General features: G+C 39.5%; 3 protein-coding genes across 3 annotated transcripts in view; 2 read left to right on the top strand and 1 right to left on the bottom strand.

The window, feature by feature from the left end:
• Positions 1-13,736: 13,736 nt before the first annotated feature.
• Positions 13,737-27,012, bottom strand: LOC135475799 (2,4-dienoyl-CoA reductase [(3E)-enoyl-CoA-producing], mitochondrial-like). Its single transcript, XM_064755738.1, has 8 exons — positions 26,959-27,012; positions 22,049-22,275; positions 20,895-20,952; positions 19,699-19,933; positions 18,575-18,674; positions 18,108-18,180; positions 16,720-16,866; positions 13,737-14,918 (listed from the first exon to the last, which is right to left on the bottom strand). Exons 1-8 carry the CDS (start codon positions 27,010-27,012, stop codon positions 14,796-14,798), a joined length of 1,017 nt encoding a protein of 338 aa, XP_064611808.1. The 3' UTR covers positions 13,737-14,795.
• A 278-nt stretch (positions 27,013-27,290) lies between these two features.
• On the top strand, positions 27,291-45,852 carry LOC135475445 (bolA-like protein 3). Its single transcript, XM_064755348.1, has 4 exons — positions 27,291-27,664; positions 30,134-30,275; positions 31,469-31,557; positions 45,101-45,852. Exons 1-4 carry the CDS (start codon positions 27,620-27,622, stop codon positions 45,164-45,166), a joined length of 342 nt encoding a protein of 113 aa, XP_064611418.1. The 5' UTR covers positions 27,291-27,619; the 3' UTR covers positions 45,167-45,852.
• A 20,713-nt stretch (positions 45,853-66,565) lies between these two features.
• Positions 66,566-72,089, top strand: part of LOC135475294 (uncharacterized) — a 10,120-nt gene continuing 4,596 nt past the window's right edge. The window contains exon 1 of the mRNA XM_064755135.1: positions 66,566-66,810. Within this exon, the coding sequence (XP_064611205.1) occupies positions 66,797-66,810 (14 nt within the window). The 5' untranslated portion in view covers positions 66,566-66,796. The remainder of the gene's footprint in view (positions 66,811-72,089) is intronic.

Genomic DNA, 72,089 nt, shown 5'->3' with positions numbered 1-72,089 from the left:
GGCCAGCTATGCACCACTGGCCACGAAATGTTTGGGACTGAGCTACAGCGCTAAACGTTAACAATGTTGCGTATGGAAAATTAATGAGGGCCTGTGGCTTGTGCTTAGCGAGTAAAACGAGAGCAGAGGCTACAGTGTGGGGTGTAAGTGGCAGTTGACAAATGATAATAACACTCAAGTGTCAAATCATGTATCTGTTTATTGTTTCTAACATGTTCTCGCCACGATATGGCGGAAAAACTGCCATTGTCACGTAAAACATCAAATCATTCAATCATTCTGAATCGTCAAACTGTAGATTCAGAGCTTGCATAACCTGAAATTCTCAACGATGAAATCTAAACAGCTGCATGATTGTTCGGACGATCGACTTATGCATGGTATATTGGCAGCTTTTATTTGCTGGACAAGGTTGATTGAGTCTGGGACGGTTAATTGAGATTCACACTCTTACGGTGCATGTGCCGTTCACCATGCATGCACGCTTTATATCTCTGCCACAACGAAACAAGTTCGACCTTTCTTTGTGCGACAGTCGTACAATGTGGTCGTGGGTTTTCCCCGAGCTTTGTTTTGTTCCCTCCCCCCATAATGCTGGCCACCGTTGTATAAAAGGAATATACGCCAAATAATTAAATAAATAAAACAAACGTACAGTGTATATTTTATCACTAATGTGCTCATGTGGGTCTATTTCATCAGTGAAATTGTTTCAGGCGTCCGCTGGAATGTTATGTATAGGCCTACTTTAGAAGGAGAGAATGTATGTGCATCAAATATTAATAGAAACAAAAGTTTTCTAATTTCTGACATCACTTCCTGCCTAATCACCATACATGACTCTGCTGACCTTGGTGTTGTTCAAGATTTCTGCACAAACTTTCCCATGCTGGCTTCCTCTCCGGCCGTAAATGGGCAGGTCTGGCAGCAACCTGCGGATGGTCGTGGGTTTCCCCCGGGCTGTGCCCGGTTTCCACCCACCATAATGCTGGTCGCCGTCGTATAAGTGAAATATTCTTGAGAACGGCGTAAAACACCAATCAAATAAATAAAATAAACAAACTTTCCTTATGGTGGCAGTTCCCAGGTACGATCGGAGACTAAGCCAGCATAGTGTTGTCTGTCTGAGACCAATTATAGGTCATCACAGTTAAAAGTCCTAACTGCCCCTCTACATTATTTTGTCAGTGACCTTTCAACTCAGTTTCAGATATATTTTTTGAGCGGCTTTATCAATGATTTGCTGTATGACTACCTTATTTGTACACAAACGAATAAGTACATGCAACTATCACTATATAATGCATGTGATTCGAGTTAAGACGCCCTAAATTATTATTAATGAACAAAAAAAAAAATGTTTTACAAAACTGTGAATAATAAAAATTATACATGTATACTGAGTGGCCCACCTGCTGAAAACAAATACGTGCATATAGCCCTATATCATACAATGTTGACAACCGTATTTACAAACGGTAAAATTGTTTCTTCGGGTGTATTTTTCCAGATAGAGGTATCAATTAATAAAATATTACAAACTGGTCGAGTAAAACCAGTCCAGAGACAACAGTGTGATAATGGACAAATGATCTCGCGTAATCGCTGATATCTGGTCTCTTTGCAATTTACTGTTTTATTATAGCTGTTCACGTAAATGCGTCAAGTGTGGTAATTAACTTATACGTCCAGTAGCAGCATGGCTAAACGAATAAACGAAAGGAATGGGTCCTGTTGTGTTGATTTCACACAATAGTATAAGCTAACCATTTCATCCGTTTATTTTCTATACTGTATAGGCATGTACATGTATATTTATAGTTTTATGTACACAGTGCAGATGTGTATAATATCGTCATAATCATGTGTTCAGTCGCATGTATAAGGCTGCCGTACAGGGTAATGAAGCTGGTTAGGTATTATATATCCATGGGTAGAAGCTCTATCGTGAATCAAATGTCACGACCGCGGTTTTCAGTGCCTGTATTTGTCCACATACAGTGATCATAGATAAAGTTCATTTGTAAATGTTATCTTTCCTTGCACATGGTCAATTATCGCCGCCAGTAATCCAGTTCCACGGTTATTTTAATACTTATTTATTGTAAATGACTTAAAATGTCATCCACGGCTATGTTGCCCTCATTGCCGCCTGATTCAAAAAGTTCTATTGGGGCCTCCGTGGCTCAGTTGATAAGCGCGCTAGCGCAACGTAATGACCGAGGAGCCTCTCACCAATGCGGTCGCTGTGAGCTCGAGTCCAGCTCATGCTGTCTTCCTCCCACCCTAATGCTGGCCGTCGTCGTATAAGTGAAATATTTTTGAGTACGGCGTAAAACACCAATCAAATAAATAAATAAATAAAAAGTTCTATTGATCTATAGGAAATGTTTTGAGGTGTATTTAGAAGGTAGGATGGTCTCGTGCAGGAAGAATTTAAAGTTAAGTAATTTTATGACGTTTATATGGTTCTAAAAATGCTCCCTTTTCGGTGAAAATTTAGGTCATTTACAGTAGCTGTCAATTAATCCGCATTTTCCCCACAAGTGGTATCTCCACTAGAAGATGGTCTCTAGAGTTAACTCCCATGTTCGCAAACCTGTGAATAATCATCAAAGAATTAACTCCCCTGTTTGCAAAGCCTGAATAATCATCAAAAAGGTTTGTCACGGTTTATTTGTGGATTGCATTTTAGTGCAGCAAGAAGGCTTTATAGGTTTATATATAGGTACATATTCACAGTATTAAGATGTTGCCATGGAAGTATACAGTTTATGCTTTGTAGTGAAAATATCAAAGTTGTCCATAATGTAGGTTGTCAGGTCGTGATGACATGCACCAGGCGCCTATTGTCTCCCGACTTTGTGCGCTATACGTATCCCAGATGCTGGTCAGCGTTATAAGTTCCATGTCGCGATGAACACTGTTTTATGGTCGGTGAATTAGAATTTATACACTGCCGAGTGCTTGTAGTCAAAACCAGATTAACTGCGATTCTGTTTATACATAAAGTATAGGAATGTGCATCAGTCTAGGCGTTAACCAAAAGACAGTCAGTAGTCTTCAGTGATGATGAAAAGGCGCAAGGAATGTTCAAGGTGAATGAGTAAAATCAACATTCAGATCGTGTATCATGCTAATTTGTCCAGATGTATCTCAGTTGCGCTTTGAATGCAGATAGTAAGAAACAAGCTCATTGTAATCTTCAGCCCTCCTGATTTATGTGATTCCTTCAGCACTCCTGAATATGTGTATCTTTCAGTCCTCCTGAATGTATGCGTATCCTTCAGTCCTCCTAAATTTATGTGTATGCTTCAGTCCTCCCGAATTTATGTGTATCCTTATGTTCTCCTGAAGTTATGTGTATCCTTCTGTCCTCATGAAATTGTGTTTCCTTCAGTCCTCCTGAATGCATGTGGATCCTTCAGTCCTCATGAAATTGCATATCCTTCGGTCCTCATGAAATTGTGTATCCTGCAGTCCGCCTGAATTTGTTTTTAGGCCTATACCTGGTCAATCCACTACTGACCACCACCCAAATGTACACATCGGACTATCTCATAGGTGCCACACCGATCTGGTACGCTATGACAAAGAACTGTATGAAAAGTATGACCTGCATAAATCAGCATCCAAATCATGTATCATACTAATTTATACGTTGTCGATAATCCAATATATCTCAGCTGCGCTTTGAATCCAGATACAAACCACCCTCATTTTTTTCACTTACATCCGTCATGTGAGATCCAGATCCAGATCCAGATCCAGGGTTAATTCTGGGCCTGGTTACACCTAAGACCTTAGTAGAGGAAGTGGTAGCTTCCTCGCTTGCCGTTCAGCATTAAGGAGATAGCGCAACAACTGGTTGACCGGTATCAGTATATTGGCTCGGATGGGGCCGCTTACTTGCCGTCAGTAAGTCGTCTCAGTGAAGCAGCGCTAGATAAAAGAGGAGTGGAAATCCGTCCTGTAACAAGGAGGCAAATTACAGGTACATGCACTTTAAGGACGCTTTCGCCGTCATATGAATGAAGGATTATTCAGTACGACGTTAAACCCTTAATATTCACTTCTGCGTGGGTTGAGGGAACAGAGTGATAGAGTGCACCCTGTCTAGACCCCTTGCACCCTGTCTATACCCCTCGCACCCTGTCTATACCCCTTGCACCCTGTCATCACGACCTGACAAGTGAGGTTTCGGTTACGTTCTTGGACATTTAGATTAAAAGAAAAGATTACATGCATCTGTTTGTTTTTACTTCAGCTGGTCGAATTAAGGAGCATAGAATGCGTCTTCGGACGTCAGGAATCTGACAGCTTTCTCAAACTGTATAACTTATGGAAATGAAACGATATCTAAATTTGTGCCAGAATGTGCAGTATACACGAAAACTTAATCACGACCTTGAGGGTGGATATTTGTCTTAAATCATGCTCAAACGCGTATACGGCTATATGTCCGAGACCCTTGTCTCAATGGTTGAGAGGTCTGCCAACTACATGCAGATGGTCGTGGGTTTCTCCCGGGTTCTGCCTGGTTTCCTCCCGCCATAATGCTGGCTGCTGTCGTATAAGTGAAATATTCTTGACTACGGCGTAAAACACCAATCAAATAAATAAATCGGTGGTTGAGATAATGCCCCGCCCCCACTTTCCATTTGCTTCCTATACGCCCCTGATTGGACTGAAAAATCAGCTTACCCCAGGACACGTCTTTGCATGCACTCCAGGAGTATCATTTAACTCATTACAGGTGAAAACAAATTACATAATTCATTAAAAATATCAAGGGAGCAATCAAGGCACTCGTTTTAAACAGAATGTATATTTTAATCAATAAAATCGCTTCGCAAATTTGATAGCCGCTACTACATGTAGTGTATATGCAGCTCGCTCATGGTGAGAAAGATTTAGATTGTGATTGGTCCATTTCCTGTCGGTCGGCGCCAGATCGATTTCACGCTCTTGCGCAGTGGTGAGAAGATAAAGCTCCATTATTATGCTCCATGTACACCTAGCCACTCACAATTAACCGTCAACACACACACGGCTAACATTGTTTATCTGCTCCGGAAATTGATGGCTAAATTTCATAGAGTGGTCTGATGGAGGCGCGTGGTATGCTGAAACAAAGTTCATATCCACGGCCACCGTTTGAAGTTTGATAAAGTCAGTATACAAAAAGTCCCTAGGACGGTAGCACGTGAATATGGCTTTTTACTGTCGTATCTGTTTAGTTTCTGTAAATGAGTTTTTTTGTACTCACGAAAACCGTCAATATGCTCTGAAAAATTAATAATCCTCAGTTTGCCTGTATCCAAAGTCGAAAAAGGACGTTTGAATCATCGACCGTTTCTACATGTAATCGTGCGTCAATGTGTTTAGCCATGCTATAGGTTGTTTGAGATAAAGAAAACCTCACACACCTGATTTAGTTACCGGGCACCAATCGCGATTTATGCTTAAGAAAAAAACCACCCTTGTTCGACCAAAATGGCTCTAACTAACTAAAATGACCCGTTATTAGCGGACTGTGTATATTTGTGTTGACCACTCACCACCGGAAGCGCAGCTTTCTGTCCTCTATGTGACACCTTGGCCATTAATCGAATCCGATGGATTTTGCATGTAAACACCTCGTGACAGTGCAAAGCATTTATATAGCATCTGATAGGACCATGGTATCCCTATGGTGACGAGTGAAAAATATCACGCCTTCTGAACAAAGGCGGGGAAATAATGTTTCCAGCGGCGGATTAAAAACAACTCATAGCTCGTTCAACTGTATTACACATCTCAATTTGTAGTTCAGTTTTGCTAGAGTTTAAATCGCGCATTATCCACCGTTATAGGAAATCGCTTTCCAGCTATGAAGCATGGCAACAAAAATACGCGTAATGCTTCGATAAAATACATTTCATACGAGAAGCGTTTGACAAATGAGAAATCAGTAGGAAAATAGTACGGCGCATGCGCACGCAGAGATCACTCACTGATTGACTTGACAGGTTGACAGCCAGCCTTTTTAGTTATCACATCAGATATGGGAAAATGCGGAGCAAACGGCATGTCGTGAGTTTCGGAGCTAACCAGAGACTTTGATAATGGTTTGCTCTTGATGGTGGTAGTCAGTACTGATGTTCTTGTTCAGCACTATACAAAATGGAATAATTGACACCAGAGACGTTTATTTCTTAACGGTAACACAATGTACCATTAATATAAAACGAGCTAACTCATCTATAACTGTTCAGTAACTGGAAGTTCAGCACGACGCATTCAAAATTTATTCTTTCAAAGAAATGTGAACTAAGTTTTAGAAGGAAATTCACTGGAGGCGATATAGCAACGGATCAAATAGTAATTTTATACTTTTTAGGAGGTAAATGCTTCAGAGTGAGAGGTATATACAATCAAGATTCAAATCGAATCCCTGGCACTACAGATGTGATATATTGCTCAATCCGTTGTACATTTGGCGGGTACCCGAACCGCTACAGAAAGAAATCCTTCAGGGGCTGGAGATTTGGAGATTTGCCTTAACAAAGGACTATTGCAGAGAGTTATCCTCAGCGGGAAACAACAGCTGGCCTCAACGCCCTTATATAGTCATGGATGTCCAGTGTATGTCTGTGCTCCTGACCTTGGCCGTTTTAATCGCTCTCCTTGGAGACGCTGGCCAGGCGACTACGTACAAGTATGTACCCACAGCGGTAACCTGGGAAGAGGCTGCCCATCTATGCGAGGAAATGGGCTACGTGCTGGCACACCCAGAAGCAGAGGTGGAAAACCGTGAGCTGGTGGAATTCCTGCAAGCAACAGCTGATAGGTGAGGCGCCAAATACATCTATAAGTAGTTAAATGTAGTTGCAGTTTCATAATTACTTTGGCTGTAAACTACGGTTTTCTGGAAATTAACTATCCCGTTGTGGTGACGTCAATGGTGATAGCTGTCAAAACAACTTTTTTTTGGGAGAGAGACCTCGGATTGGGGAGCTGGTACCGCGTTCCCAGTATGTTCCCTGACGGTGTCATTTCCGACTATTTCCGACCACTGACGGGAAATATGTATAAAATAGAGGGGTTATTTTTGAAAAAATATACATCAAAATCGAAAATTTTGTTCTCATTTTTTTGGGGCATGTCTTTCTTAATTTTCCTTAAAACTTTATTTCATACCACATTTTGATGTAATAACTAACATGGAAAGTTTAATGTCTAAAGTACGACTTAACTACGGTACAATGTATAGGCTATGTTGTTAGCCTAAATCATTGCTGAACCTTCCTCTATATGTCACTAAAGTCTTTGCTGAACCTTCCTCTGTATGTCACTAATGTCTTTGTAGACCCCTCCTCTTTATGTCACTAAAATCTTCGCAGAACCTTCCTGTATGTCACTAACGTCTTTGCTGAACCTTCTTCTGTATGTCACTAATGTCTTTGCTGAACCTTCCTCTGTATGTCACTAAAGTCTTTGCTGAACCTTCCTCTCTATGTTACTAACGTGCTGAAGCTCCTTGATATGTTACTAAAATCTTTGCAGAACCTTTCTGTATATGTCACTAACGTCTTTGCTGAACCTTCTTCTGTATGTCACTAATGTCTTTGCTGAACCTTCCTCTGTATGTCACTAAAGTCTTTGCTGAAACTTTCTGTATATGTCACTAACGTCTTTGCAGAACCTTCCTGTATATGTCACTAACGTCTTTACTGAACCTTCTTTTGTATGTCACTAATATCTTTGCTGAACCTTTCTCTGTATGTCACTAAAGTCTTTGCAGAACCTTTCTGTATATGTCGCTAAAGTCTTTGCTGATCCTTCCTCTGTAAGTCTTTGCTCATCCTTCCTCTGTATGTCACTTAAAGTCTTTGCTGTTCCGACCTCTTTATGTCACTAATGTCTTTGCTGAACCTGCCTCTGTAGGCCTACGTCACTAAAGTCTTTGCTGGACCTTCCTCTGTATGTCACTAAAGTCTTTGCTGAACGTTCTTCTGTATATCACTAAAGTCTTTGCTGAACGTTCTTCTGTATATCACTAAAGTCCTTGCTGGACCTTCCTCTGTATGTCACTAAAGTCTTTGCTGAACCTTCTTCTGTATGTCACTAAAGTCTCTGCTGAACCTTCTTCTGTATGTCACTAAAGTCCTTGCTGGACCTTCCTCTGTATGTCACTAAAGTCTTTGCTGAACCTTCTTCTGTATGTCACTAAAGTCTCTGCTGAACCTTCTTCTGTATGTCACTATAGTCTTTGCTGAGCCTTCTTCTGTATGTCACCAAAGTCTTTGCAGAGCCTTCCTCTATGTGTCACTGAAGTCTTTCAAAGCCTCGCTCTACATGTCACTAACGTCTTTGCTGAACCTTCGTCTATGTCACTAAAATCTTTACATAACTTTCCTCTATGTGTCACTAGTCTTTGCAGAGCCTTCCTCTATATGTCACTAACGTCTTTGTTGAACCTTCCTCTCTATGTTACTAACGTGCTGAAGCTTCCTTTATATGTTACTGAAGTCTTTGCAGAACCTTCCTCTATATATTGCCACAGACTTTGCATAACCGTTCTCTATATGTCACTAAAGTCTTTGCTGAACCTTTCTCTATATGTTACTAACGTACCGAAGCTTCCTCTATATGCTACTAACAATTTTGATTAACCTTTACGTTTCAGCTCTGCGGACGTTTGGTTTGGCGGTACTCTGGACGGGTCTGAGACCTGGCGTTGGCGGACTGGTGCCCCTGTAAAATGGACGGATTGGTCGCTAGAGAACGACCAGCCCAATGACATGGACATGGAGAAGTGTGTACGCTTCCGAGACACGGACTACAAATGGTGGAACAGGGAGTGTGATAGAGAGTACTCCTTTGTCTGTCAACTCGACCAGGTTAAAGGTTTGACTGCGTGCTCATTGTCCATAGAACGAAAAAGTCAGCACAAAGGGAATGGCCACTGAAAACTGTGAAAAAATATGCTTACGGACTTTTTTTTTTTACTGCAGGGTGGGCTTTCTGGACCATACTGCCAGTGGCAAGGGTTTTTTTCTTCACATTCATTTAGTTTTCATAAACTTTTACTCATGGGTAATAAGAGTTATTCTAACATTAAAAGCTGTGGACAGAGTGGGAAGAACTTTGTGCCGTCATTGTACCTAATTTGAGCTACATATTATCGAGTACGTCCCATAAAGCAAACACAACAGATTTCAAACATTTGAATGCATTTAGCTCTATTACAAAAATCTCAAAAAGTAAAAGTATTTTCACGCGCAGTTTTCAGCTGTCTATATGCCGTGCCTCACTTCATCTCTTAACCTTTCTTTCATTTCAACAATAACAAGTATAAAAGCGCAAGTCCACTTTCAACGTAGGCTATATGTATGAGCACAATTATAGCGCATTAACTAAAACAATACACTATGAAAACGCAAAACGGACCTTGGATGCAATATGGCATAGAGCCATGCATTTAGTGGAACAGAAACGTGTCTAATATGGCTAGGATATAACAGTTTATCTGTCGATAAAGAACGAAAGAATTTTATTTTCTCTAGAATAGGCATCCATCATTACCACTCCCTAATGTTCTGTTTGTCTCAATATTTTCACTGCCCGTTTTTCACACTTTCTCAAAACTTCTTACCAGTAAGTCAAGTTTTCTCCGGTTTCCTATATGCTAATGAACGATCCATGCGATCGAGTGAAACACCAATGAAATAAATACTAAAATAAACCGATGGAGGTCGAATGAAACGTGTATACAGCCATGTCTGTGATTTATTTATTTATTTATTTGATCGTTTTTCTTTTTCACGCCCTACAAAAGTATGCCCTCTATATTCCCTCTGCTCAGCATCGATCAGCGTCAGTATACGATCTGTCAAAAGCAACCCTTATTGGCCTGCTTGGACCGCTATCGGATTCCTGGTTTCCTCAATTATCACAAACACTTGTTATTAGAAACCTGTAATTGCGCGCCAATTTAACGTGTAAGTCAATTCGCACACAGTGAGCTAAATATTTCCAAAACTATTTCGTACTTAAAATCGAGGAGTTCTGCAGATAATTTTCATTTCAAACAAAAGTATAATGCATGCTATTCCAAAAATGAAACCATTTTGTAAACAATAAATTCAGGATTCTGTTATACCCCTGATGAGGGTGTAATAAAGTGCTGAAATACTGAGTGAAAAATGGATTCATTTTTGGAATAACACTACTTTGTATTTTGGGATCTTCTTCAATGTTGGAAAAGCCGAACGCAAATCGGCGCATAGAGAAGATGCATTCTGACCATATGGACGATATCGACACACCTCGGGGTTCGAATTACACGCCCATCAAGAAATGTATACGCCTCTGTGCTAGGGTCAAATATTTGCTCGAAATGCTTTTCGATTAGGTAATTTCAGCCAGGGCATCGACAACAGTACTTAGTAACGTAGTTTACTTAAGCTGAATGAATCTGTATACACCTGCACTCACTATTACTTAAAATAACGACAGAACATGTTCCTTTCATCAGCGCATGTGTTGCTCTCTATGCTTGCTTTACATCACTGCCACCACTAGATAAGCTTGACCTTTGAAGCCTGTGTGACTCACATAGGTTCGTTACCCTTAGCCTTATCGCTAGGGCCCTCGATCGCAGGTAACTTTTTAATCAGTAAGCATTCACCAATAAAATGGTTTTGGGTGTTGGTTAGAGTCATGTTGTACACACTTTTGATAAAGAGAGTACATGTGTATAAAGTATTATATTAGAGACAAAGGTTGAGACGGATTGTTTGTATTTTCTGACTTCACTTCCTGCCTTATCACCGTGACCTCGGTGACATCAGTGTAATTCAAGATTTCTGTACAAAATTTCCCTAGTGGTGGCAGTGATGTAAATCGAATGTAGAGAGTGGTACATACGCTGTAAGGCGAATAACGACAGTATTGTATAACTATTGTAAACATCGGCCGATGATATAAAATACAGAACACCATTAATGCATTTACATCACGTTTCCATTATCCGGCTCTTTCATTGTTTTAGATGTGTAAAGAAAAAATATTTCGATCATGTTACAGCGAACAAGCGTCTCATTATCGAGTATTCAGAACGAGATTTTCATAATTCTCAACAAGAAGCCAATGTTAAGCACAGAAGCATATTAGAACTTGAATGGGTTGAATGACCATGGCTTTTCACGTTAAAATTGTTCAGCAAGAATGTATTAACAGGCCAGTGTTAAGGACAGGTACGCCTTCAGTGATATATTCGTAGTATATGTACATGATGTGTATGAATGAGTTTTTTATTTTTGCAGAAGCCCGATTCAGCATTTTACAGCAGGACAAGGTACCAGCCCAGGCCCCCATGATGACGTATATGGTGACTTCAGTTCCCGAGTGTACAATAAGGTGTCTGGGTCACTACAGGTGTCATGTGTACTCGGTTCAGAAAATCTCCCATAACCAATCATCGTGTCTTCTCTTCCCTTCCACGTCTGAAGACGAAAACTTCCGGCCGCAAGAGGAGACCCGAGTCTATTCCAGGCAGGCATGAGACAAACATGTTTTTCAACTTCCGGAGGGATTCAGTTTGAAAGTCTCGCGTAGGACTATTGTAACCGGTAGCCATAAATCCAACAACAGAAACAACGTACGAACATTACAGTGTCAGCCTGTCTGTCCAGGATGGGATTTTGACGCTTTCTCCACAATGGTAGAACGAGCGGTGTAAAACTCACGTGAACAGTTCTTACGGTCACATCATGAAATATGTACGGCACTCCTCACCAGGCGGAAGACACTTAGAGGTACGAAGGCAAAAGACAAAATTGCATGAAGTATCGACCGCATACTAAATAGATAAAAGGCATACACTATCGACATAGCCTCGTGGACAAAAGAATAAACGGCGCACTAAAGACAAAAGGTATCAAATATTCCCGCCATACAAAGATGAAAAAGTTGCAAAACACAAAAGATAAAGTCCACTAACTATTTCCATCACACTAAAGAAGAAATGCCATTACCGCATGCACATTATACAGCAAAGGCATAAATTATTTCCACCACGTTAAAGGCTATCCCGGTCATGCTAATGAGAAAATGGTACGTGTATAAACTGTCCGGCCCAATGAAAGACAACAACGCACAAGCGAGCACTGTCACTATACCAGAAATATAGGAAATAATCATTTATTATTGAACAGAATGGTGTCCTAAAATATAGGAAGGACCAATATAGTACATGTAAACAAATAAACCTTATTAAATGGCAGCATCTTCTTTAATTTTGCTGATGAAAACAATATTTGTAAAATTATAGGGAATTATTTTACGTTATAGGGCACATATATAGGACACATACAGTGGAAGACCGCATGAGACATGAGACTATATCATACAATTGTTCTAAGATGATATAAGTAAACATATACTACCCTTCATTGAAGGGATACAACGCTTCTAACATTTTCCGCTACTCGTATTATGCATGACACGTGAAGGTTTGTTTCTGTCCAGGACTTGTAGGCTTAAACAATACCCAGTCAATGCGACTTGGGAATATAAAACTCCAGAGCAAGACTGTATATTTTTTTTATATTCGTGTTGGCTGAGATGACAAGATTACAAGATTACAGCCGTGGAAAAGTATCGTGACTGGCACAAATACGGATAGCAGGTGCCCCCCACCTCTGGCAACAAAATTTGGGGTTAATGTACAGAATACAGCCTACTTGAATTGGAGGACGTAACGATATTTTTCTAGCAGAAATATCGCAATCTCATATGACAATATACTATAGCACCATCAAATAAGCAGTCAGTTAACAAATTCATTAGGACTATTTGGGTACTCGAGTTCAAAAGAACAATACTAAAAGTCACATGACTGAAGCACACAATCTGACTATTGAATCAAATAAGCCATATACCCACTACAACCTTGATACTCATTGGAAACTTGATATCAATTTGATTAGTGTTGCATGGATGGAATTCCCACAATGGGAAGCTTAAACTATCGGTCGTGCAACCCAGTAAAACATTATTGGTGGACAAAGAACAACAGACGGACTTGTTTGTTCACTACTCGAGTAAGATTGACAGCTTTGGAAAACGTTTTCCGCATAAATAATGCATACACATGATGAAAGCCAGATGAGTGTCCCATAGCACATTTGAATACCGGCAAAATAGTACTAATTTGCGCAATTCTTTGATACACCAGAGGCCAATACATCTTCATTCTGCCGAACATCGTAACATCGTTAGAAAATTTGTCCCAATTCCACGAGGAAACTCCGTCCCTGTCGTCTTGTTAATTCATAGTTTATAGTTATGTACTAATAAAATTTTATTATCACGATTTGCACTTGTTTTTATGCCTCTGCTCTTCTCTGTTCGTTTGTAGATTTGCCTCGCCTCTTAAACGTCTGATGTTGCTCTCGGTTTTCTAAAATATTCGCTTGAAAGATCTCCACATCAGAATGGACGCAATATAAACCAAATTTACGACACAGACAAGGAGTTTAATGTCTTTTGTCCGTTTGCACAAAATAAAATGATGGGCGAATATATCCCGACAGATGTTCATACTTTCAGTGCAAGGCGAAATACTGTTTGCTTTAACCGCGATTTAACATTGCTTTCAATATTATTTCAGTCATATCACGTATTTGTCTAATTGTAGCAAGCCGTTACCAATGTTGACACAATTATACCGAGCTTACATTTTACATCTTACAAATCACGCATGCCGCCCCACTCAAAGGTCATACTACGTTTGCTTTACAGTATTGCTACCACTAGTGAATTTTGCACAGAAATCTTGAACAACGCCGAGGTTACTGGGGTCACCGTGATAAGACTTAATCTCCTTAATATGCCGCGTTCCTAGCCACGATATATGACTACATCCGGCTTGTGTTTGGTGGTTAACAAACAATCGTTGCTCCACCAATAGTGAACAAGACTCGCCTTCCTATACAACATTTGTTCAGTATTTTTTTTCTTTTTGGCAAACGCGTCCAAGAATCAGTTATTTTTATGTTTTCATACAGACTCATTTAACATCTCGTTTGGTATTCAAGACAGTCAAGTCCTCTGTGATGAGCGAAAATAAAACAGAGAACCTTTTTCTAGAGAAAATGTCTTTAATAACATCGCTGATTTTATTGTGTATTCGTGTTTACATTACATTAATATGAAAAACGATTATCTGAGCCATTCTACATGAATAAGTATCGTCCTGCGGCCAGTGACATTGTGTCACATCCACTACTTGTTTCCTCCTCTAATAATATCCCCTAGATGGTGAATGAATGAATGAATGCTTGGCTTTTAAGGTCGTGCTTAGCAATTTTTCAGTTATATGACGACGAGGAGTCGTTAGGTCTGTGGACATATAATGTGTTTTCTTGTGGCAGGGTGAGTCCATGCCTCCAAATTGCTCTCGCCACTGAAGATGACACCAGACATGACACCCGACCCGGTCACATTACATTGACACCAGGCCAACCAGTCCTGTTTGTTGGCTCTCACCACTCAGGGCTGAGCGAAAAGCGAAGCAGAATTTATAAAAATGGCCCGACCCGGGTTTGAACCCGGGTATCCTGCCTTTTGGCTCCTAGATGGTGATATAGGTACGATATATTCTGATTGTGTTATAAGTTTTTGAAAAGTGCCTGAACATCTGATCTGATGACATTAACTGATATAGAAACATATCACGTATTTCACTCGTAGTATATACTTGGTGTCTCTGGTTAGGTTGGTGGTGCTACAAACTCCTGCGCACATTATGATCCCTTGGTCGACCGGATCATCTTCTCCAGCATGTCCCATTGCTCTTTTGGCAACTGCACCAAACTGTTGAACTCTCCAGCTGAGTAATAGAACTCTCCTCCGTCAAACCGAATCACCTAAAGGGTAATAAAAAAAGACACAGAGCGAGAAGAATGACAACCGATCTAAAACCACTCTATGGTTTTAATCTGTGGAGCATTACGCCTTGATAAACATCTTTTGAACATTAGCTGGTAATCAATAAAGAGGCATAGTTTTTTTTTTAGCAACCGACGCTGGACAACACTGCGCCATTTGCTGTGTGTGATTTTCACTGTGGAGTACATGACATATATTGATTAACAAGCCATTAAGGAGACAAAACTTGTGACTGGTTCTTACTGAGTATGACATGTTTCCAACGTACTCTGAGTGACAGGTTGGCCTTTCATTTCATGGCACGGATTTCACATCTCTTCACTACATTTACCAATGACAGACAAAACATACGTTTTCAAAAATTTGTACTCTGCTTTACACCAATGTAAAAAATTCTTTGCATGAGAATTAAAAATAAATGTATTGCTTGTACTTTAGTTACGTCCAAGCACAAAACTAAAAGTAATCTGGAATACTAATTATGGTAAACACTGTTGAGATATCGTAGGACAAGGGCAAGAACAAGCATTTATTTGGAGACTAAAGTAATTTTTCATACATTTACACAATACAGTGGCTTGGGACTTGTCTCTATTTATTTACTGATTTGATTGTTGGTAAAATAAATGTCATATGACTGTTATTGAATACCATACTCCAGAATGGCGTGGTTTCTAAATAAACTAAAGCTCTGCAAAATGATCTTGATGATGTATTTCTAGGGTCAAGTGTATCCATAATATGACTGGATGTAGCTGTCGTCCTCAAGCATTATATAAAAATGGGATGGTGTACCAGCTATTAACATGGTAAAGACAACCCACACCTGGTGTGACCATGGTGAACTCACCTGTCCTGTGATCCAGTTAGCATAAACACTGACCAGGTAACTGGCAAAGTTAGCCAGTTCTGGCACCTCCCCCAGTCTCCCAGAAATCAGGCCTGGTGTAACCATGGAGAACTAACCTGTCCTGTGATCCAGTTAGCATAATCACTGACCAGGTAACTGGCAAAGTTAGCCAGTTCTGGCACCTCCCCAAGTCTCCCAGAAATCAGGCCTGGTGTAACCATGGAGAACTAACCTGTCCTGTGATCCAGTTAGCGTAATCACTAAGGAGGTAACTGGCAAAGTTAGCCAGTTCTGGCACCTCCCCCAGTCTCCCAGAAATCAGGCCTGGTGTAACCATGGAGAACTAACCTGTCCTGTGATCCAGTTACTGTAATCACTGACCAGGTAACTGGCAAAGTTAGACAGCTCTGGCACCTCCACCATTGCCCCCCAAAAATCAGGCCTGGTGTAACCATGGAGAACTCACTTGTCCTGTGACCCAGTTAGCATAATCAATGACCAGGCAACTGGCAAAGTTAGCCAGTTCTGGCACCTCCCCCAGTCTCCCAGAAATCAGGCCTGGTGTAACCATGGAGAACTAACTTATCCTGTGATCCAGTTACTGTAATCACTGACCAGGTAACTGGCAAAGTTAGCCAGTTCTGGCACCTCCCCCAGTCTCCCAGAAATCAGGCCTGGTGTAACCATGGAGAACTCACTTGTCCTGTGATCCAGTTAGCGTAATCACTAACGAGGTAACTGGCAAAGTTAGCCATCTCTGGCACCTCCCCCAGTCTCCCACAAATCAGGCCTGGTGTAACCATGAAGAACTCACCTGTCCTGTGACCCAATTAGCATAATCACTGACCAGGTAACTGGCAAAGTTAGCCAGTTCTGGCACCTCCCCCAGTCTTCCAGAAATCAGGCCTGTGTAACCATGGAGAACTAACCTGTCCTGTGATCCAGTTAGCATAATCACTGACCAGGTAACTAGCAAAGTTAGCCAGCTCTGGCACCTCCCCTAGCCTCCCAGCTGCTATCCTCTTCACAGCCTTTTCCATGAAACTCCCTGTGGGGTCCAAGCGACTGAATGCTCCCTACAACAATGTCTTTTCACAGTAAAATCTAGGCAAAAACGCATGTACAAGGGGCACTTTTTGCTTGAATTAAGAAGAAGTCAATCCTGAATGACTTAAACGTATTCAACCAAAAGCTTGACTACAAACACATCCCAATATCCATGTATGGTTGCAATGAGAAAATGAAGAAATTAATCAATAATGAGAAAATTTTGTCTTAAGAAATGACATTAATCTTAAACCCTTTCAAACCGTAAGGCACTTTTTTCACTGGAAGTTATTCTTCGAATTACTTTGATTATACCAAAAATGCATAAACTGTGCAGCGTATTTCTCTACATCCCAAACATGAAGTTCTCTCAAAAAGGTCAAAATATTGGCCGTTGTGGTGGTTGAAGAGGACTGGATTTTCACTTCTATTCTGGTCGGTAGGCAATAACAGGTGTAGGAAATGGAGCAGCTGAAGCCTCTTGGGCAAAACCTGGGCCCACTTTCACAAAGCGGCGTAAAGCATTTCTTTATCCTACATTTGTTGACAAAGGCCTTAAGGGCTTTTGCTGTAAACTCTGAACCACCCTGGACTAATGACGTCTTTTGTCGGTTTGGATGTGATTTTGAGTAAGTATTGTTGTTCTGCGGCTGGTAAGGTGCTATGGTTACACATAAATATATTAACATCTACAATGTTAACTTAAGATTTTGTCCATGACTAAAGATACAGGACTGCCAGATCCTAATGATATAACCTACGCGTATCATCCCCACATCCTATGTGCATCTTGATCGGATTTAGAGAGGATCTTACACGGATCATACGGCCATTATGGGCAGCCCATGCACAGATATTGGCACCATCCTGATCACATCTTACCCGAATCTACATCAGCTAGTACAGGTAGTCTCGTTTAGACCGTTTTACTGCATTTGAGCCTTTACCTACACGCTAACTATAAACATAATGCGATGTATCTTCAGTTTGCTTACCTGTTAAGGCAGGTGTGGTGATGAGAAAAGTATTAGTGAATTGTCTATCATTTGCCTAACTCTCACTCATTCAACACAATAAAAATGTCAGCTAGGCCAATCCATGACTTGCGAGTTTTGCTTTCCCGTTTCTCATTAGAGTTTATTAGTGTCAGTGAAAATGTAAAATCGTAACTGCATTCCTGGAAAACTGGAGATGATGTAAGTTCTCGCCAAAAGATTTTTACAATCTGAAATACAATTACTTGATACATAAATATATGAATATATCTCACCTTAGTCTCTATTGGTCCAGGTGCTATACAGTTGAATCTCATGCCATAGCGAGCCCATTCACTGGCCAGAGACCTGTCAACAAATACACCCTGTCAACACATCATTGTTTCACAGTAGAGGCCATTGAAGATTACATATTTTACCATGTTACACAAATAAAAGGTTACAAAAAATAAAAACCTACAATGAAAAAATACACTTCTTCACAATACACATGCAAATTGATGTAATGTACTAGAATGGAAAGTTAGAACACATTAAAGAAGTAAATGTATGTGGGAAGGTCTGCCAGGTCTGTGGATGGTCGTGGGTTTCTCCCCAGGCTCTTACCGGTTTCCTCCCACCATAATGCCCCTCAACCTCGCCCCCGCTGTCGAATCAGTGAAATATTCTTGAGTACGCCGTAAAGTACCAATCACATAAATGAATAAATAAAGACGAAAAATAGCCATGAAGTATGCCTTACTTTGACAATGCCTCGACCCCTGCCTTAGCTGCAGCACTGGGCACTACAAAGCCTGACCCACTCTCTGTGTATATGGTGGTGATGGCCAGAAAGGCAGCACCTTGTACAAAACCAAAATAATAACAATGTATTCATTTATTTATTCATTTGTGTCATGTGTCATATTGGTTTGGGGGAAGTGGTAACCAAGAAACTTAATGCAAAACCCACACAAAAGAGCACTGCTACCACTGTGCGAAAACAATGGAAGAAGGTAAACCCAGATTAACGCTAAACTTGATCAACGGTATTTAAAGTTTCAAACGTGAAAAAAAGGTTGAAAAACAGGGTAACGCCATTTGGTTTGGTGAATACAGAGTGTATCAGAACATCAGGAGTAATATGGACCTACACGTCTGCCCTCTGGTACAGTAAAACTCTTGACCTTGTAATGACCTTGTGAAATGGCCTTAACTGTATATTGTTATAATTTTATTTGATTGAGTGGTATTTCACCCTGTACTTACACAAAGAATTTTTTTTATTTGTTTGATGGCCGTCTGGGTTTTGGGTGGAGGAAACACAAGTATCTAGAATAAACTTCCATCATCAGATACTTGAAAAAACTCTTGAGGTAATTATGCAGCAGGAGTAGTGATTGGATTGGCACATGCAAATTCATTGACCACGAGCCTGGATGTCACTGCAAACCAGTGATTTATCTGTCTGAGCCTGTGATACCCTATCACCGTTTTATACGTAAGCATTACTATCGCAATGATATCTTCCACATACACACGTTACTCCAAAAAGTAACAAAAAAAAAGAAAAAGTATTTACCAAAAGTAATAATTTGTGACCTTTTGTTTCCTCTAAATATGCACTTGTCTGGGTGAATAATTATGGCAAATACAGTAATATTAAAAATGAATATCCGAGAAAGAGAGCATGGCCAAAAATAAATTGAAAGCCTTGAACTTTGCATTATTAGCTGTACTTTTTTCAGCAAATAATTAGGAAATATACACAAACCGTAAAAAGTGGAAAGAATGCTAAGGTGAAAATGTCTGTAATTTCTGATAAACATAAATAAACATAATAGTATGCATTTTACAGAAACAATAGAGACATTTAATACGTTTTACCTTGTCCTTCCTCTATGAGCCGCTTTCCCAGCTCCAAAGTGACATTAGCCGTTCCATTCAGGACAATGTCTATGACAGTTCTCCACGCGTTGGCCGACAATCTTTCACTCGGAGAGATGAAGTTCCCAGCCGCATTATTAATGACAATATGTGGCAGACCCACTTCGCTGACACATCGGTCCACAACTGCTCTCACAGCGATGGGGTCCCTCACGTCTGCAGCTATCCCCAACACCTGCAAAGAAGAACATGGGTGGCTTTATTACAGGCTTTGCTGCCATGCACCAAGGAAACCATGTTTTGCTGGTGTTTGTCTTTCTGTCGGCACAGAACCAATCCATTACATTTTACATTTGTTTAACATTATTCTTCAACAGAAAGGTTACGAATGCATATTTTTCCCAGCAGTGTATTGTCCATGTGTTGAAATTTGTGATTTTTTTTGTTTTTTTTGATTGGTGTTTTACGCCGTACTCAAGAATATTTCACTTATACGACAGCAGCCAGCATTATGGTGGGTGGAATTATTTATTTATTTATTTGATTGGTGTTTTACGCCGTACTCAAGAATATTTCACTTATGCGACATTATGGTGGGTGGAAACCGGGCAGAGACCGGGGGAAACCCACGACCATCTGCAGGTTGCTGGCAGACCTTCCCACGTACGGCCGGAGAGGAAGCCAGCATGAGCTGGACTTGAACTCACAGCGACCACATTGGTGAGAGACTCCTGGGTCATTGGGCTGTGCTAGCGCGCTAACCAACTGAGCCACGGAGGCCCCTGAAATTTGTGATGCAAATTTTGCATAGTTAGCAATAGGGAAGTCTGCGCTCTTAGAGCGTCTTCTAGATACAGCAATCTGTTTCATTGCTTTCATTCTCAGATATCTGCACTCTTATTGGTTCAATCGGTCAGCATTATAAAATACCAGAATTAAATGTTAAAAAACACCAATTTTTGTCAGACACCTTAGAAACCTCTATCAAAGCAAACTTCACAGGTGTGCACTAGCACCATTTTTTTTTTTTTTTTTGGCCAAGATTATTTCTGCAGATTGTTAAATTAATTGGTGTTTAAAGGCATATTCAAGAATATTTAACCTTAATACACGAACCGACTTATGTAAAACCTTGACAGGTAGTTGACAAACATCACAGACAATGAATCACTACAATTACCACAAGAGTTATGTACCTTTGATCCGGTTTCTTCTGCTATCTCGCTGGCTGTTTTGTCAAGAACATCTTGTTTTCTGGAAAAAGGACATACATAAAGGAAAGAACAAAGCCCATATTCTTAACACAGGAAAAGTACATGTACACGTAATTACGCAATTATGTCAGAAAATTGATCTGATTGTATGTAAATGAGCTAAAAGTTTGATCTGTAGGTTTCCAGTTGTTCTTTTGATCTTAAAATGGTTTGTTATTAAAGTTAGGACGATATACTACAGGAGAAATTCATTTCAGCACCGAAAGTATTATTTCACAACATTTATTTCGCTCTAAAATGGCTCTTTTTGGGGTACAATTTCAGGTTATCTCAACTCCAAATCATTCATCCTGCAAACATACTCATCATTTAAAAATGATGATCAAAATCATGATGGCTATAAAAGCATGCTGGTAAAACCTGGGTAAGTTTTGAAAGTAAGGTTGTCAATAGCCAATTAAAGGAAAATATAAAAACGGTGCCAAAATTAAATACGGCCTTTAACTTTTTTTTTCTGATTTTTTCTTTCACGATACAAAGGGATTAGAATTTAAAACCTTTTTGGGTATTGTGGGTATTTGGGGCCACTTCTTGTACAGTATATATTGTCTTTGCATAATCATGTTTTAAATCAGGATGTGATGCATGTCTGATAAATTTATCTGAAGGTAAATTTGTTGTTTATATCTACACATATGCATTTAACCTGGATTATGTTAATATTTATGAATATAATACAAATATAAATGTGATCAAAATCCAGATTGAACCCATTTGTTAGCTGCAAAGACCAAACTCGAGTGCACATATATTTATTAAACATGTGTTACATCCTCATTTACAGCAATGTTACACAAAGACAATACATACCAAGAGGTGGTCTCAAATATCCGCCTTACAAAAATATTTCCATGTGTCTTTCTCTCTTTAAAGAAAAATTGAAAAAAAAAAATACTGAAGACCACATTTACACCTAACCTTTCACAATCTTTCATCTACACTATATGTAACATTCATGTTTCCTCCACCTTTAAATATATACTCCTTAAAATAAAGCTAAGTGAACTGAAGACACAACATTAACAAAACTGTCAAAATGGTGATAAACTCTTGGAGACAAACTGATCAGTACTTACCTACTACTGATTACCACCTTTGCACCCAGACGAGACAACACTGTAGCCATACCCCTCCCCAATCCAGTACCCCCACCTGTGATAAATGCTGTTTTCCCTTCAAATGTGCCCGGGGGTAGCATGGGGGTGACCTTAGCTGGAAAGTATTTGGCATGGCTGTCATCATATTTTCCAGGTCTACTGGCACTAGTAGAGAGGACTCTTGGAACATCCTTTACAACCACAGCCTGCAACCAATTATAATATATATGTACTGATTTTTATTTATTTGTAAGCCATCATTTTAAAAATATGTTTGTTTTATGTAACCTTAAATATACTCCGAAAACGAGCCTGGCCTTCTCTAATTTCACTTTAGTTCCTGCAAAATCCCTACATTTTTCATAACAAAAGACATAGTTAATTACCTACTAACACTATTATTTCTGATATTTCTGTTAAGACCAAACAAATAATTTCTAAGCATTAATTGACTTATTTCTTTAGTTGCTTAATGGGCGGTTACATGTTTATGCCATATTTAGAAAATTTATTTCATGACAGTCAAGTTTTGGTTGGTGGCATAAGGAAGAGGCTAGTGAAAAGCCAATTAACATAAACCTGCAAACAAAGTGTGCACTGCCTTTTGGGGTGGTAAGGTGCATACAAGCAACCGGTTCAGTTGTCCATATCAACGGAAATAGAGACCATACCAATCTCCAATCATAGTAGATGCTCTGGCTGGATTTATTTCGTTATTTCAAAATAAATCCAGCCAACCCATCTATGATCTTTAGAATACTTGAGCCACATTTAAGTTCTGTGTTAATTTTGCTTGTACTGACACTAGCCGGGCCAATAACTTTTGTTGCTCTAACCTCTATGCGCTGAGCAATTTGGGACGAAAAGTAATGTAACACATAAATATTAGTCCCCGACACTATACATGTACAGTACAACAAAACAGTTACCACTATAAACACGCGTGTCGTATGGGTACCACACGGCTGTTACACGCGTGTGGAATGCATCACGTCTGGCAGACAGGCACTGCCTGGCACGCTTTGTCTGTTTGAACAACACGGCTACTACACGGCTACGATATGCGTGTGGAGAGGAGGACCACGCGGATACCACACGCGTGTGATTATCATCGTTTTTAATGTCGTTATTCCAAACAAAACTGTGATAAAAATGCCTACTAGTGGTTTGTTTTGTTTTCTTTTTATCTGCATTTTTATTGCGATATAAATCGCACTTTAAAAGTGGAAAAAGTTGTTCTATTACGACACGCAATCTACGTTGCCGTCGGCCGGCCGCACACTTTTTAAATTTCTGCCGAGGTTGACGGATGTCCGCTGGGAACTGTAATGTACATATAAGAAGATGTCAGAATCAGGTGAAGATGTCAGAATCAGGTAAAGTTGTTGTCAGTATTATAAAAAGTGATGTAGTGTTTTTTTTTCCTGCATGTGCTAATGCGATGCAGGACCAATAAAAAATTTATGTAAGCTCCGATCTAGTGTGCCGAAACTTGCCGGTGTAAAAGTGTAAGCCCAGAGGCCTGCACAGCGTAATGCCTTCAATCAGTATTCAATCAGTTTAGCGACACAGATACATTTAAAATCAAATAAATTCTGTGAATACAAACAAGTAATTATCTACGAGTGCGTGTATTTGCATTGTGCCACATATATTACATTTCACCTGAAAAAAATAGTGCAAATAAACGTTTAAAGGCTTCTCACCGCCATTTATGTTCAAAATGAACTTCATCTGACTTCGTACTCTTTTTTCGTCGTTCCAATACAAACACAAATTACTCACTATAGTAACAACTGCATGTATAACTCTGGACTCGGCAACTCCCCCTTCCTTCCAGCAACTGAAAACAAGTTACGGGTTTTCTGCACAAGCACATTAAGGCCCCCGTCTTCTGTTCACATGATCAGCTGTTTCGGACTTTCGTCCAAAATTAATTCCATGATTTTAGGTTTCAAATTGTAAATTGCAAAACACAACGGAGTGGGACAATCTCACATAACTTTATCACATCCAACATGCAGAAAATAGCCTAAACTTTAAAGTAAAAGGGTATAAATAAATATCACAGCGTTGGTCTTACAGTAGCCTGTACATGTACATTTTTTTTGGTAGTTCACGGTCGAATATAGGTTAGAAAGGGAGACAACTTCATCTATTCTTTTCAAATAATCTGCTGAAGCAAACTGGTTGCATAAATTTGATTTATTTATATGACAGGTGTTTTACACCATACTCAAGAATATTGTATGCATAAAAGCAAGTTTGCCTATTGTGACAGTTTATATATGCGTTGCTTTAGGAATTACAATTTCACTTGTGTGTTTCTTGAACATGATATGTGTATCATACAACCCCTATAATCACTGCTGTCACGTGTCTGGCTATATAAAAGTAAAGTAAAATGTTCTGAACTGACAGTATATAACACAGAAAATTATTTTCAGCAAGGAAATCATCAATAAATTTTTTTTTTCGTTTTTTTTTTTTTTTACAGGAGCCCCATGCACTGCCCGTCAGGTCATGAAGCAGCTGGCGGCAGAGGAGCAGAAAAATGGTATGTTCATTATTGGTCCACTACAAAAGCATTCAGCATTTGTTTCAACCATATTTTTTTTTTAGCATGCTCAATAATGTGATTATATAACTTGTATTATTCATGGTCTTAATATGTACAGCCATTTTAAAGTTGATATTCAATAGACTGCCATACATCTTAATAATTTTCTCTAAATCTGTTTTCTCTATTTCAGAATACCTTATTCTCTTTGACGAGGACGGGCAAGACTACTCGCATTTCCAAGCCAAAGTTTTCCTTGCCGTCCTCAGAGATTAAAGTCTCCTCTGTCTGCCACCTGCTTCAAGGCGGCCGGAAATATTTGGTGGAAATTCTCGCCATTGGAGGTAAATATATCATTCTTATACATAAGTAAAATGTCAGTCTCTTTCTCTCAGCTTTTTACAAAAAAAATGTTCTCCTTACGTAGAAGAATTAGATATAATTGATCACGCCTGGCCCCAAACCCACAGGGGCCAGGCCATCACCAAGTCCCTGGAGTCCTCACAAGATGCTAAGGAGGGGGGGGGGGGGGGGGGTACCTCACAATTTGGCCAGAATACAAAGGTATCAAAAGCTCTGTTCAAGGTTTGTTTGTGTTGTTTTTTATAAACATTCTTGTTTCTTTGCTGCTGTTGATGGTTACTTCATGTTCGGTTAGAACTTTTTTTGAATAAAACTATTCAGGTTGATTGATTCATTTGTATTCACTTGTGTGTTCTGAACCGAAGTATCGCATTGCCACTCTCATATCACAGATTAAAATAATGTTTACTACAAACATTCACTAAATATGCAATGCAGATTATATAAAATGAAGGTAATGCTATGCAATACACCTGATTATAAATTTCAAAACAGTGTTCTCTAGATCATTAAATGTTATTACAAAGAAATGCAAATAATAGCAACTAATACTTCTCTAAAAAGAGAAGCAGTAACCTTTAACTTTATTTTATTTGGTTATGATTTGCTTTTTATTTTGCAGTTCATGGAAGAAATTGACTTGAGTAACTTCATGGATGGGGATGGGTGGGGGGATTAGGGTGGTTTGGGTTTTATAACGGTAGAGCACAAATCATGTAGTGAGGGTGTAGCTGGGGGGATTGGTGAAGGCATGTTGCCAGGGGTTGGTGTAGATGGGGGCGGTGGTGAAGGTGTGCCAGAGGGGGGTAGTGTAAGTGTAGCTGGGGGGATTAGTGAGCATGTAGTGGTGGGGGTAGTGTGGATGTGGCAAGGAGGGTAGTGGAGGTGTTTTAAAGGGGGTTAGTGTAGTTGTAGCTGGGGTTGGGGGTGAGGGCGATAATGCAGGTTTAGCTGGAGGATATAGTGTAGAGGCAGGTAGTAGTGTGGAAAAACAGGGAAGGGAGTATTCCAGGGGAAGGGAAAAGGAAGGGAAAAAGCAAAATCAAACAGCAGGTGGGGAGCAGGAACAAAACAAAGGTAGGGTTCAGTTTTAAGTGCTTGCAAACAAAAAGGCTGTGTTAATATTATCTGGAAGTGGCCTTTGTTTTATTCCCATATAATGCTTTTAAATGTGTGTTGAAAGGTTTCATGGTAAATGTAATCTCAAACTGAAGACATCAGTACAAGCAGTCCTGCTGTAGAGAAATAGTCAACGCCATTATCAAGAATAACAAAGCATGCTGTTGTGAAATGCAAGTCTATTTTTACTAATTGTGTAAATTATGTAACTAATTATGTCCTAATAATCATGTCATATTTTATTCTGTTTCAGATGGTTGTACTGAGAGATGGGGATTCTGGGAGGGGGAACAGGGCAGAGGGCCACAGAGCTCCCCACTTCGTGGACATGACATCGAACAACGATATGGTAAGAACTGTACACATCATACACATTTATACAACTCTAGAAACTAAATCTGCACTTCTGTGATTTTAAAACGCATAAACTATTTCACATAGCACAACTAAAAATAGGCTTACATGTCAGAAATTGAAATGATATAGGTATGTATATTCGGGATGTAAATTACATAAATATTAGTATAACACTATTGTTCATGTTTTGGGCAATATTGGAATAGAATATATCTGCCATGCCCCCAAATGAGGTTCTTTCACAAAAACTGTTCATCGTGTGCCCAGGTGTCATCTAGACATTTTGAAAACAAGAACCATTTCAAAACACCCACGCTAAATCTTCACGCTAAATATGTATGATGTACGGTAAGTTGAACTTTGGACCCTATCAACTGTAGTGTAACAGACAGAGCTACATCCTTCTAGGTAGCAATTTATGTATAAATAGTGATGTGACAATGTACTATTCGCATAAGAGATGAGAAAAGCGAACGGCTAAACATGTTACCAAGTTGCGAAGTTCTTTCCAGCCCAAAACACGTCTGCAGCACGTTGACGCCATTCTAGCACTAGCCCGCGATTTCTGTGTGAAAAATACCCTGGGCCATAATAGTCTCACATAAAAAAAAGAGACTAAAGCTGCATACAAATGTTTTTCTGCTATGATTTACAATATCTGATTTCGTATGTTATGCAGCGTTGAACCGACTAACAAACATCTAAAGCAAATTGTGAAATTTTATCCGTTGCAAATATCTTCTTTCAAAACCCAGCGCCCCCTGTGAAAAAGTGGTGTCCGACAACCACTGCAAGGTTTATCCTTTTCTCGAGCCGCAGATCGGACTGACTGCATGGACATAGCGAAAACTTTGTAACAGCTTTGAAAACGGCAGGAGAGATTTCCTTGTTCAGTGTCGTCTTAGTGTAAATATCTTTTTGGTTGTTATAGGACGGGCGATTGCTTATGGTTCAAGGCAGAAAGAGAATGCATATCAAAAGTTAACTGCCAGTGTCAATTCAGTTTTCCGGAACGGCGGAAGCTGTAGCGGAACACAGCACTAGCAGACGACGTTTTAGTTGTAGTAGCATTTCGTGTAGGCTAATGACGACCTTCAAGGGACGATAAGACATTATTACCTTAGCTAACTGAAGTCTACCCTACATTCGTGATGTTGAGAAGGTTGTGTAAGGACCCCATCACCCAGAGTCAGAAGGTACAACTTTTATTTGTGCACCAGATCAGCGAAAACGTAGTTAGCTGAAGGCCTGATGTGTGTTACATTTGGAACACTGTAGATACTGTGCATCTATAACGACTTGTTATATACTGGGCAAGCCTGTCAGTTTCCTTCCTGAACTTTAACTCATGATGAATCCGGTGTGCAGTCTTTGCTCAACCTACCTTCTCGACCTAGGTGGGAGAATAGGCTGTAACCTGGGGTTCAGCATGATTTTCCGGGGGCTAAGAGCCAGCATCTACTGTAACGTCCCTAGTACAGTATAGCAAGTCATTAGTAATAGATGAACCTGCGGATAGTCATGGTTTTCTCAAAGCCCAGTCTCCTCCCACCATAATGCTGGCCACTGTCGTATAAGTGAAATATTGCTGAGTACGGCGTAAAACACCAATCAAATAAATAAATAATTAGTTGTAGATGCACAGTATCTAGGTAGTTGTTTGGCACCTGGCTGCAGTGATTACTCTTTATTATTAGTTGTTTTCATGACCATACATATTTTACACAGCAACAAAGGATATCATCTGTGATATATGATTCATTTACTTAATCAGGTACACAAGCTGGAAGTCAGTGAAAATTTCCTTTCTTTTTGGTGGTCACATTGACGTTTCATTAGCCCATGGGACATTCAGTTCATTCTCTTGGTACGCTCTTCTACATGTATATGTAGTATGACATCATTGGCCTGGATAATAGATTCTTAGCGCAGCAATCTATGGATGGTCGTGGGTTTCCCCCGGGCTCTGCCGAGTTTCCACTCACCATAATGCTGGCCGCCGTCGTATAAGTGAAATATTCGTGAGTACGACGTAAAACACCAATCAAATAAATAAATAAATAGATTCTTAGTGTAGAGGACTTAACAAACCACTTTGGTGGCCTAATACTTAGAGCGTTTGCCTCGAAGTCGGGAGACCCTGGGGTCAAATCCCAGGTGGGTTCATACCAGAGACTTTAAAAATGGTACTTGCTGGTGCCTTGATTGGCACTTGGCAATGAGATGTTGGAGCAAGGAAACATGACAGGTTGGCCTGATGTCTTTATGATGTGAATGGGTGGGGTGTCATGTCTGATGCCTTCAGCATGATGCTTCAGTGAAGCCAGCACTTTGGCAGCATGGACTCAGCCTGCAACAGGAAGACACAGTGTACATACCTAAATGCCGTGATCCTCATTGTCAAAGAACTGGGGTCTGTCAGCAACCTGCGGATGGTTGTGGGTTTTCACCTCCCACCCGGCTCTGCCCGATTTCCTCCCACCAAAATGCTGGCGGCCATCATATAAGTGAAATATTCTTGAGCACGGAGTAAAACACCAGTCAAGTAAATAAATTAATATTATATCAAATGACTGAAAAATTGTTAAATACAATATAAAACCCAAGTAAACACACATACATACGTACATGTACAAAGAAAGTTTTCAGCCACTGAATACGGTACTTATTTCCTACACTAAGGAATCACACATTTCTACTTAATTTGCTTTATGTGCCCAAATTTTATGCATTAAGCAACAATCTCATAATCACAAGACTGAAAACATTGTTAAGCTCTGAGAGATAAGAGCAAGGAATTGATTGGCCCGGTGTCAGTATAATGTGACTTGGTGAGGTATCGTGTCTGGTGTCTTTGCCATGATACTTCAGTGGCGGGAGCAGTTTGGCAGCATGAACTAGCCCTGCTTCAAGAAGACACAGTACGCCTGCTCGATTCTCATCGTCATATGACTGAAAAATTGTTGAGTACGACGTTAAACCTCAAACTTACACACATACATACGTACATGTACATAGAAAGTTTTCAGCCACTGAATGTCTGCTAGCAGCGTGCAGATGGTCGTGTGTACCCCCTGGGCTGTGCCTGGTTTCCTCCCACCATAATGCTGGCCGCCATCGTGTGAAATATTCTTGAGTACGGTGTAAAACACCGATCTAATAAATAAATAAATAAATAAATTCAGCCACTGAATACTAATTTCCTACACAAAGGAATGACACATCTCTGCTTAATTTGCTTTATGTGCCTAAATTTTATGTGTTGAGCAGCAAGCTGAAATCTGAAATCTGTACAGTGTGTCAATCTGTGTAAGCGTTCTGTGTATATACATGTATGCATGTTATCAAGCAGACATAGCCCCAGATCAGTACACTGACCGTCATTTCAAAGGATAATTCTTGATGCAAAGTTCTGATGCATTTAGATGACTCTCGATTTGGAAGAAGCCATATTGCGTAAACATTTGTCCTGTTTATAGTGAGAGCTTTTTAAGATTCAAACTGCAGGGCGAGAAATGTAAGGTATACTTTTAACATGGCAGTGACAAAGCTTCACAGTTTAGTGTTGAAGAATGTGAGATTATAAAGGGTTGTATAAACATTTAGCGGTCTCTGCGCAAACTTGAAAGATATTCATGTACAATGTACGCTTGTTTCCTCACCAGTTATGGAGAGTTGTCTCCCCTCGTTGGATGTCCAGCTCCAGTGGTCAGCAAGAAGAGCTCACTGAGGGGGAGAAAAGGCTGCGGGATATCCTCAAGGCGAAGTTCCCAAAGGCATCAGGAGTGGAGGTGACGGATATATCAGGTTAGAAACCAGAACTTATGATATCTGGTAGAACACAGGCTAATTGTTCTGATGTGAATGAATGATGTTTACATGTACTGTAATTCTTTTAAACTTTGGGATATCTGGTCTGTTACTTTTAGCTTACATACATGTAATGTAACAGGAGTACACAGTTTCTCTTTTCTCAGATGGTTAGGCCATCTTATGCACAGTATATAAATAGCTTCACTTTTACGAAAGCAAAACAAAAGAAAGTTTTTTTTCTTTCTGCACTACTAATATCAGGTCTAAAAATTATCAGAAATTACAGTATTGATTTATTTTCTGGACTGAACACATCAAATGCATAGGTTACTTGCAATTATCTGAATCAGTACTTTTTATAAACAGAATCTTTAACCTGGCTTATTTTGTTTGAGGGTGAAATGATATGTGTAGTCTGGACCATCAATAAAATATTCTTGTTCGGCACATTCCTAATGACAGCGTGTTTCCTCCCACCATAATGCTGGTCGCTGTCGTATGAGTGAAATATTCTTGAGTATGGCATAAAACACCAATCAAATAAATAACTCAGAATAATGACAATGTGAAAAAAGTGCCCTAATCTCCATTTTTTACTGATTTGCTTTTGACTGAATTGTGTGATGCTCAACAAAGATTTTTGGTCGTAGCATCTTGCTAAGTTTCCTATGAACCTACATGTAGTATCCAAACAACAGCATATTCAGGCCACCTGTTGGCTCAGTTCTCAAATATATATTTTGTATGAATTTGGTTTAAGTTCATCTTGAGACAATTAAGAAAGAAACCAGGGTCTCTGTGGCCTCAGTGGTTAGGTGCTATGACCCAGGAGTCTCTCATCAATGCCGTTGTTGTGAGTTCAAGTCCAGCTTTTGCTAGCTTCCTCTCTGGCTGTATGCGGGAAGGTCTGCCAGCAATATGCGGGGGGTCCTGTGCTTTCCCTGGGCTCTGCCCGGTTTCATTTAAAACTGATATACATGTATGGCAGTGAAAAAATTATTTGCTTTTGTTATTATGTGAACACATGTAAATAGTTCACCAGTGTCTGTTACACACGTGCAATATAGCATATGCACATAAGTACATGTAGGCATGATGTTTATGGTCTTGAACACATTAGCTTTGATGAGTTAAATGCTGTAAAGCGAATCGGTGACTTATGTTATTTGTATGCGTGACTTGTACAGGAGGATGTGGAGCCATGTACGAGGTCTGTATAGAAGCAGAGGAGTTTCGTGGTCATAGGACGATCAAGCAGCACAGGATGGTGAATGAGGTAAGTGTGACACTGTATATCTTAACCTATTTAACCTTGAAAAAGAATTTTTTTAGTGGTATTTCTGCCTACAGCTGCGATGAAAACGATGCTGAACTGATTTTTTTGTATCAGTAAATATTGAGGCTTCCTGAAACTGTGAAGATTTTTTCTTTGCACCCCATAGTTCTCTCAGTGTTTAAAAATATTGGTTGCACAGGCGGTTGAAAAGGTTGAAGAATTAGAGTACCTGTTTAAGTGTGTACATGGGGGCCTCCATGGCTCAGGTGGTTATCGCTCTAGCGCAGCGTAATGACCCAGGAGCCTCTCACCAATGCAGTCGCTGTGAGTTCAAGTCCAGCTCATGCTGGCTTCCTCTCCAGTCGTAAGTGGAAATATTCTTGAGTACGGTGTGAAACACCAGTCAAATAAATAAATAAATAAGTGTGTACATGCAGCTTTTTCTTAGAGTTATCTCCCTTCATCCAGCCTTGCTAGTCACAAAGCGCTATGTAACATGTACATGTATTAAAGTCAAAATGTCACCGCTATTTTGGAGAATTTCACTTAACTGGAATAGTAATGAATGTTATGTGATGGGAACTCCAGCCTTCATGTACCCATCAGAAAAAATTTCTCATAATTCTGACACTTTTATGCCATAGAGATACAGTATTCATATCGGCATCTGGTCATGTTAAAATGCTTGAGCTTTAGGAGAGAATACAGTTATGTTTCTCCAGGGGTCGTAATGTTACACTGGCCTAATCAGTTTCATGATCCTTACTGGTGGCATATGCCGCCTTGGTACTTGTCACCAGGGTAAGGTTACGACCCCTAAGGATTTTACGTGAGGGAGAATGTATTCAGAGTGGATTTTTTCATAGGAATTATCATACAGCAAGTTTCTCATTACCGATAATATATTGCAGTATATAATCTAGTTGTCACACAAATGACAAAGCTAGATTACTGTATTTGACCTAAAAGTTCCTTATTTTGCATGCATGGTTGAGAGTTCTCCTGATCTTTAACAGAAGGATGTATTGATTTATTTATTTATTTGATTGGTGTTTTACGTCGTCCTGAAGAATATTTAACTTATACAATGATGGCCAGCATTATGGCGGGAGGAAACCGGGCAGAGCCCGGGGGAAACCCATGACCATCCGCACATTGCTGAGGACCTGCCCACGCACAGCGAGATAGGAAGCCAGCATGAGCTGGACTTGAACTCACTGCAGCCACATTGGTGGGAAGCTCCTGGGTCATTACGCTGGGCTAGCGCACTAACCAACAAAGCCATGGGTGGCCCCCCAAGAATGTATGGAGAGCAGATTTTTAATAACTGTTGTTACCAGCATACAGTAAGTTACTGGTAATCAGTTTTAAATTGTAGTGCTTTTTTCCATGACAAAGTTAATTGTTTTGCATGATTCTGAAAAGTCGGTTGATTTTAGAAAGGTGTTTGAGGTTTGATTCGAGGAGCAAATAAAGTATATATTGTTAGAGTAAGTATTCATTACAGTGATGGCATGACTGAAATACAGTATAGGCCTGAGGATTAGCTGTGGAGTGCGGTTACTCTCATTGAACAATGCAGTTGCAAATTACAGTGTGAAACAGCCCCACGTGTGCCAGTTTGATGGTGAAGAACATTTATTGCTTTTCACCCTCACATTAAAACTTGAGCATGTAGCGGCGTCAACCGAATGTTAATACTTGCTAATTAACGTGTTCATGGATACATGCTAGGAAAGTTTTAATGCTTGTTTGAAAGCGGTAAATGTCCTTGTTCGTCAGTCTGACATATTTTGGGGCATATTTTCATACCATACTTCTCACAGTTCTGTTGCTTGATGAGAGTTACCCACTTCGCAACTGGCCTGTGGATTTATTTTGTTACATGGTATATCAGGATATTACTCTTGTGGATATGAGTCTTTATGGGATGCATATATGTGTATTTCTGCATGGCCCTTACATACATGTGTATTTCTGCTTGACCCTTGCATACATGTATATCAGCAGTAGACAGATGTAGTAAGAAATTGATAATCTATGTGCCAGTTCATACTGGTAAGGTCACAAGCTTGGATTAAAGCAGCAGCACATAGATACTCTGTATTGATTAATTAATGGTTTACATGGTGACAATGTGTACTTATCTAATTCATTGATTGTGAAGTGCTCAAAACCTGTTAATGTTGGTAGGTGGGACTGCGGTTGTTAAAATAATGTATTGAACCAGTAAGCTAACATGGCGGATGCGCATCAGATTTGGTTTGAAGTTTATCGTCTTTCAGGTACACATATGCTCTAAGGATTTTCATTCTATTGGAGTACATGTAACTTTATTACGGTCAAGACCTTAGACCCCCAGACCTGTTGGAAAATTAACTGTTTTTGTGCAAACAAAGAGAGCTTTTCTTTTTGTACTGTTTGTATCATGTATCCAGAGATACAAACATGCAGGGTACTGTTTGTATCATGTATCCAGAAACACAAACATGCACAGTACTGTTTGTATCATGTATCCAGAAACACAAACATGCACGGTACTGTTTGTATCATGTATCCAGAGTAAATTGAATCCATGTATCCTAAGACAGAGGCATGCACACCACTGTTTGTATTGTATATCCATTGACAGAGTGATGCACACTACTGTAGATACCATGTATCCAAAGACAGAGACATTCACACTACTGTAGATATCATGTATCCAGTGACAGAGGCATGCACACTACTGTAGATACCATGTATCCAGAGACAGAGGTGTGCACACTACTGTAGATACAATGTATCCAGTGACAGAGGCATGTAGACTGCTGTAGATACCATGTATCCAGAGACAGAGACATGTACACCACTGTGTATACCGTGTATCCAAAGACAGTGGCATACACATTACTGTAGATACCATGTATCCTAAGACAGAGGCATGCACACCGCTGTTTGTATCGTGTATCCAGTGACAGGGGCATGCACACTACTGTAGATACCGTGTATTCAAAGACAGGCATGCACATTACTGTTTGTATCATGTATCCAGTGACAGAGGCATGTACACCACTGTTTGTATCATGTATCCAGTGACAGGCATGCGCACCACTGTTTGTACCGTGTATTCAGTGACAGGGGCATGTACACCACTGTTTGTATCATGTATCCAGTGACAGAGGCATGTACACCACTGTTTGTATCATGTATCCAGTGACAGAGACATGCACACCACTGTTTGTATCATGTATCCAGTGACAGAGACATGTACACCACTGTTTGTATCATGTATCCAGTGACAGAGGCATGTACACCACTGTTTGTATCATGTATCCAGTGACAGGCATGTACACCACTGTTTGTATCATGTATCCAGTGACAGAGGCATGTACACCACTGTTTGTATCATGTATCCAGTGACAGAGGCATGCACACCACTGTTTGTATCATGTATCCAGTGACAGAGACATGCACACCACTGTTTGTATCATGTATCCAGTGACAGGCATGTACACCACTGTTTGTATCATGTATCCAGTGACAGAGGCATGTACACCACTGTTTGTATCATGTGTCCAGTGACAGAGGCATGTACACCACTGTTTGTATCATGTATCCAGTGACAGAGGCATGTACACCACTGTTTGTATCATGTATCCAGTGACAGAGGCATGTACACCACTGTTTGTATCATGTATCCAGTGACAGGCATGTACACCACTGTTTGTATCATGTATCCAGTGACAGAGGCATGTACACCACTGTTTGTATCATGTATCCAGTGACAGAGGCATGTACACCACTGTTTGTATCATGTATCCAGTGACAGAGTACACCACTGTTTGTATCATGTATCCAGTGACAGAGACATGTACATCACTGTTTGTATCATGTATCCAGTGACAGAGGCATGTACACCACTGTTTGTATCATGTATCCAGTGACAGGCATGCGCACCACTGTTTGTACCGTGTATTCAGTGACAGGGGCATGTACACCACTGTTTGTATCATGTATCCAGTGACAGAGACATGTACACCACTGTTTGTATCATGTATCCAGTGACAGAGACATGCACACCACTGTTTGTATCATGTATCCAGTGACAGAGACATGTACACCACTGTTTGTATCATGTATCCAGTGACAGAGACATGTACACCACTGTTTGTATCATGTATCCAGTGACATAGGCATGTACACCACTGTTTGTATCATGTATCCAGTGACAGAGACATGCACACCACTGTTTGTATCATGTATCCAGTGACAGGCATGTACACCACTGTTTGTATCATGTATCCAGTGACAGAGGCATGTACACCACTGTTTGTATCATGTATCCAGTGACAGAGGCATGTACACCACTGTTTGTATCATGTATCCAGTGACAGAGTACACCACTGTTTGTATCATGTATCCAGTGACAGAGTACACCACTGTTTGTATCATGTATCCAGTGACAGAGACATGTACACCACTGTTTGTATCATGTATCCAGTGACAGGCATGTACACCACTGTTTGTATCATGTATCCAGTGACAGAGGCATGTACACCACTGTTTGTATCATGTATCCAGTGACAGAGGCATGTACACCACTGTTTGTATCATGTATCCAGTGACAGAGGCATGTACACCACTGTTTGTATCATGTATCCAGTGACAGAGGCATGTACACCACTGTTTGTATCATGTATCCAGTGACAGAGACATGTACACCACTGTTTGTATCATGTATCCAGTGACAGAGGCATGTACACCACTGTTTGTATCATGTATCCAGTGACAGAGGCATGTACACCACTGTTTGTATCATGTATCCAGTGACAGAGACATGTACACCACTGTTTGTATCATGTATCCAGTGACAGGCATGTACACCACTGTTTGTATCATGTATCCAGTGACATAGGCATATACACCACTGTTTGTATCATGTATCCAGTGACAGAGGCATGCACTGTGGATACTACATATCCAGTGATAGTGACAGGCAAATTACTGTATATGGGTTGCTGTGGTGCTATTTGTTCTCTATTTTTAAAGCTTTGAAAATATTTTTTTTTGCTTTTTTCTGATTTAAGAAACATTTATAAAGCTCTAAAAACACACAATTTTAAAAGCTGTAAACTACTCTTTATTAATAAATTTATAAATGGTATATAAAGCTTTAAAAATGAGTTTAAAAGTAAATGTATGGAATAAATAGCGCAATGGTACCCCATAGCTATATGTACGGGGATTATATCAAGTGAGACAGATCTTCATGTAACCACTGAATCCCTCATTTATAATGTTATTGTGTTTTTGTAATTATGAATCTCCTGAATTTTGTACTTTTGAAGTGAAAAATAATTAAACATTTGAAATATATTATACAGAGTCAACTGCGCAGAATTTATTGGGTGAAGCCTATAAATTCAACAAGGACATGTTTGATGCCAGTGCTAATATATTGGGTATCATGCTGGACACTGTCGGGCACTCATTTTGCACCCATCAGAGACAAAATTACGTTGTAGCAGACAAGGCTGGGCCTGTATTCTGATCACTGCCACTGTCCACAGTGGAGACTCTATGTCTGTGGCATATTGATTGCGTCAAGCTTGCCTGGAGGGCTGAGATCCTTATAATCTAGGCGCACTCCACAGATTTCACAGGGGTTGGCGAGCTACAACGCTCACTCAAAAGGCTATATATACGTCTGTGTATGAATATTTTATGCAGCAGATATTCCCACACATATTATGAATACATAATGTTGAATACGTTATGCAGGAGGGTCGGGTTAATGAGGTAATTTGTAAGCTGACAGCCATACCAGGAATGTGACATAGTCTGCTCCTCGTGGGAAAAACAGCTGCTGCGTTCTCATGCAAAAAATGCAAGAGATTTCTGCTTTATACATAACATGTTATTGAACCAGAAATTGAACCAGCTTGCAGTCTCAATACCTCTGACCAATATCTACAACAGCAGTGGATAACTTCAGTATTTCTGGGTGTTGAACCAGCTTGCAGTCTCAATACCTCTAACCCATATCAACAACAGCAGTGGATAACTTCAGTATTTCTGGGTGTTGAACCAGCTTGCAGTCTCAATACCTCTGACCCATATCTGCAACAGCAGTGGATAACTTCAGTATTTCTGGGTGTTGAACCAGCTTGCAGTCTCAATACCTCTGACCCATATCTACAACAGCAGTGGATAACTTCAGTATTTCTGGGTGTTGAACCAGCTTGCAGTCTCAATACCTCTGACCCATGTCTACAACAGCAGTGGATAACTTCAGTATTTCTGGGTATTGATTTCTGATTTCACCCAGAATTCATGAAATTTAAGACAGGCTCTAACAGTGTAAAAATGTGTTGTTAACTGAGGTATGATGAGGTAGATATCAAAACACTCCAAATGGAATTTTACAACAGTTTCTTCTTGTACAAAGCAGCAGTGTCATTCACAGCAAATTAGTATGATTTATTATTTATATAAAGGTTAAATGTTTCGATTTCCTTCACTGATAAAAGTGATATCTCAGTGGCTAGAGTTAGATATCACTTTGATTATTACACACCCAGACAAAAGAGAAACATTTTGTTTTATGACTTCCCAATCCGAGCTCAACAGAATAATACAATTTCAGTCAACTTCAACATTTCTTACGTCACGTAACAAGACACGAGACGTTATACAAGTCATACAAGTCTGCGATTGCCTGCAACTGAAAACATTGCTTAAACTTGTTCAAACACATAGAAACCCTATATTGTCAAAATATAAATAATAAACAGAATATTGCACAGTGATGGTTGATTATCATGAATATTTTTCTTGTGAAAGGTGGAAACAGAAGCCCACTCAACACTTTGCATCTGGTGGATTATTTTCTTCACCTCTCACTTGAAAAATGTTTATGATATTCAGCCTTCACTGTACAATATCCTCTGTGCTTATGACATACTTTAAAGTGACATGGTTGTTTGAAATTGAGATTTTTGAACAAATTCTGATTGCAACGTCTTAACGAAGTTTTCAAGTTTGTTCATAAACTAAATCACGCATGTTGAAATAAAAATATTCATTGAGTAAGCAGCTTGTGTGAGCCCGGTGAAGTCCTGCCATTATTCATATTCAAGGCAAGGAGGGCGGGCCATTTGGCCTCATTAATATTCAACAGGAAGGGCCCAAAGCATATGCGCAGCGTTAGGAAAATTCCGGTCAAAACAAATATGTCGAACGAGGTATGTGTGAGTGGCAGAAACCTCGACAGTGTGATTTTGCTATCTTTGAATTGATATTGCGCCATCTAAGTATTATATGGAAGATATACATATTGCACTGTAACTGGCATGCAATAAAAAGAGAAAGCTTGGCTAAAAATGCTACTTATAATAGAGTGTTAAGGGCAAATTCAGTTGTCCACAAAGTAAACAGCAGATAAGTGGCAAGTCCAACAAGCACTAACTAAACGACATTATGCTTTGTGAGACCTTTTCCTTTCTTCAACGTATTAGACTGTTCAAATTGACCACCAATTATACCTCTAGGCTTGCTTGTCAACCTGTTGAGCTCTATTTCCACGTCTCTTTTTGGCCGATCCTGTCATGAGCAAGCCATAGACCCGTCTTTAGCCATGTTTGTTTACATTTGAAGTTTACCAATTGCTGTGTGCATGCTCCATTTCAACTAAATTGACACTGCCTGATTTAAATATTCTGGCAGACTTTTTGGTTTTCAGTTTTTTTGTTATAAACATTTGCTTAACGCACAGTGCTAGGGGTGGGATTAATGAAAAGCTTGGAACTTTTACTTCTTGAGAAAATACTGATATTCGTCTCATTCTGTAATAACGCAAAAATACCTAATATTTGGGTGACCGTGTCGCTTTAACCTCTCATCTATCTATGGTTATAGGTTACTCTTTGGGGTAAAGTGTTCTTCACAAAATATTGTGAATCTTCAACCTTTCCAAACACTGAATCATTTTATTTCAGAACAATTGATGTATCCACTTTTTATCAAATTTAAGCTAAAATGGTTCGTTTTTGTGACTAAAGATGCATTCTTCACAAAGGAGTTCAACCACTCTCTGCGAACGTTTGAAAATGTTAATTACAGAGATGGTTGAAAAGATTGAAGAACTAGGGTTATGCAAATATTATGCATCTTACAATAATATACAGACAGTTAATTTGCACAAGTGATTAAATCTGTTTATAATTGTCACTTACCTATTCACAAGGCTACATCTAGGCCCACATGGTGTTTTGTATATATTGTGTATGATGTGTATAGGCTTGCATGATTTAATAGTGGGCAGGCCCAGATTTTACTATGAAATCTTATTACTTAGAAGTCTCACATGTACATGCTATTTGTACTTAAATTTCAGTTAAATATTTACACAAGTAAGTTCTACAAAAGCTCTTGTTATAAATAAATTTTTTGTTTGTTCATGAAAAGAAAGCCTATAGACTCAATGAAATTTTATACAGAGAATGTAAATATACATGTATGTTTTAGGAAACACAGTGTGTGTGATATGGGGTTTTGTGCAGATGTGTATGTAACCTAAATCCTCAACAAACTCTACCTCAGACATGGTGCACATTTGGCATATTAATGGGAAATTATCTGATCTGGACAGGCTATTTGACAATTTCTGTGGAGTTTATTTTTAACGCAACCTCAACAATACGGTTAAGTCTTCAAAGTCTTACGAATTATGCTTTCAAATTACGTTTGGCATTATACTTGAGTGGTCGAATTTATTGAGGATTTTAGGTACTGTATGTGTGCAGTGTAGCGTTACCTGTCTGAATTTATTTATAGCAACTACAGCCAGGGGGAGACTACTGTAGTATTTATAACCTGGATTTATAGGGTCTGTGACTTGGTGGGGATTCCCCTTGCCTAACCCGCATCATGCTGTTATAACTAGAAGTACAATATCTTTGTTCTCTGGTTATTCAGATCTCAGCAGACCGCTAAGTCATCCACAAGTATGATAATGCTGTCAGCTAATCCGCCACTTGTATGGTGCTTAAAAAGAATGGTGCAGAATTAAGAAACCTTGGAGGGGACTCCCCTGTAATTTTTAAACTCATCTGTATAATTGTCACATGTTCATCATACGAACCAGTAATGTGCTATATATACAATGCAATAATCAACAGCTTTACTAGCTGTTTCAAGTGAAAAAAAAAATAAAGGAAAAAAGTAGTAGTCAGATTAAATACTGAGTGACAGGTGAAGTGGTAAAGTACATGGGCTTAGGTATTATCTCACTGAGGGAGGAGGAGGAAATAGAAAAGTGAGGAGGAGGATCGAGGGAATTCTTAATTGAGGACACTGTTCAATCTGTTCAATGTACATGTTGGTTTTCCCTGGACTGGTTTTAATAAAATTGTTCGACTCACAGATGCCATTACAATATTATGCATGTTCTTTGCATTCATCTACTTGTATGGACAATATAGGTGTAAGAGTATGGATTGGTCTGATGTGGAGAAGTGATAGAGTGAAAAAAAAAACCAATGAGCCTTCTGAACTTTCTACATTTTTGTATTCCGATAGTACTTGTATGTTATGCATAAGAATCTTCTTTGTGGTTGTTTTGTTCTGAATTCCATCTTCCTGTATGCCAGTTATTTTAGTTTTCATCACTCAACAGCTTAAGAATTAGATGTCTTTAAAATCACTTCATGGTTTGGTTGTATACATGTACCTTTTCCTTGAGTTCCTTTTTTGTGCGAGTCATTCCCATTTATTCTTTATTGTCCCACTTGTCTGCTTGCTCGGAAATATTAAAGATCTCAATGATTTTCAGTCACTTCTAGTACTTGCTTGTTGTTTAGTTCCTTTTTCGTGTGTGTCATTGCCATTATATTTGAATAGTCAGGCTTACGTTGTCAGCTCACTCAACAATGAGATGGCATAATGGCATTAATCACCCAGACCTATATGTACATGTATTAAAGGACAATAACTCAGCCAACACTCTCATGTACAAATCCATAGGGCCTATTTTGGGTACCCTTAAGAACCCATATACATGTAATTTCGGCTTAAATTGAGAAAGTATTAAGATATGTCCAATCTTAGACTAAGATTGAAATATGCCCCAAATGACACAAGGAATTGAAACATGTGCTTGTTGTAGGTGACGCAAAATCACACATTTTCATTTTCAGTTTGATCAAAGTTTTTTTTTTAATAAATTATATATGTATTTATTCAATTGGTGTTTTATGCTGTACTCAGGAATATTTCACTTATATGACAGTGGCCGGCATTATGGTGGAAGGAAACTAGGCAGAGCCCGGGGGAAACCCACGACCATCCGCAAGTTTCTGGTAGACCAAATTCCACATACGGCCAGAGAGGAAGCCAGCATGAGCTGGACTTGAACTCACAGCGACCCCATTGGTGAGAGGCTTCTGGGGCATTGTGTGGCATTGGAGTGCAAACCCCCTCGGCCCCCCTTCCCCCAACCCCTCAAGTTTTTTTTTTAAAAATTTGTATGATATAGTGTTTTAGGCCTTTGGCTGAATTTGCAAACCCATACTGAAAGTGAGAAAGTTTCTTACATCTATAACCTTAGGTTAAATAATCAATTTACTCCCTAGATAATATAATATGACACATTTTCACATTTATCGAAATACATTTATAATGATTGCTTTTCTAAAATTTCGGTCTCTCAAAAAGTTGAATGTTTTTAACACTTGGCTGAATTTAGGAAGCAATCATGGGTATAAAAAATTGACGGCATTTATACGTGACTACGTGTTCTGGATCTTTTCTTAAAACATTTTTTCTGTATTTGATGTCAGGACAAATTTAATTGTATGGATGAATTGAATTGAATTGAATGAGTGGTTCTATAACCTTCACCTGAAGAGACTTTCTTATCTGCATGTAAATATAAGCTGCCATAAACTATGATAGTGTTACCCACAGGTCACTGAGGATTATAGTGATTCTGGCTTGTCTGCAGCTATCATCACGGACTGTCAGTCATGTGTACGGTATGTCCATGTAAGGTCTATTTACCCAAAGCCGGAAGACACGCAAAAAAAAAAAAAAAAAAAAAAAAAACTATGAAACTTTGGTTTTGTAGGCCTTGTGATTATAGCTATAGGTGAGGCCTATACATCTCTTGATAGGATAATGTGGCAATAAACCATAATCATTCCTTCATTCAGATGGTGCACAATACATCATTCTATACCATTCACCCACACAGGGAGTGGAGTTTTATGAAACCTTTTGCCATTTTAATAAAAGAAATAATTTCACGGCAACGTTTTTAACAATGAACTTATCTAGGTAAACAAACATTTAACATAGCCGTTTGCAGCCCATGTGTTTTTGAAATTGCAAACATATTTTACATTAATCTGGGTCGGGTGTCTTTAAGTTGCATTTGCTCATTTAAATGAATAATGCATTAAGCTTGGTTTGCAACTGTCTGAAGCAAATAATTTTTAAATTTTCCTCCTGGCTCTCTTCGGTTTCCTCCTAATATCAGTCGTTGTTGTATAAGTGACATACACATGCACATGTATTCCTAAATAATGAAATAAATTTAATGACAAACGTACAGGTACAGTGTACGCATATGTGGGTACATGTAAAATACAAGTAAAGGTGATGTGAAACTAATTCTTCACACTGTCATATCTAAACCTGCATGTGCAGTACATGTACCTCTAAAAGACAGTGACAACAGGACTATGTCTTGTAGTATTGCTTACAGTGCAGATACACCAGATGAGTGTACATAGGTGATATCAAATGACTTTTTAAAATTTTTTGTAAGCTTTGCTTCAAATACCACTGGAAGCATTGTGTACACTAGGGATTCAATTCGGAATGGCTTGTTTCAACCCCTAATAATCCTAACAGATTTAAGCCTGAACTATAAAAGCTATTGAACTAAGCCTTTGAAGAAAGCCTGAAAGTAAAAGCCTAGTGTGTTACGACCTCAATTAAATATAATCAAATGAAGTTTATAAACAAATATAAAAATAACCGTGACAGGGTGATGGCCGGCCCTTGTCATGGTTATTGGAGTTTCTTATCATACTTATAGTTTCTTATAAAAAAGAGGGAATGTGGATGTATAATCTCACATGTAGGATGGAACGATTAAACTGAAAATTCTACCGGCATGTATGAGTGTAAACCGTCATGTCACTTTTATCTACCAGGAAGTACTGGTTGATAATTGTGTATAGCGTATGTATGATGTGACATTGCTGCACTCACAGAGTTTGCTTGATGTCCATATATCTTTCATTGAGATAAAATTAAGTACTATCTGCGGCTGTAAATATGCTAAGTAGCTTGGGCCAGCTGGAGATAATTTTGTTCGCATGTCTGTTTGGTATAACACAAATATTGTATTTGACCTGAAGTTTTGTTCAGGGCCTGAATTTTGCAAGTAGGAGAATCTAAATGGATTCCAGTCAGATTGTGTTAAGGGAATCCAGAGAATCTAGGCAAATGCGTATTTCAAATGGTGTAGTTTTTGTAAATCTGTTATCAGAGCAGTCTGATAAAAAATTATTTTCCCAGGCTTTTTGTAATTAAAATATCACATCCTTTACTCCTGACTCGTCCTCAGTTAAGTCAGAGCTATCTTTCAAGTGCTCAGTTATCTGGAGAGAGATATTGACATAAGGTGAGAGGCTCAAATCCTGGATGGCTGAGGCTTTGTGTTATGATCGAGATTTGCATGGTACTTGGTAAAATTTGTTTATTTATTTATTTGATTGGTGTTTTACGCCATACTTAAGAATATTTCACTTATACGACGGTGGTCAGCATTATGGTGGAGGAAAACCTGGCAGGGGAAAACCTGGGGGAACCCACGACCATCTACAGGTTGCTGACAGGCCTTCCCACTTACGGTTTGAGAGGAAGTACTTGGTAAAAGGCAGTGGTTTAATTAGAGCATTGTGGTATCCTCTACTCATGAATGATTACTTGGCCTCCTCCCTATAGAGGAAAAAATTCTTGTGTCACTGTACACAGTTATTCAGTATTATATGTTGAATATAATATATGCTTTAACAAGATTACCAATGTCATACCATAGGTTACAAATAGGGTGCAAGATGGTCCAAATCCCTTTAAACTGCTGCTGAAAATTGCAGATGTAAATTTTGACAGGCTATAGAAGGTGAATATCATATTCTTCCTTTTGATTTGTCTTGTTTATATTGACCTGCTGCCAGTGTACATTTCTATATATTTCGAGGTGCCTCCTGATTGGGACAAACTAGATTGACTCTGTAAGAGGTCCTTTGTACCTTGTTTTATTTATTTATGTACGCTTTTAAGGCTCTTGTACACGTAGGTACAGGTGCTACAAATTTCATCCTTCTCCCAGTTGTAGGAGAATATATTTGAGTCTGTCTGTTGCCATTGCTAGTCTTGTAGTTATGATATATATGTATACTCATGGGCCAGTTGGTATTTTGCAAATCTGTAACTATAGGATGATTCAATACATTTGTTTGTAAACACCTCTTTTTGTTCTCTGTTTAAGGCTTTGGAAGAAGAGATCAAAATGATGCATGGTTTGAAGATAAACACAGCCGTTCCCAAATCCTGACAACTTTGGAAGGCCATGAGAAGTAACGGTGTAATTCTTGTGTAGTGGATGAAAATTTGTACCGACACAGTTTGATGTTATACTTTTATAATATGCTCCACAGAGTGGTTGTGTGAGATAAGGCTCAGGATATAGTAAACAGTTAATGTATACCATATTTCACCTGAAGTTAAGTATTTTCAAGTGACGTATATTACCTAATTCTGGTTGATTGATTCACGGTATAATTCCACTTAGGAGGGTTTTTTTTCAGAAGTTTGATAAATTTCTTTTCAGAAAAGCCTTTTGGCATCAAAATTAAGTATCATATTTTAAGGCCTTTATATGCTTCTGAAAATACATTTTTACATACAAACTTTAGGTGAAATACAATATCTCAATCGCTGGAGACTCATACCAGACTGGATTATTCCTGCGAAATAAAGTCTTTTCAAGATAATATGAGCGGCTAATAAATATATATTTAAATGACGTACATAGAGTTGATACCTTAGCATGCGATTACATGCAGTCAGGTAATTTTCTGTTTACCAGCGTGATATGTCTGCGGATACATTGTCAAGTATATGCATACATGTGTATAACTTTTCTGTGACAGTCCTGCATGTACAGTGAAATTAATGAGATTTAATTTGCTGCTAACTAACCTGTTTGTAGAAAATAAAATGAAATAAAACCATCCAGCTCAGAGAATGACCGTGTGTATATGTTGTTTGTTAACATGCCACATGTATTTTTACACATACTTGGGTTAATCTGTGGCAGAGCTTATAATACTGAAGTCTGCAGGATGAGTGCATTTTAATGCATGACCTTTGACAGGTAGAGTGTTAACAATGCGTTCTCACAAGAAAAAAATGTCACAAACCGTGATATTGCGGGTAACCAGATATGTAGCATGTGACTTATGTCCTTCACGGCTTTTGTACAAGTTCGGCGCCTGTGTAACATCACCTCCAGGACTTGTGTTCTTGACGTAGAAACTTCCGTTTCTCTTTTTTTCTTGGTTTTTATTTCTACATCTAGTTTGTAGTGTCTGTCTTTCATAATGAATGAAGCATTGGCTGGCAGATATGGTATAGCTCGACCTCGACAAGCCATTATTAGAGGAGCATTTAAGGATACAGCTTGTGTAATATGAAATCTCGCTCCTCAACGCGAATTTTTTTAAAAATGATATAGGACTGACACGAGGGAAAAACGAGTCTCATGTGAAATACACAGATCTTGCTCTGAAACGTGTTTTCACTGTACATGTAAGTGAAATTTCACGTTGAAAAGAATCAAGGAAATACATATTTTTGGCCTTCCTTTTTTGTAACAGCCGATATTTACATAGAATGATATATTTTATTAGTATTGGCAAATTTTATTTGTTTATTTTTTAGAGCACGTTATTGAGTCTAGAAGATTTCATTTTTTACAGTTTCACCATGTTCAGAATGTAATAAAAATAAAATCTTAAGATAAACATCTACTCTCGGTTGGAAGTTCAGAGACAGGAGATAGGAGAATATTTAACCCAGAGATATAGCCTCTGATACCTTGTGAATGAGATGTGCTTATATAAATATTTGCATAACGGACTGTAAAATTCAACTGTGCCTCTATCAAAGTAAAGCTCAAAATTGCGATCCGTGTTAATCGTGATGTGTATACCTTGTAGCTGAACTTGTATCCATACAGATATATGTATACCTCCATGTTGTAACGAATTACATGGAAAAGGTAGCAGAATTCTGAGAGGTTAGTCTCCTTGTATGGAGAAGGCCCAGTTCGGATCTGGAAAGAGAGTCCTGCAGGAAACTACAGACTTCAAATAGAAATTTCTGGTTCTTACGATTCCTTATTTTTAGAGGGTAAGCGAAGTACTGGGCGGCCTGGTGTCGGTGTAGCCTACTGTTGTGTCATGTGGCATCCGATGAAACAGCACAGATATGTCCACATTGAAACCCTTCTCACGAAAGGGAACATCGCCCTGGTATGACGTAATGCGAGGTTAAATTCCAAGCAACTAATTCATCGATCTGCATGTATTTTGATGTATTTCTATAGATATGTTAACAAAGAGCTGGTGCCCACACCCCTTGTACTAAGGTTATTGTATTCATTTTGGTATCCATTTTATGTCAAGGATCGTATAAGAGTTAGATTCCTTTTCATGAATTTTCAAAGGGAAGCTTACCGCATTTCACAAATCGGCACCCTTGAAGAGGAAGTGTGATTATCGTTCGTCAACCTTTAATCCTATCTCTATCTTACATTGGGCCAGATAAGCATAAACGACTTAGCAGCTCTTACCTTGATTATAAACTCAATTCTATTCCTCACAAGCTTATGTTGCGCATTTGTGTAGAAAGGAAAATGTCCAAAAAGGCAAAAGAACCACCAAATTTTCAGGGACAATCGAACGAAGGTATCAGCGTAAGAAGATACAGTTTTATTATTGTGAGACTAGTAGTCCCTTTCTGATGGTAAGAGAGAACCTTTTCACCACTGAGTGTATATTGTGTCCATATCTATGTCTCGCATACGGAATAATTCGTCAGTCGATAGTTTACCTCACGGGTATTCCAGTTTCCTCTACCCATAAAACTTACCGCCATCCTACAAGTAAAAAATTCTTAAGTGTAGCACCAATAAACAAACTTTAACTGCCTGCAGTTTCTTTGCTTCCAAGCAGTATTAATCGCTCCGGTGGCCTGGTGGTTAGAACGTCCGCCTAAAAGTCGGGAGAACTGAGATTAAACAGGTGTCAGGTCATACGATGCAAAAAATGGTACATGTACTTGTTGCTGTCTTGCTTGGCGCTCAGTACCGAGGGGTTAGAGCAACACTGGACCATAAACCTGGCCGCCGTCAGAAAAGAAAATTTCTTTAACACGGTGTGAAACACCAGTGAGATAAATGAACTTTAGTGTCCCTAGACCATGGAGTCGGGAGACCTGGGTTCAACCTCGGATTTTAAACCAAAGACTTTAGAAATGGTACTTGTTGCTGCCTGTCTTGGCGCTGAGCTCTAAGAGGTTAGAGTAAGGAAACAGCGCTGGTGGGCCCGTTGTCAGTATTATGTGAATGGATAGGGTGTCATGTTTGGTGTCTTCGATATGATACTAAGTGGAGGCAGCACTTTGGCGACATGGACTCGCCCTGCCACAAGAATATTAGACTTATATACACAAGCTCCGGGTGATTTTTTGTTATATTGACTGAACAATCGTTAAGTACGACGTAAAAACACAGATAGCCTATAGCATACATTCCAAGCATTCTTCACGGATGGTTTTCAGCTTCGGTAAGATCAGTTTTGAGATATAACGATGCTTTTAACAGTCGCGAATAGTGGTGTTGATATTTTAAGATGCACAACCGCATAGCTGTTGTCAGGTTGATGGCATTTCGATGACTTGATGAGACTGTTTCCATCTGTTACATATACAGGTTACAGTAAGAGCAACAGCAGTTAACCATTGCAACCGAATTCGTTCTCCACTGCCTGATTACGCTACTATATGCATTTAACATCATGCGTACATGTACATATAGGGCCTATGTCATGTCGTAATACCCTCAAAAACGAATCTGTTAATTTTAACAGAAACTGTGAGTGTATTTTGCTATTGCATCAGATTATTCTATTAATTCAACGTAAACATTACATTAGACTAACAGGATGTTATGTTGAATGTGACTATCGTGTTATAATAACAGAATACATTCTAGCATCACTCAGACAGCATTTCTGTAAAATTAACAAATTAATTTTTTGAGGGTAGTCATTTGCTAACTTTGGACCGCCATGTGTTCTGAATTTATAATTAAAAAAATATAGGTCGTTTCGTAACATAATTAGCCAACCGATTTGAGTAGATTTTTCAAGCGTTTATAGCCCCTGTAGATGTGTTTGTACATAAAACATTTCAAGGCAATCGGATAAGCTGTTCTGGAGAAAGTTTCCTTAAAGGATTTCCAGAGGGATCTCTAACTCCAGTGTGGTAAGTCAGCTGAGCGTGAAGATTTACATAACAGTACGTGGCATAAGGAATTCGGTCATGAAATGTGTTTGTGAATAACAGCCGTGATTTGCAGTTTTGAAGATAAATTACAAAAGACGCAAATTCTGAAAAGATTAATAATCGGAGCAAGAAATTATGTTTCCGGCTTTTTGTGTGCTGTTGGTATTAGTGATACATACTTACACATATCATAATAATATATGACGTTACTGGCGAGGGTGAGCCGGGGCAAGTCACTGGGGTTATCAGAGGCCAAAATTAAGCATGTATGATGACAGTGAGATAGAGACTTACCGCAAATGACATAAAATCTTCACTCATCTGTGCTAAGTCGCACATATTCCCTGCTTATGAGAGGTGATCTATTAATCTTAGAAAGATGTCACGATATCCTGCTGGAACAAATCATGTTTCGGGCCACTGCTTGCATTTTATGACATTTATTTGCTCTAAAAAGGCATGTTTTGATGCGAAATTTTACCTCATTTACCTTAGCCTATATACGCACAAGTCCCTTGACACACTAAACCCTGCAGAAGATAAGGTCATATCCTACATATACACAAACTTATTTGCCTCTCAGCCTAGCTTTTCCTTCGGAAAGGTCAAGTATCCCCTCCAGTGTTTTGCAGTTTTTGATATTTTTTTTAATGACAATATATAGATCTGTAACTAAGGAACTGTAAAAATGATATTTGAATTCAGACAAAAAATTCTTCAGCCTTTGTACTTTAATATAACTTGGAACCTGGGAATGCATCTGGGACTTTTTTGGGGAAATGTTTTTTCAGAGTGCTAGAAAAAGGCCTAAATATAGCAAGTAAATCAGTTTGAAAGAGGAAAGGTTTGGAGGCAAGATATTTTTTTTACACTTAAATGAATTATTCCCGCAGTTCCGTATTTACGCCTTTGTAAGCCTGACAAAGTAAATAAGTTTCAGAAACACCTGTGCCTCAAGGATATAAAGTAGCTGGTGTGGAGTTTATATACTATGATATAATGTATAAAAGGCTTCAATATATAGAGTAAAGTCAAAGCATCGATGACAGTGTGATAATTTGCAAATCATCACACATAATCGATGAAATACGTCAGATTAACTCAGGCTATTATTCTAACCTTTCATGTGAATGCTTCAGTTGTAACAATTTATACACCCACAGCACCATGGCTTAAGCAGAATTCGATAAAAAGACTGAAAGACTTAGTGATGTGAATTATAACTGATTAGATGTATTCATAACTGGTCTGCTGTTACTTAAAATGCTGTGTTGTCATCACATTTGATAAACAATCATTTTTAACAATGGAAAGCTTTTATATTTTATACTCCGTTCACAGAATGAGGAAGGGAGAAAATGGCCGGGGGAAAAATTGACGTATATTGATTTAATTTTTTTTTGTTCACGAATTTCATGTTATTTGCTGTTGGTATTTTTCGTTCATTCTGGAAGGAATGTGGTGAAATTAACAGCTGTTGTAATAATAGCTTCAAGCCAAAAACATCTCAATATTACGGCGCTTTGTTTGTCTGTCTGTCATACAGTTGGTCGGTTGGACGGTCAGTGGGACATTCTGTCATTTAACATGAGTCATTCATAGAACAAGCCACCTGAGAGCAAGATGACTTCAATTTTTTTCCTGGGACGTGCCAGCTGTCGCGAATTTCATGTTACGCACAAGCCGGGGTTAAGTTAAACCTAAACTGTAGTAAGTGGCCGAAAGAGCTAAAATGGCTCTGCCGAAAGCAGCCTAATGGCCAGGGCTTTTGCATAGCCCAAAAGTTTGCGAGTTCAGATCCAGTTTTCGCTGGTTCCACTGCAGCCTCAGGTCATTAGATTAGATGGGATACTTGTACCTGACAAAGGCCGGTGGTATGAAAGAAATGGATCGCATTTTGATCTATCGGAGAAATGGTTGGGATTCAGTTACCTTCACACTTCAATTTTTATTCTTTTCCCTACAAACATATACGTGTAATAAATTTTTAGTTATTTATTTGACTAGTATTTTACGACGGACTGATGAATTTTTAAAATCGTGGACACGAAAGCTTAGTGATCTCATACACCGCCTTCATTTTTGAGATTAAACCACTGGGTTTAATCGGATTAAATGAAATAAATACATTCTACTATAAATTATTATGGTGCAGTTACTGTATTATTATTGATTTTGATACTCTGTTCGACATGTAAATGTATGTGTGATGAGTTATTAAAATAACTGTGGTCTTCACACAAAAGGTAAAAAACTAGACCGCCGTGTAAACATGTAGTCATTACTACGCTTAATGTAAACGTGTACCTGTAAAAGACAGAGAGCACTATATATGCGCCTAACGTCTCCCTTAACCGTGTTAACGTGCCCCTCGGCCTGTAATGCAACGGGGAATCCCGGACTGTCTCCTTAGCGACAGCTGCCTCTATTGTATATGTACGCCTAAAATGATATGTGGCCAGCTGCATAGAAGTACAGTAATTACACAACATGCACAAATTTCGACACTAGTATAAGTCAGAACAAAATGACTATACATAATGTATACATTAACTTGTATAATAATGTATACAAAAAGTAGACTCAGCTTATACTTTCCTCTTAGTGCATATTTATAAAACTTTTAAAAATTTAAACACAGCTACAATTAAAAGATTGTGCTCCAGGAAGTTTAAAATTTGCACACTGATTCTTCACTGCAATCCAATGAACCAAAAATAATTTGAGTTCTTTCCTTTTCTGGGTTTTGCATTTTAAGAACTTGAAGTTTATAATTTCAGTCTTAATTTGCCTTAAATACGCACGAGGGTCTCCACTCAGTTACACAGTGAACACTGTAAAAGGGGGGTCAAACTCTTTTCAATACTTCTACTACTGCCTATTTGGCATTTATATATATATGTATGTATGTATTTATTTATTTATTTATTTATTTATTTTATGTGTTTTATTGTTAATTAACGCCATGCTCAAGAACTTTCCCTTATACGATGGCGGTCACTTTCATAGGAGGGTGAAACCCAAGTGTCCGGCGCAAACCACCATCCTTCGGCAGGGCACTGACGTACTTACCCACATGTGACGTACATATACACCTTTCTCGCCAAGAATAATTCAGGTGTTTGGAATTTTGTTAAATGGATACATACATATATATGGGTTTTGGGGAAAATCACTGAAATTAACCAAAGATTGACCTAATGGAATTTCGGTCGTGTTTGAATGGAATGCTTGCAGGTAAATATATAAATGTACGTGTTACAGAATTTCAACTTGAACATTATTTTGTTAATAAATCTGTCTGCTTCGATTCTAAACTTGTTTCATCATTATTTTCGCCAACTAACTGTTTTGTTCATAACATTGCTCATATGGAGCATAAAGATGTTGCTCTATTCTGATACCAATCGGACCTATCAATACTATAGACTTATGAATTGACCTCATTTAGGCTTTCAAACCGTTCATGCAAATACCTAAATATTAGCAACTTACACGCCTTTCCCATCCCGCAGTACCATGGGTTCGGCAGAATTAGGTACAAACAGTGATGCAGTGATGTTAATTGTAATTTATTAAACGCCACTGGCTAAGAAGTAATGCCATAATTGTAACTGATTAAACGCCACTGACTAAGAAGTAATGCCACAATTGTAACTGATTAAACGCCACTGGCTAAGAAGTAATGTCATAATTGTAATTTATTAAACGCCACTGGCTAAGAAGTAATGCCATAATTGTAATTTATTAAACGCCACTGGCTAAGAAGTAATGCCACAAACCATTTAATGAAAAGAAGGTCAACCATTTTTATCGTTACTCTTTTCAGAAATCAATGCCCACCCAGAATAAGCGGAAGATGTAAATATTTGTTGATTTTTTTAGTCATCCGGTAATCAGGCATGATCAAAATGTAGAACGAACGATGCAGGTTTAAACGCCACATTTGCATACATATCTTAGCCTTACTGTGAAGGCTAATTTGTAGAAGGTGAAAGTCCGTTACACCACACAGGTCAGGGCCACTTTCACAGAACTTTTTTGTGCCAGACAAAAACGTGGCGATTTTAGGCTGGGTGGAAGTGGTTCCTGGGAGGTAGTACAATGTGGTTCTCATTTACATCATAGAGAATATATTTATTCCTTATACAGTTATCAGTTAAAAGGTAACAAAATAATCCCTGGATCCTATTGGGCTGAATTTCAGGTAGGGAAGATTTATTGAAGCGTTATCTAGGCCGCAGGAGTTTAATCCAAGAAATCTTATCTCACCTGTCAGGCAATCCGGCAATCCATTCTGTATCTGATTTCAACGCCTGCCTTACCAACTAAAACTCTGATGCTTGTTTATTCAGAATTATACGTTTTGAAAAATGGTCGACGTACATATAAAGAAGATCAGTTGTCCTTCAGTAGAATCTTCCCACGTCCCAGCTGCTTGGTTTAATTTCCACCCACTTGCGTTTCGACAGCACCGAGAACCCTGTGTTGCTTTAGTCATACTATACTCTTGTATATAATATTCGTAATGGCTGTAATACTGGCTTCTGGTGTGAAATACAAAACGTTTTGTTGTTAATGAAGCCAATTTACTCGCGTTGGTAAGAGCCTAGCGGCTTTGGTGCCTATAATACTAAACCGCTTCATATGGTATAATGCAATAAGAATTTGTCTGAGCTATAAACGTTTAGAGCAGGACAACCAGTCCAGGAATATAAGAACATTTAGTTTTGGTCAGGATTGAGCTTTCCCCCCTCAGGGCATGATTTGGCTCTTTTACGCATGGATGGAAGTGGCGTTACCCGGGTACCCGACATATTCTGTGTATACCTTTGCCAAAAATTGGGCTTTACTAGATCAGTTCGTGGATAGAAGCTGGGGTGAAAAGATACAGCGATGCTCTGCTGCAACGCACAATGTCGTTAATTTTTACAAGCCCAGGCTAGATTACCAATTGCTGGGTCTTAATTACTGGGGAGTTACTATACTCTCCCAGATAAAATGACAGGCAGGAAACGATACAATGTAAGTACTGGACGAAAAAGCCTTGGAGGTTGACAGTATTAGATCGGTCACTAGAAAATGGCATGGTTTCAATGTGGCAGAATTTGTCAGCCAAAATGAGTGATGTACCCTAATATATTAAACAGTTTTCTGGATCACCGTAAATTTAGCATAAACACCACACATCGTGCATTATTTGTTTTCTGAAAGCAGAAATAATACATGACCCAATGTGTCAGCCAAAACAGCAATAAATCTCAATGGCTTTGACATGCAGTTGTAATTGTAATTCTTTATTTGTTTAATGAGGATTTCCCACAGCTCTATAGCCACGAGGGGATCTCCTCAACAATAAAATCAACGTATATACATAAAATAACACAGACAATAAAGAGAATAAATGACATGTACATGTGCAGAATAAAGTGATGGGAACAAAGAAAGATCAAAATCAAATCATATTACTGCTGGGCTTGGATGGTGAATCTATTAGACATGATTAAAAAAATTAGGTACAGATTTTAAGGACGTCCACAAGTACCATATTAAACACGCTTAACACACGCGACGTCACTCTGTGTTTATTTTATCCATATAATCTGCGTGTTGACGTTTCTGTACAGATATAGAAATTACATGCTTTTTCGTCCTGGAAATTAAACATTTTCCAGTGTAAATATGTATGTACATATACTTATATAACCTTGCACGTGCTACATGTAACTAGTGGCTGGTATAGCTCAGCATAAATATGTTCTAATTCTGGATATCAAAACAAAAACAACAACTGATTGGTCGTCGGCAATTTGCTGTTCTATATCTGATTGGCTGTTAGCTTCCTCATAAAAAAGCCCGGTGCTATGATGGAAGTGATGCATTGTGTGACGGCAATTTGGAGAGCAATAGATGACGCGAGGGAGTAAGAAGGAAGTGGCAAGCTGATTTCTACCCCACGGTTAAAGCTGATCAATATTAAACAAGATATCTCCAGGGACCTTCTATCGGAAATGACGGCCAAGATTAACAGCTCTTCGCGTCACGCACACTATTTGATACGACTTCAGCTGTTGATCACCTGCCCATGAAATGCATACGATTGAATATCTCTATCTATGGCATGAACCTTGGGATACAGCCATAGTTGTTTTTCGAAGTACGTCATCACCCCCCCCCCCTCCCCCGCCTCCCACCGTCTTCATCATTTTGTGATGCTGTTGAGAAGGTGACGAAACATATATTTTTTCATTCCATTCCGTTTGATCATAAGAATCCACTGGAATTAGGAAAAGGAAAAAAAAAATCCCTGCCTTTAGTTTCTGGTTAGATGTTTGTCAAGGAATAAGATTAAGTGTTGTGTCGGCTGTGTACGCGTGCTTTAGTCAACAGGATTTTAGAATTATTAGGGGCGCAGATGATGGCTTTTCACCGTTTCATTACTTTGAGGTTTAAACAATCCACGGCGGTCTTTGCTTTTGGTTAGGGACACATATTTGCTGGCACTAGGGTGGTGAGTCTCTGCTACCCGGAAGTACCGGTGGGATGGAGGCAAAAAGATCAATAAATGCACAGCTCTTGGGAATCAGGCAAGGCCATCCCACGAAATTGCTTCATTCTTATCTGCCACGTCGATTAACGTATTTCTCAGAGCGCCGCCTGGGAAATGCAAAGCTCGAGGCCAGCAGCTATCTCAATGAAATTCGGTCTCAGTTGTTCTGGTTATTGCACGTCATGCCAGTTATAGGGTGTAAGCTGTCAGGTAAATTTGACAGAGCGATGGAGATTTGCTCCGGAGGTTAAATACTTCCTTGCTGAGCTAGGTGTCGCTATGAGATTAGTGTTTGAATCGATTTGGTTTTGGGTTGACAGTAAATTGTTGGCACACATGGTTCAAGGGTATTGAAAACCCTGCAAATTGGCCTCATTAAGAATGCTCTAACTGCTGTCAGCATACACACGCCTTACCAACGTTTGTTATAGACAATCGCACGTTGTTTGTAGACATTCAACATGGCTTCAAATACCACTGGACAGCGCACATTAGCTACTGTAACGGTATCTATTCCAGTGTCCCCTTACACGTATAAATCCCTTAGCCTAAGGCAATCGAAGCTTTCATGGGAACAAGTGCCCTGAAGGCTCATGTACGTTTCTACGGAAGGTAAGGTGATAACCCTCTAATGGATCCTTGTGCTAGTGGGTTTGTACCCCTAAAAACACGAATCTAATTAATATTTTTAAAGCCAAGTGTCTGGGCGAAGAAGCATAAGGTCACAGAGTTCTTGTGGCGCGGTAAGGCGTCCAGAACGCTTGTTTGAACCCGTTAAGGTAATCTTATCTGGATTTCCGTGAAAATTATTTGCCTTCTACAAGTATGGTATACTGTCTGAGAGAAAAACTGTCTGTCACACGTGGGAATGTTTGACACTTATTTGCAGAAGGGCTGGTGGTTTACTCAGTTCGGGCACCCCGGTTTCCATAAAATTGACAGCCATCGTACAAAAAAGTACTGTGTAAATTTAACACAAAAAAGATCTTCTGTATTCTTTTTTTCATGGGACATCCTCTATTTCAGAAAAAGACTTGGAAGTTTAAGCTATTCGGCGTCGTTGGGAATAACAGTATGAAGAAAAGCTTCCTATCTTTAGTAACTTCATCATACTTAATTTCAGCTTTTTAATCTTATGTATCTTTGTGTCAGCTATATAGAGTTACTATTTCTAGTCTAGCTTTAGGCCCAACGGCGCTGTTTACCAAAGATCCTGTCTGTACAAGTATTGGTTATCTGGATCTGGTGCCAACACGGATGTTTTGCTAGATACACCATGACGCGCCTACGATATCGCTGCAAGATAGGCCTACATTAAGGTTCAAATCAGTATCATATTTGTGTTGCTGCCTCGCTTGGTGCTCAGCACAAAGAGGTTAGAGAAAGGAAACCGGACTGACTGGCCTGGTGTTAGTATGATGTGACAGGGAGGGGTGTCATGTCTGGTGTATTCAACATAACAGTTCAGTGAGGGGGTGAAGTGGGGGTGGGTCAGCACTCGCCTTGCACCTTATATATATATATATATATATATATATATATATATATATATATATATATATATATATATATATATATATATATATATATATATATATATATATCACCTCCTCACTGAAGTATCACGCTGAATACACCAGACATGACACCCCTCCCAAGTATATATATACACGCACCTTATGACTCCTCGTCAACATATGATTGCAAAAATTGTTAAACACGACGTAAAACCCCAAGCATACATATATACTTTATACCAAAAGGGTGTGCATTTATGTGCATGTCACATTTTCTCCCACCATAATGATGGTCGTCGTCGTATAGGTGAAATATTGTTGAATGCGGCGTAAAACACCTATCAAATAAATAAATCTGTATGGCTTACAGCAAAGTTTTTTCAGGACGGTGGTTTTCCCCGAGCACTCCGGTTTCCACGACTTTTAATTCTGACACGTAAGACCCCAAGTATGCATTGCATATATATATATATATATATATATATATAGGCCTATATATATATATATATATATATATATATATATATATATATATATATATCTGCACACATCTAACGACTCGTCGTCGTCATGTGACTGAAAAAAAAGTACGACGCAAGCCCCAAGCATACATACATATAGTATCATACTGAGCCTCTAATGCCAAGCTCACCACACTGCGCACCCTATCAGAGCGCTACACACATCCCAACGGTACTACAGTGGAAATATTCTGTACCAACAGGACATGCCATGCCATGCGGTTTGTGCTTGTAGAAAATAATATAGTATGTTAACGAATATGAGTTATTAATAACCGAAAGCGGAATCAACCGAGTGTTCAAGTATATCAGAATACGTCACTTACGTCACGTAAGCCTTTCGTATTTAAAACATTGCACATTTAACAGATTTGCGTCATATCAAATTCAGTATATTCCCTGCAATTGCGCACAGGCATGACTCAAATGGGCGTCTCAGTCAGGTAATATATTCCAACCGCTTGAGTCGAAGACCTATATGATTACGTGTATTGAATATGTCTTGGCTGAAAAAAAAAGATACATGCTTTTGGACGAGAAATCCACGCTTGTACACACGACAACGTCCAAATAACTGCGGGAGAAAGCCATTTGTTAGTGACAAGATCCGCAGAGCACACTGTATGTAAATGTATCTGTATACACGCGGACATATATCTCGTCCATTGCAACAAAATGCCGTTATGTCCATTTAGGGCACACGTAATAATGATTATTTATTTGTTTATTTGCTGTTCATTTTGCATCGACCTTTTTCCTTCTTTGCTGCCTCCCACCCTCCCACCCCAAAAATATCCTCCACAAGCACTGTTTCTTACAATTCGCACAAGTTCCAACGAATGCCAAGTTGTCTAGGATTGTATATTTTCCCAAAGCACATCCATACTCCCCACATTGCAGGCTTATTTATTTGATTGGTGTTTTACGCCGTACTCAATAATATTTCACTTATTCGACGGCGGTCAGCATTATGCTGGGAGGTTACAGCTAGAACTCATTGTCATGCAATATACATACGTGTTTATAATCGTATGCATGTGTTCGTCTATTATATATGTACTGTATGCACATTCCATTATACAACAGTGAAATAGACCTTACTCCGTGTATACAGCTAAACAATTCAGCGCTCCACAGTCGCTAATGTATACTGCCCATCACCAGGTCACCAGAACGCCATCCTTCTTCAATACAACAAATGATCTTCTCCCGTTCGTCTGATTCTAACTTTATTTGACTATCAAGATACCTAGATTTGGAGAGCAAGATTTGAGATTTGATGGTCAAATTTTACATTCACACCCAGCATCAGCTTGGCCATTCGTAGTATGATGGATGAATTAGACTATGCTTTCAAATCATCCATGCATAAGACTGGCCCTCTTAAAAAAGGAAGTTGTAACTTCCTCGCCTGGCGTTCAGCATAAAGGGGATAGTGCAGCGACTGGTTCACCCATATCAGTATAATGACCCGTGCGGGTCCGCTTACTTGTCTTCGGTAAGACGTCTCAGTGAAGCAGCACTAGATAAAAGAGCGATGGAAATCCGTCCTTCAACAAGGAGGCACATTACATGCACACTAAGGATTGCTTCGTCGTCATGTGGCTGAAAAATTGTTAAGTACGACGTTACACCCCAAGCACTCACTCACCCATGAATGCATAAGACACCCGAAATGACACCCCATAAGAGACCTCTGGTCAGTTCCTTTGGTATCATCCTGGCAACATTGAACCCCAGGGGTCAGGACTGAACCCGGGTTATTTTCTTCTTTTTATATGCAATCGATTAAAAAAAAAACAGAACAAACGCAAATTGGCAATACCTCTGTCATCATGCATCTTTCAATTCAATATCGTCTTACACTCAGGCCATCTATTTCTAACAAAAACATAGGATGTCAACAATCTGACCAACCGACCCATCGACCAACAAACGGGCGGACACACAATTAAACAAATTATCTCACAGAGCTGCTTGTCGCAGCTAAAAAATATCCCATGACACCACACATCCAATCGTATAAAGGATCGAGCGGATCGGCGTAGATCGAATCAACCTTGTGGTAAAGAAACAGGGATATATATACGGCCTGATTGAACCGTAGGATAATGATTCTAGTACAGACCTATAGCAGTTGAAGTGACTCAAGGGGAATTACCAGCATATTCAAGGTTAATATCAGTAGCTAAGAGAGTAGAGTCATGATACGTGCCGTGAACAGGTCTTACAAATAAAATGTGTAAGACAACCGATCAGCTGTGATCATCTGTGACTGGGAAGAGGGAAGTGCTATTGTGTGTGTATACGGACATGTTTGTGAGACGGAGATTACATGAATACATGTATAACCTTTCTCACTGATCTAGGTGTCATTAGTACCACTTTATCCCGTAGTACACGCATACATCCGGCTTGGAACATAGCCACATTTAAAACCTCATTAAGAAACATTCCTTTTATCCTGTTTTCAACGAAGTGCATAAATAACACAAGAGGTCGGGGGTCAAGCTTATATGGTTAATCTACGGTATATGGAAAGCAGGAAACAGACAGCATGTGCATCGAAGTACAGCAGTTGCACTGGTAGACTTTGTAAAGTGTCAGTGAATTTATTTATTTATTTTATTTGTTTTGAGTTTTACGCCGTACGCAATAATATTTCACTTATACGACGGCGGTCAGCATCATGGTCCGTCGGAGGAAACCGGGAAGAGCCCGTGGGTCACTGAATTATACCTAAATATATCAACACACAGGCCAGTCACGCAGCATGGTTCTTTTATAGTGCCATAATATTCATTTTAGTTCCCCAACCATAAACCTCGCCGCCGTCATAAGCGAAAATGTCTTGGGCTGAGTGTCAAACACCAATGAGATCAATAAACTTCAGAGTCCCTAGACCATGGAGTCGGAAGAGAAAAGAAGCCAGATTTCACTGGTTATGTGTAAACCACTTGCCAACTATGGCGCTGTCGTCTTTGCTCTGATTTTGCTCTCCATACTATTGTCTTTTATATCATCTAAAGCTAGGTAGTCAACAATTTTTAATGATGCCCGCATAATTAAACTTCTTTCTTTAAGAAGGAACTAATATTTTTATATATTTATTTGATTCGTGTTCTACGCCGTACTCAAGAACACTTCACTTATACGAAGGTGGCCAGCATCATGGTAGGAGGAAAGCGGGCAGAGCCCGGGTGGAACCCACGATTATCCGAGGGTTCCTAAAAGACCTTACCACGTACGGCTGGAAAGGACTGACATTCTCAAATGGTTCTTTTCGAATGTAAATGTCGAAATGGGAGACGTTGACGTGCCCTCAGTTATAATTGTATAGTTGTGTGTAACTGCTGTACAATAACTCGATAGTAACCATTCCTGTAGACAAATATGATATATTATTAAAGATTTCCTTTGCTGGAACAATGATGTAATTCTGTGACGGTAAACAAAGTGCCTCTTGCAAGTTAGTGTCGTCCAGAACTTGTTTGGCTCCTGAAAGAGCAACTGATGACTGCTTCTCTGTTATATGTCACCGGTATTATTTACTCGTCAGATATACTAGTAATCGCTTCCAAATTGGTGAACTTCATGGTGTTTGGGTTGTTTTGGAAATGAATCTTGCAATTATTGGCTTGGCCTCCTCCCCCCCACGGTTTAGGACTGGTACACGAATATATGTATATACATATATATCCTTCATAGACAGCATTACCATATATCTACTATATAGAAGCCGTTTGAAAACAGTGTGCTAAACTATATAGAGAATCGATCTTACTGTCTTCAATGAAGCAGCTGGCCAAGTGTCATCTTGTTTCTTCGATTAGCCTTTTCCGCGCAGCTTCGTACGTCAGGGATCTATAGTCTACGTTCTAATGACCTCATCCCATCTATTTGCATAATCGAATCTAAACGTAAATACACCGTATCCGAGGAAGCTAGGGCTAGATTTCACTGCAGTCTTTTTTTCGACATTACTAGAAATATCAATACACGCTTCTTGGGAAATGTCTAGCACTGTATTGATATGGACACTTAGACCTACTGGTGGACTTTATTTTAAGAACGCTTTTGTAATCGGACGTCAGATGTATAGGCGTAATGACTGAGAGCATTGAATATGTCAATAAACAACCTTCAAATATTATCTCTATCTCTCTCTCCCTCTATATATATATATACAATTTGATTGTGGTGTATTGCGATACTCAAGAATTTTTCACTTATACGCTGTACATGCGCATAACGGTCGCTTCATATGAATGGAGAAAACCGGAGTGCCCGAGGTAAACCACCATTACTGGTGAGTTTTCCCCACGTGTGATCGACATACAGATTTCCTCACCATGCTAGTGGAAGATAAATGGTCTTGAACAAACATTAGGCAGCGGAAACGGTCACACGGCCATCGTTAACCGATCATTCTCACATCTACAAATTCCCTGTCTAATGCCGGTTGTGAACTGACCACAGATGTATAAATGAAAAATATAACCCTTGGAAATGGTGTTCAGCAACGACCAAATAAATAAATTTATAAATGAATCCATTAATAAAGAGGAAAGTGAGCCGTTCTATTTATGAAAAATTCTCCGGGTAAGCAATCATTTATTTAATGGGTGCTTTACGCCGTAATCAAGAATATTTCACTTATACGACGGCGACCAGCATTATGGTGGGAGGAAACCCGGCAGAGCTCGAGGAAAACGCACGACCATGTACTGGCAATTAGCCCTTGAGGAATGACGTGTATGCTCGAATCTAGAGGCGTATACGGGGAAATGTGACCATCCAATGTCAACATCCTGGTGTACGTGTGGGTAGTTTCCTCTATGAAAAGATCGTAATGACCAGTAATATCTCAAGGTATGAAAGGTGTGTCTCTTTGACTTTGACACTTCGACTCTTATACGGGCCTATTCCCCAACTGTAGGTCGTATTCCACTGCCATTATGTCTGGTATAGGCCGATCAAATTGTGAGACATTTTCTTTTTATTCAACAGAAAAAGGACCAACCTTTCATTGAATCAGTCTGCTGCCCACTGTTAAACAACCCTCTGGCCGGTGAATCACGTTCTCTTCAATCTTATGTGGGGAAGATCAAAATTATTTCTGAGGGTAACTGGCCACAGAAAATGAATTTAAAAAACAACAAACAAAAATACCTGCTTTATTATAAGGAAACATTTCTGTGCCTTCCACCATAATTGGACCAATTCAGGATCGAATAGCATACATGATTTATCTTTCTACATTGCTATGTGAAAATCCGTGATCAGGAACTATTTTAAATGGAAGAGCATATAACTGGTTTAATATTTCCTTCTGGATTAAATGAAAATATTACGGGTATTAGCGATCCAGCATGGAGTCACCCCCAGGTTTCTAGCAAAACGTACCTGTCCAAATGTCATCAACGAAGTCAGCGCAGTCACGGTATATAGGAGGAAGTTTATTAGATTGTCAGTTCTCAGCATCATAACTGTCAGTTACCTGGTAAGTTTGCCTAAACCGCAAATAACAAAGCGCACTCTACGTACAGTCATACACCGACTTTCTCCCACATACAATTTTTCATTGGCTTAATGTGGCCGCATAAATTTTCCCCTTAAAAATAATTTTGGCATAATCTTCCCACATAAGATTGAAGAGAACGTGATTCACTGGCCAGAGAGTTGTTGAAGAGTGGGCAGCAGACTGAATCAATAAAAGGTTGGTACTGTTTTTGTTGAATAAACTCTTGTAGTGCATTTTCCTAACAAAAGTCTTTAGTCACATTTGAACAACTCTGTCTTGTGTTGAACTAACAAAAGGTCTTGTGTTGAAAGAATTGAACACAAAATGTGTTGAATGTTATACACAATACTTGTTGCAAATTACAAAGTTTTTGTTGTATCGCATAAAGCACATAAAGCACAAAAGTGTTTTTTTTGTGTATAATAAAGTGGTTACAGAAGTCACCAACACTTCTTTTGGCTTCATTAACAAGTTAGAACATTTCAAACTATAAAGAACCTTAATTGTGTGATGACTTAATGAACATGCAATGCATTACGAACGATCTGGATGTTATGTATAGTGGGTGTCGAATTATTTCAGCATGTACAAGACCGCCATGCATATCATACCAACACACTAATCCATTCGCTTCCAAAATCTTTGATTACTCAAATGCAGTCATGCAGTTTGATTTGTCCGAGTACACGCGTGCCGGCACCGTAGATATGTGATGGTGAATCGTCTGATTTTATTTAAGGCCAATGTAAACATGATTTTGACTGACAACCTTGATATAGCAAAAAGTTGATCGCGGAATTTGTTTGCAAAGGTTTAATGTGTGAACGGCCAAGAAGAATATAAACGTAAAAGACGGTAAAAATTCATCCCTTGGGCGCTAGAAGATTATGTAAAGGTGATCCAAACCGAAGATGTCAGATACTTCAATATATGACATATGGCTTAAACTTGTTATAAATTAAAAGTCCGACATTCGTGTACCAGGGGGGGGGGGGGGGGAGGGGCTTCCAAGCCAATAATTGCAAGATTCATTTCCAAAACAACCCAAAAACCATGAAGTTCACCAATTTGGAAACGATTACTAGTATATCTGACGAGTAAATAATACCGGTGACATATAACAGAGAGGCAGTCATCAGTTGCTCTTTCAGGAGCCAAACAAGTTCTGGACGACACTAACTTGCAAGAGGCACTTTGTTTACCGTCACAGAATTACGTCATTGTTCCAGCAAAGGAAATCTTTAATAATACATCATATTTGTCTACAGGAATGGTTACTATCGAGTTGTTGTACAGCAGTTACACACAACTATACAATTATAACTGAGGGCACGTCAACGTTTTCCATTTCGACATTTACATTCGAAAAGAACCATTTGAGAATGTCAGTCCTCTCCAGCCGTACGTGGTAAGGTCTTTTAGGAACCCTCGGATGGTCGTGGGTTCCACCCGGGCTCTGCCCGCTTTCCTCCAACCATGATGCTGGCCGCCTTAGTCTAAGTGAAGTGTTCTTGAGTACGGCGTAGAACACGAATCAAATAAATATATAAAAATATCAGTTCCTTCTTAAAGAAAGAAGTTTAATTATGCGGGCATCATTAAAAATTGTTGACTACCTAGCTTTAGATGATATAAAAGACAATAGTATGGAGAGTAAAATCAGAGCAAAGACGACAGCGCCATAGTTGGCAAGTGGTTTACACATAACCAGTGAAATCTGGCTTCTTTTCTCTTCCGACTCCATGGTCTAGGGACTCTGAAGTTTATTGATCTCATTGGTGTTTGACACTCAGCCCAAGACATTTTCGCTGATGACGGCGGCGAGGTTTATGGTTGGGGAACTAAAATGAATATTATGGCACTATAAAAGAACCATGCTGCGTGACTGGCCTGTGTGTTGATATATTTAGGTATAATTCAGTGACCCACGGGCTCTGCCCGGTTTCCTCCGACGGACCATGATGCTGACCGCCGTCGTATAAGTGAAATATTATTGCGTACGGTGTAAAACTCAAATCAAATAAAATAAATAAATAAATAAAATAAATAAATAAATAAATTCACTGACACTTTACAAAGTCTACCAGTGCAACTGCTGTACTTCGATGCACATGCAGTCTGTTTCCTGCTTTCCATATACCGTAGATTAACCATATAAGCTTGACCCCCGACCTCTTGTGTTATTTATGCACTTCGTTGAAAACAGGATAAAATGAATGTTTCTTAATGAGGTTTTAAATGTGGCTATGTTCCAAGCCGGATGTATGCGTGTACTACGGGATAAAGTGGTACTAATGACACCTAGATCAGTGAGAAAGATTATACATGTATTCATGTAATCTCCGTCTCGCAAACATGTCCGTATACACACACAACAGCACTTCCCTCTTCCCAGTCACAGATGATCACAGCTGATTGGATGTCTTACACATTTTATTTGTAAGACCTGTTCACGGCACGTATCACGACTCTACTCTCTTAGCTACTGAAATTAACCTTGAATCTGCTGGTAATTCCCCTTGAGTCACTTCAACTGCTATAGGTCTGTACTAGAATCATTATCCTACGGTTCAATCAGGCCGCTCAGGAGAATTTTGGTTTATTTATATAAATGTTTTATTATGTTGTTATTATTACGCGATTGACAGGGCCTTGATATTTAGGTCACTGCTTTATATTTTGGTCAATACACGACGTACGGAGTATAAACTTTACCAGTTAGCCTGGTTGTTTATTACTGAACTATATATACAGACCACAACGATTTCATTCCGACTCCTGTGGTTGATGTTGTACGAGTTTGTTATAGCCTCCATAGGCGAGCTGTTATGCCGTTCTCAAATCTCATCAGCTCTGCTTAACTCCATAACCGGGCTGTCCCGCGGCTCCCTCAATCACCCCTCCTACACAGTGTGTCGGTGTGACGGTGACGTGTGATATGCGGTACAAGAACTTCATTGAGCGACAGAGAACTTCCTGGTTTGTTTCCACCAATCAGCGTTGCCGAACACGCGGCGATTGCCTATCAAGTCATATGGCTACGCGGTAAACCACTCATAATAGTGGCAGGTTGTACTACCGTGTACTACAATATGCTGTAGACAGCTACGGTCGTACAGATGACAGCTGTCAGCCCGTCCTGTGTATGCGAAGCTGCAGATGGCAAATTACAAACAGTATGAACATCTCGCAGCTGATGGAAAAAAAACTGAAGGGTTGTACGACGGTAGTATGGCAGCTAGCGTGACAATGACTCGAGTGTCATCGCCTGGTACGGGAGTATTGGCGACCGCACAGAACATTTCGGGGATGGTACACCCCCACCATCCAGCAGAGTCGGGATGCCCAAACGGCCGTGGTGACCGTGTCGCTGACCATCAATGCCTGTACTCTGTGCTACCTGGTCAGCCGGGCCGCCCTGGGCTACCTACTGGTATGTCTGCCCCGCGGTCTCCAACACCTGGCACAAAAGCTCATCAACCTTCACACCGACCAGTCTTGGATGTTACCAAAAATGTAAGTGATGTGTCACATACAATATGAAAAGAACAAATAAGTAATGTGTTTTATATATAACTAGAGTAATGGGCTCTGTTGTTTATTCGAAGTTGTCCCGTTTCCTCCCCACAAAACTGACCGCAATAGTATACATGAAATATTCTTGATGTTGGCGTCAAAGAATAATCAAATACAATAAATATTAAATGATAATCCTACAGTGTACTACAACTTATTAGTAGGTCCCCTATACGATGGATTAAAGCCTTCGTCGATCTCGTAAACGGACGACTCGGTTTCGATCCCGGGTCTGGTGATATCTATAATACTATAAAAGTGGTACTGCCTTGGTACGGCCTTGGTATAACGTTAAGAGGGAAGTATATGGTACTAGTCCACCCGTTATCCGTATACCGTGACAGTATATATGGAGTGGCAGGGTTGTGTTCCGGCATGATATTCCAGTGAGGCATCACCATGCATTTATCGGTATTGCCTGGGACCAACTTGCTATACGGTCCTGATGAAACCCAAATGACTGGTTTATTCATTCATGAATTGATTGATCGATTTATTCCATTAGTATTAAACGCCGTGAAGAAGTATTCTCTTATATAACGCCGGTCTCACGTATACGTGACCATAGCAGGCCACCGCCCTTTGTCTGATATCGGACAAAGCGAGAGCTGATTTCGAACCTGCAACCTCTCCGGAATTTAATATTCTTATACCGGTACATTTAAATCAATGCCTGAAAGAATTATACATGTGTTGAATTTATGAGCGGACGTTTCTATATGTACACTTTGTCCTTTATTTTGATTTGTTATGGCAGTTCTTTCATCTCTTTTGAGACTCGGGATCAAACCCGAGTCAGTCATACCAAAGACATTAAAAATGGCACTTGTTTTTGACTAGCTGGGCACTTAGCACTGAGGGGGAGGGACAAGGAAACAGGACTGGTTGGCCCGCTTTCAGTATAATGTGACTTGGAGGGGTGTCATGACTGGTGTCTTCAGCATGATGTCCCAGTGACGCAACACTTTGGCGGCATGAACTCGCCCTGCTTCAAGCAGCAACAGTATATCGATACACACACATGACGACTCCTCGTCTCCATCTGACTGAAAAATTGTTAAGTGCGACGTTAACCCCCAAGCATACATACCTACATATATCTCTTTTGACAAGTTTTACGCTGCGACAAGCATTCTGTCAGTGGGTCTGTCGGTCGATTTGTCGGACGGTGTGTTTGTCGGTCTGTTGGTCGATTTGTCGGACGGTGTGTTTGTCGGTCTGTTGGTCGATCTGTCGGTCGGTCTGTTTGTCGGTCTGTCTGTCGGTGTGTCTGTCAGTCGGTGTGTTTGTCGGTCTGTGGGTCGGTCTGTTGGTCGGTCTGACGGTTGGTCTGTTTGTAGGTCTATTCGACCGGTCTGTGGGTTGGCGTGTTTGTCAGTATGTTTGTCGGTCTGTGGGTCGGTTTGTTTGTCGGTCTGTCGGTTGGTCTGTTTGTCGGTCTGTTTATCGTCCTGTCGGTTGGTATGTTTGTTTGTGGGTCGGTCGATCGGTCGGTCGGTATGTATGTGGGTCTGTCGGTGGGTCTGTCGGTCTGTTCATCGGTCTGTTGGTTGGTTTGTCGGTTGGTCTGTCGGCCGGTCTGTTTGTCGGTCTGTTGGTCTGATTGTCGGTCTGTCGGTGGGTCTGTTGGTGGATCAGTCGGTGGGTCAGTCGGTGGGTCTGTCGGTTAGTATGTTGGTCGGTCTGTCGGTCGGTCGGTCGGTCGGTCGGTCGGTCTGTTTGTCGGTCTGTTTGTTGGTCTGTCGATCGGTATGTTGGTCAGCTCGTCAGTCCAATATTTTTAGTCATTCACTTAAGGAGGGGCATGACGACACTGACATATAGCGGGATGGCCGTATCAGGTTCTGCAAATTATTGCTTATTTTAACATGAACTGTTTTAGGGAACAAGCATACGAATGTTAAATAACGTTTGCAGCATGCGAAATACAAACCATTGTTTGATGATTTTTATAAGAAAGTTCAGTTGATATACAAGCACTGAAAGCAAAATCAAAGTTCATATTGGAAGGGAAAAATTATTATCACACATGACGCAGACTCTCAGTTTTGTTACACGATGACTAGTCTTATTACAAACACTAATGTATAGACGGATCTCCCACATAGCCTCGCGATAATTAGCACCTTTAACGACAAGAATGGAACAGCTTATAACAGCAACGCTAAGTACAGATCTATCAATTACAGTGTGGTACGTGCCAATTATAAATCTGCAAGGTGTAATTAATTATGTATAAAGGAACTAAGATGTTTGATGGAGTATCATTAAAAAAAGTAGGTTTCTGGGCCCACTTGCACAAAAATGTCGTACATACGATAATCGCACATAAAGGACAATGATACGGTAATAGTGACGTACAATTGTAATGTACACTTAACTGTCTGATATCTGCTTTAAATCTGAACGATCAATGAATAAACATCGATAAACTTGTCACAATCGTGGGTTCAGTACCATCCTGAGACAGACAATTATAAAGATTCTCATGTTTTCATTGTTCGCCGGGCCTTTGTGGCAGGATACAGTCGGCGACACTATCTCATGTTGTCTTACGTTAAGTTCGTTGGAAATCGCTGGCCTTCCAACAGAACGAAGCTGGCCAGTAGCTTGCCAATTGTCGGTGGTTTATTCCGCGCACTCGATCTAGTTTCTACCATCCGTGAAACTAAATGTCACTTTATAAGTAAAAAAAGCGTGTGTATTACGCTAAATAATGATCGAATAAGTAAATATATAGGCGCTGCAATCCTACATTCGTATAACAGTCGTAATGTGAAAAAGACGTCTAACATCACCGATTCCCATACGGTAAAATGTATATACGTGTAAAATAACATGCTGGAAAAAATGCATAGAAGAGATTTAACTGATTAAGGAGATATGGCAGTTTTCATTGATGAAAGTAGACACGTGTAAATTTTCCAGTTACGAATCCTATTTCAGCTCCGAAGTCTTTGAGTACTTGTTATCCCTTTATAACAGGAATAGACGCACACGTCGGCATATTTTATGCAGTTGGGCTTCAGTAGGCGAATGCTGTTTTCGTTAGCATACGTCGTATTAAGTTTAAACGCACCGATGTTTATACTGTATCCGAAATACTAGGATACAGACGCAGACGTATCAAACGAAGTCCAGCCAATTCCAAATAATATGGACACGTGTGGCAAGCATGCACCGAATCACCTGTGTGTTGTTTGTTTAAAGTTTACGTATCGTGTTTAAATGGCGCTTTGAATAAATGAATTACTAGGGATTAATGTCACAACAGCAGTATTTCAGCCATATCGAGGAGCATATTAGAATCATGGAATTTGGTTTTGAAAAAATGATCCAGCCTTTAATATATAGCATTTGGCAGTAACTGCATTTGGTCGTTTGTTCTGAGGACAAATGTTAAATTTGTCTGCCAGAAATGAGCGTTTCATTTTTACCCATTCGAATTCTTAAAAGCAGTGTTAATTGTCAAGACAAATTTATCGGAATCTGATGTAAGTATTTGTTGAGAATTAAGTTGCATGTGTAGGACTTGTGTATGAACCTGACGTATACGCGCCAATCAACGGTGATACTGCTGTTCAGCTGTTACTCATAACGTTGGAAACAGCCCATTTAACATATAAAAGCGGAACACATATATAAATACATGACATGGACGTCAAAGTACGTTGCTTATGAAAAACTGTTGACGCCATATCGCTCCGCCTGTTACCGCAATATTTCATCATGGCGAAATCTTTTGCGCGCTCGCTCGCGACCTTTTTACTTTTTAAATAGACATTTATTTCCCTGTAGATGTTATATTACATGGATTACGAATGACAAAAGAACAACACTTACCTGTACTTTTTGTCAAAAAGCTTTTTCAGACTCATTGTAGGAAAGAGGGATGACATTTTAAGTGATAGAAAGTTGTGAATGTCGACCAAGGTTTTTCAGTAAAACTGAGCAAAAAAGTATATAAAACTGTACAATTAAATAATAAAATATAATTTTTCTGTCATGATGCTAGTCTATATACTGGTCGGGCTACTAAATGGAGAGAGTGCTTTTAACATAGCTATGCGGTAAGTGTTCCTCACAAACCGGAGCCAGAATGTTTCAACATGTGACGAAGTCTGCAGTAGACACGGAACCAGCGTTTGGCGGCGCGAGATAAACATCCTGCTGCCGTATAGCTATCTATAACAGTATTAACAATTAAACCAACAGATGAGAGTCAAGGTCGCTATATAATTCATAGTATCTACTCATGGTGTTACTTCGCAGAAAGCCTTTTGAACAATGGTCATTTAATGTAATGTGGTGTTAAGAACATTTTCACAGATAGACTACCTATAAGTAACAATAAGATTGTAAACGGACTTGCACTCAGTGACCTTTTTGGGATGGTGCAGGGCTCCGGTCAGCCCAGGTCCTCTGCCAGGCCATAGTATCCTGGTTTGATCGACGCTGTTTCCTGCCACACGGTGAAGCAGCTCTTTGTAATCAGATCCATCTTACCACAAAACCGGACTGTTGTCGTTGTTCGCAGTTATACACTCCCAGAAAACGTAAAATTTTAGGTTAATCCATGCACCGGTTCGTATATATATCCACACAAGAACTGGACAGTCGCGACATGTTTGGACGATATCCGATTGTATAATAAGGTCACGTGTTATCGTTTGTTACAGAAATGTACCAGTCAATTGTGACACATATGTAGGCAGCGTGTTGTAAAATCACGTTTTTGAGGGTTTGTTACTTTTGATTAGTCGACGGTTTTATTTTTTGTAGATGATAAAAATAACTAAACTAGATGAGTCTCCTTAGGCAGAGTATAGCATGTTTAAAGTTGTAAATTTTATAGCAGGAATACCCGGTGGAAACGTATATCAGTGACGGACTTGATAAGGTTGTGTGAATATATATAACGACGGAGACCTGGCACTGAGAATTAACGCAGGACAAATAAATGCCTGGATTGAGCTGAGCTTTACATCTCCAGTTATATGTAACTGCGTGGTTGTTTTATTTTTTCATGACATCTGCCAAGCCTATTCAAATCCTGTATTAGATTTTTCTAGATGACTGTGACGGACTGCAGGAATGACATGTACGTGTATGTCATGGTCTCATCCTCTCATGCCAATGACATCTTTGCAATTTTCAACCCATTAAACCGACTGTTATAAACAAACATTCTTGAGTATGGCGATATATGAATAAAAAAT

Source organism: Liolophura sinensis, chromosome 9 (assembly GCF_032854445.1).
Source record: "Liolophura sinensis isolate JHLJ2023 chromosome 9, CUHK_Ljap_v2, whole genome shotgun sequence".
Lineage (NCBI taxonomy): Eukaryota > Metazoa > Mollusca > Polyplacophora > Chitonida > Chitonidae > Liolophura > Liolophura sinensis.
The sequence above is the reverse complement of the archived record's forward strand: the minus strand, read 5'-3'. Positions and strand labels throughout refer to the sequence as shown.

Coding starts and splice junctions, on each gene's coding strand:
- LOC135475799 (XM_064755738.1), bottom strand. CDS start 27,012: ATGGCGTCAACGTGCTGCAGACGTGTTTTGGGCTGGAAAGAACTTCGC. Junction 22,276..26,958: donor GGAAAGAACTTCGCAACTTG/GTAACATGTTTA, acceptor AATTGGTTGCAG/GCTGTGGTTGTAAAGGATGT. Junction 16,867..18,107: donor CTGGACCAATAGAGACTAAG/GTGAGATATATT, acceptor ACATTGTTGTAG/GGAGCATTCAGTCGCTTGGA.
- LOC135475445 (XM_064755348.1), top strand. CDS start 27,620: ATGTTGAGAAGGTTGTGTAAGGACCCCATCACCCAGAGTCAGAAG. Junction 30,276..31,468: donor GGAGGTGACGGATATATCAG/GTTAGAAACCAG, acceptor TGACTTGTACAG/GAGGATGTGGAGCCATGTAC. Junction 31,558..45,100: donor AGCACAGGATGGTGAATGAG/GTAAGTGTGACA, acceptor TCTCTGTTTAAG/GCTTTGGAAGAAGAGATCAA.